The sequence below is a fragment of the Ixodes scapularis genome, unplaced genomic scaffold, assembly GCF_016920785.2.
Source record: "Ixodes scapularis isolate PalLabHiFi unplaced genomic scaffold, ASM1692078v2 PGA_scaffold6__148_contigs__length_123643588, whole genome shotgun sequence".
Classification (NCBI taxonomy): domain Eukaryota; kingdom Metazoa; phylum Arthropoda; class Arachnida; order Ixodida; family Ixodidae; genus Ixodes; species Ixodes scapularis.
The window spans coordinates 23631977-23704065 of record NW_024609881.1 but is presented as its reverse complement, the minus strand read 5'-3'; positions in this window follow the sequence as shown (position 1 = coordinate 23704065).

Sequence of the window (72089 nt, the reverse complement as noted above, 5' to 3'; positions counted from 1 at the left end):
GTCACGTGGCCTACGAAGTCACGCCGGACGCCGACTACTACTACGCCGGCTTTTCCGCTGAACGGGAGCCTTACGCTATCGGGTGAAATAACTCAGTCTCAGGTTTTCTTACAAGAACTTGCCTAGACCGATGATACTTCAGTCATTTTACCGCCCAAGCATTAGTATGCTGTTTTTTTTTTTTTTTCGAAGTGCACTCGCGTGGGTTTTTCTCCTGGCTCATGCGCTTCTCGTGTATGCCTTTTCTTTTTTGCTCGTAACGTACGGAACAAAACAAGTTTCCATTGATCTGTGATAATCCATAATGAAGGGTGTACACTTTCCCGACTGTTCTGACAAAGACGAAAACTGCCGAGTCACTGGGCTGTGGACGCGAATGCGACGTACACCCGTCGTCGATATAAATGTGAACGCCGGACCGCCGACTGCTCTGTACAATCATCGTCATAATACTGCGGCCCGTGGCGGCTTGCGCACCTTATCGCGCGCTACGCCGAGATTCAGCGTGTGAAGCAGCTCAGCTCTGCTACTGCTCCCTGAAGAAAGTGCGAGGATTGGGTAGGAGCCTTTCGGACGTTATCAGGAGGCACTGTGGTGACTTGATAAAATAACTATTTGTTTTTTTCTTGAATGCGGTCGGCATTTCTTTCGGCTCATTCGGCCACGCTCATTTTTGAAAAGTCGAAGTGGCTTCTCACATGATACGCTCGAAATATTTTCTTTTGTGAAAATATTTATCGCTATTAGCGTTCACTGAATAATAAAGAAAGAATCTTAGTTTTGATGAACTATACCGAGCAACGTCGGCGCTTTTCCACGGGCAAAATGCAAACTATTTGCCGTCAATGACGTGTGCACAGCGCCCACAAAAAGTCGCAAAATAGAAATCCACTTTCACGCTCTCTGCAGAGCGGAGCAGTAAAAGCGAAGACAGCGTTCGATCCAAGCGCTTAATTTCGCTGAGGCGCCAAGCGCCGATAAGGCTCGATAGCCGCCACTCCCGCCGCGTCATGACGCGGATAGTACGGAGCGGTCGACGGACCGGCCTCCACCTTCATATTAACGACGGGTGTATGATATTTCGCACAGGGTTATTGGTCATACGAGAGAGTTCCACAGCCCAGCAAACAAAGATGGTATCTCCCAGAAGGCTCTAATTTGAATGGCCCTATATACATTGGGGCCAATGTGCATTGTGTAGACCTTCGATCTTCTGTTAGTTGCCATCTTTATTTGGCTGTGGAGTGCATTTTGATCATGCGCAGTAGCTCTTCTCCGCGAAATATCGTACTCCGCACCTGCGTTTACAGTCCAGTCGCTCGGAATTTTTCGCACCAGAGATAAGCGTTTGGAAGGTGTATAACTCGAAACAAGTAGCAGGTTCGAGGAACAATGAAGATGTAGACGATAGGATCTTTCCTTCTACGGACCTTTTGTTCGTCGTTGCAGACCTAATATCCCGAGGTATGATGGCGCAGCAGCTGTTAGCTGAGTAAGAAAGAGAGAGAGAGAGATGTTTATTCCCCCCCTTTTTTTTTTAGAAAATTGACTTAGTTGCTTGCCCGCTCAGTGCGCACACTGTCGATAGGGAAGGGGTCGGGAGAAAACGATGGAAAATATAGATCGGTTGGGAGGTTTATAGATTAGGTTGGGAGAGATGTCTCAGCCGTCGTCCGCCCGTCGAGTCGCGTTCGATTCGTGTTCACCCCTAAGTTGACAGTGCGGTGGAAGCTTTGTGCTTGTTGGACTAGTCAACTGTCGGCCTTGCACCACGTGACCACCCTGATCTCCACATACCACGTGCCGAGAGCGAGTTCAGGCGATAAGAGGCAGGCCACTGATTGGTCTGGCAAAACGCAGATTCCACCGCACTGTCAGCTAAGGGGCGAACGGAGTATAGTACGATTTAACGTTCAGAACGCACGGCCCCTCGAAGTTAGTAGATATGGAGCAACCTTAGAGCGAATAATAAATATTTTGCAACTGGGGTGGGCGGCAGTTGTGCTACAAAGTTAATGGAGAGCTTTACAGGTTCGCTTTTTCGCCCTGATAACGGTACGATGCATGCCCAAGGCCGCCGGAGGGGAGAGGAGGTATCGCTATCGGGTATAAAAACAATCTGCTAAAACTCTCTAATATCGGCACAAGGCTTCCATTGAACGGATGGCTTTTTAGCGGAAAGCGCTTAGTGCCGCTTCCCGCTAAACTTCACGGTTTTTGGTGAGACAGCTAGTGTACAATACAACTCCTTCGGTCTCGGGTATTATATTTTGTTCCTTGCCCCTTCTTCGTATTTGCCCCGTGAGTGCGCGCTGTAGGCATCGGGTCCCACAAAAATTAACTTTGATGCTTTGAAACGTGTTCGCCCCATAGCTCGGTCTGTATATAGCATCGGGCTACGGATCATTAGTTCCCAAGTTCAGTCCCACCCGACCGCTTCTGCTGTTTTCTTTTTTTATATAACATTGTAACAAATGTAGCGGTAAAACATAAGGGCTTAACCTGACAGTTTTTTATAGACTCTGGCATACAGACATATTTTGTGTTAATAAACTGGGTTAAGGACTGAGACAGCATGCAAAAATTACTAGGGCTTGGCGGGGGAGCAGGAAGAGCATGCGCCGGTTTCTGTGATGAATTTGTGAAGCCTCTAAACTTCTTCTTGCATCTGTATGTTGAATAAAGCAAATGCTTCTTTCAACTCTCCGAGACACGTGACTTTTGTGAGTCCTTAAGGTGGAGTCGCACTTCTTATCATTATGCTGTTTCACGCACTACCATTGCAAAGATAGTGGTAAGACAGACTGCATGATTTGGGGCACCTTTCGTTAGCTTGTTGGAAACAGCGCCTTCGAGCAAAAAAAAAACAAAACCCAGCCGAAAGTAACGCGTGAGCGTTAAGTGGAAGGCATACGCCGCGTTTCTTACGGTAGCACAGTTGTTTCACACCAGCATAATGCGTCTGTTGGTTTTCTCCGAAGCATGTCAGCGTAATCCTTGTCCTGGCCTCCTACACTTTCACTTATGATATGAGCGCGATCGTGCCCCCTGCCCGCTGCCACAAGGCGAGATTTGAAGCTCGCAATCCCGCATGCAATTTTAGCTAAGTGAAATAAGCAAAAATAGTGAGTATTTTTAATGTCGGAAGCACAATCGGAGGCATGCAGTATCCAAACCGAGTGTCCAAGCGTCTACGCTTTCTCCAGTTCTTTATTTTTTCGGACTCCTGCATGACGTATATACCTTCCTTACCGAATGTTTGCAAGAAAAGCTCGGGTCCAGCACATTTTATGTTAAAGTATTTAGGACTCAAGTGGACATAAGCATAAAATGATCTGAAGGCGCGCAGGCGCTGTTCTCGGGAACCACCCTCTCTGGGACCGCCGTGTCACCGTGTTGTCCTGCTTTTCTGGTCTTCCTCGTTGTACCAAGTCGGCCCAACATCTTGCCTGCTTTGTTTTCATAAATAAAGGATCGAATGGTCGCACCGCAGCGCCTATGGATTCAAGGGTTCAATCCCCACCCCTGTCCGTTTCGATGTGGATGGGCAATGCACCGGGGCGCATTGCGACATTGCACCGGGGCGCACCGGGGACATTGCACCGGGGCGCCTAAGGTTTTCAACGTGCACCACTGCGTGGTGCACGTTGAAAACCCCAGGCTAGCGGTCATATTCCACTTGGCAAATTTCTCATTTACAGCGTCCACAACATCGCCACACAACAACAAACTGAAATCATGCTCGCTAAACGATCGATAAACATTTGTTTGTTTCTTTCTCATAGAATCGTGGTGCTTTTAGAATCTCTCGAAAAAGCACGTTGTTTATGGCGTTTGATAGACACAAGAGTCCGTTCGAGCTTGTTTAACTTTGAGAAAGCAGAGTGCTGAACCAAAAGGAAAATAATATGTAAAATATAAACTTCAAAATACTATCTAGAAGTGCACACAAGACAGCCCACCATATCAAGGTGGATGGAAAACAGGAGACCCTGTAGAATTGTTTAATCATAGAACATCGCCCGCTGTCGCCAATTGCGTTTCTTTTAACTACATACTTCAAAAGAGCCGTGTTTAGCAAATACGTGGCCTCACAGCTTTCCAAAAGATTAAACCAGGCAACTACATTCGTCGTGAGCGTTTCCGCATGAGCTAGATCTGCACAGTAAAACTTTTAACGCCCATAATTGTGTAAACAGGCTGTGAGAATGGTGTGAGTTAGAAAACACACCCATCTTACGCCATTTTTACACGATTTTCAATTATTGATGGGTGTAACAACGGTGTACGGGCGATTCACACCCATCCTACACCGTTCACACACTCTACACGTACATATCGTTCGTAAATTGTGTTAAAAGAGTGTTCGTCTTTCTCTTTAGACCCATATCTACAGGGTGTGAGAGGGGTGTGTCGGTGAAATGTCGGATTATCCCAAGGCATCAGTTAATCGAACTTTGTTACGACAAACAATGGCGATAAGGGCATCTCGACTGATCTTCACAATCAGGTATAGTTTGAAAGTCCTAATGAACTGCACTGGGTGGTCCGACCGATTCAATTTCGGTACGTTGATGCGACCAAACGTGGAAATGTCAATTCCTGTGTAGGACGATACAGCCAAATAGAAAAGCGCCGCCACGCGCGAAAGCCGGATGTAGAGGTTGGAAAGTGCACGTGATCGAGCCGCGATCGCGTATACTTCAAAAGGGGCGTATAAGTAGTCCTAGGGATGCTCGTGAAAATTTGAAATTAACGAAAATAAAAAAAAAAACACTCGAAGTCTAAATGTGCTAGGAAGACTTAAGTAGCAGGAGTAAAACACAAAATCTGCATCTTGAGGGTGGTGTAGCGGGTTGAACGCTTGAGCCGTTATCGAGGGGTTGTCAGTTCAACTCCAGCTGACGGACGCTTTTTTTTTTTTTTTCATTAGTCCGTTTTTGTATGATAAGAACATGAAGCCCACACGCTAATGCGTCGTATGCTGTCACTGACGCCCACAACCGCGCATTTAATCGGCCGCTTTCGCTACTCGCGTACTTGTCCAAACACCCTTATTGCAGGGTGTGAAACATTACACCCTTTTTTTGGGGTGTTTTCTTACACGAATGAGGGTGCTCCATATAGGACAGGCCATTTACACAAATAAGGGTATACAAATTTTATGTGTGTGCCGTTTGAGAGGTGGTGATACTGGCTCACGCTGTACCTGAGAAATTCAGCCTGTGCAACTCAAACACGTGCCGGTACGATGCTCATCCTGATCGGTGGGGACGAACCCAGGACTTCCGGGTTTTTGTAGCCTGATCTTTCTGCTCTCCACATGCCCCGAGCTACCAGGCGCTAGCACACTCGGTTAGGGACTCTCAGAAAACCAGGACTGAAACAGGAAATGTTGCGGGTCCCTCGCCTTCGCTGAAGGTATAAAATATATGGGCGAACTAGCATATAATTATTTATTTATTTGCACCATATAGTATCTCTCTTTCTCTCCCTTGCACAATATTACCAACTGCAGAGCTTACAGATGTTTCTGTGACTATCAGACAACTTAGTCAAATTTCGACACGGGCTTAAAATAATTTGGGTTACCACAATTTCAAGGCTGCTTGCAGAGTTTTTGCTGAACCTGGAAACACGACTTGCAAAAACTTGCATATTATACAGTTTGTTACAACATATGGTCAGCAGGGGAAGCTCCAACTCCGGCTCGAGCTCTCTAAGTTTGGTCACGCTTTAACTTACGAAGAATGACAAGCGCGAGGTGGAGACGGAGCTTCTCCTGCTGACCTCCTCGGTGTGGTCCAACCATTAGCAGGTACCGTCTCTATCTGTACCACCTAACGACGGCTATTCATCGCGCTCGGCGTGAGTTGATATTACAAGGGCGCCAGGGTGGTACGTGCCCCAGTAGACTTCTGGTAATGCGCTTATTTGTCCATCTCTAATGCAAAGCGTGTTTTGTGTTCCGAGTTATACCTTTATATGAACGTGCGTACAAGGGTCGTTTGATGAGTTTGGTAAAAAAGCTGGTGAAACGCTTTATTAGAAGAAAAAATTTATGTCGTTTCTCAACATAGTCCTCATTGAGGACTATCCACTAGGTCCAGCGAGTTTCTAAATTTTCTTTCTCTCAGAAAAAGAGGTTTTCTTAAAGGCTAGAAAATATGAACTGACGGGAGTAATGACATTCTCATTTGATGAGAACTTTTTCCGACAGAGTCAGATTTCTCAAGTTCGGGAACACTGATAAAACACACGACGCCATATCAGAAGAATGGGGTGGATGAAGAATCAACTCGAAGCCCAATTCTTCCAATTTTGCCATTGTCACGGTCAATTCGTGAGAGAGCGCGTTGTCTTGGTGAATGAACAGTCTGGTACCAACACCTCCTAGATCACAAGGCCGTATTGCTGATGATTTTTCGTCACAGAAGAAGGCCGATCGCGGGCGGTGATTGGTTACGAGCGCTGCGTCCGTCTCTCTGACTAGACACGAGACGCTGACGCAGCTCTCGCGTCCAATCACGGCCCGCGATCGGCCTTCTTATGTGGCGAAAAATTATCAGCACTACGGCCTTGTTATCTAGGAGGTGGTGCTGGTACCCATCGCGCACACAGCTTTTTGTAGAGGGTTTTGTGCACACGTTATTTTGAGATGCCTATGGTCTCAGCAGTCTTGTGCACATTCACTCGACTGTCCTCCAATTAATATATTATGAATTTATTCAACAATACCCTTCGTGGTGACCTCAACTCGGCGTCCGGAGCGCGCTTCATCTTCAGGGAACGTTCTGCCACGTTTAATCCAATGAACCCAGAGCTAAACAGCCTTCAGCGTTGAATAAGGGTCCCCATGAACTTAATGCAACTCGGTTTTGATGCGTGGACGTTAACATTTTTAAAACAAACGAGCTTGATCAAGGCACAGGGCTGGGTTTTTTTTTCCAGTGTTGTGGCAAGCGCTACACTGTTTGCTTCAGCCGTCAGTCAAACATGAACAGCGCTTCGCTCCCGTCTGGAAGCTAGCCTGGGTTAGTTTGAAGAATGACACTTGCCAGCCATGGCGTCATCCATTGAATTGCTCATCGTATAAATTTACCAAACTTATGAAACGACCCTTGTACTTGCGAGCTGTACAGGAAGCAAAATTACGTGGAACAAAACGGAAAGAAGTTCGAATCCGGAAGCGCGCAGGGGTTCGCCAATAGTGGACTCTATAGTCTGTGACAGCTCAAGAGTGCAGTGGAAGCTCCGCTTCCAGCACGAGCTTTGTGGCCTTGATAGCACAAGTGTGCACGCGCAGCCAAAGCGCGGCAAAAGGCAAGGAGCGCGCGCTGAAGGCGGAGCTTCCACTGCACTCTTGAGCTGTCACCCACCATAGTGAGCTTGTTTACAAACAGACAAATAAATAGCTGACGTGCATATTCCACCGTATCACGGCCAAAGCTATAATTGTGTCTTTTTAGCAACCACGCTCAATAAAAGCCCGGGGTAATCGCTTTGGGTTACGCCTCGGCAGCTGCGCGAGCACTCATGCTGCGAGGATGCCAATCTACGCAGTCGGGGCTGCCGTCTCACGCTAGCGCAGCCTCCGTGATTAGTCCATGTTATCGTGAGACTGCGAAGTACTACTGAAAAGGTTGTGCAAGCGCGAGCGGCTAGCCTTGACAAACTCGACTGGAGTACTCACTGCCCGAGCGCTCGCGCAGCCACCGAGGAGTGATTCAAAGGAAACGGCTCGCGCCTTTAGCATGCATGGCTAACAATAGTCCATGCTGAGGTGAGACAAAATTTAGCCTGAGCCAAGGCGCCCTAAGCCAGAAGACCCTCTCTAACAGGCTCCAGTGATAAGAGAAAGCCTAGCCTGAGACAGAGCACTTTTAGCATCGTTTTGCCTTATGTCCGATGCACTACCACCGGTGCGAGGTAGGAAAACGCAGCGGATTCGGCTCGCGCTTCAATACTTCGTCTAACCTTAGCATGGGCTATTGTTGGTCGCGTGCTAAAAGCGCGAGCTATTTGCTTTCGACGACACCTTGGCGGCTGCACGAGGGCTCGTGTGGCGCCAACGCCAATGAAGGCTACCGTGTCGCGCTGGAGCAGCCTCCGGGGCCAGTCCATGCTAAGGTGAGACGAAGTATTGGCGACGTGCGCGACCGAAAGCGTCGCTGTCGTCGGCTTTTCACGATTGGCCCAAAATCTGACTATGACGTCGGAAAGGGTATACCATTCGACGGAAATAAGAAGAATGAAGGAACTTTAATTTCGACGGTGTTGGCAGTGTTCCTTTGAGAGCGCAATGATTTCAGGCTTCCACCATGCTATTTACAAACACCATCGAACTTGTTGTTCGCAAGGTAATGACGTCACAAGGGGGAACCATAGGAGGGCGCCACCAAAACATCTCGCCGCTAATAGCTTTTACTTTGCTCGGTTTAAATTTGGCTTTTTAGCGATGGAGCAATAGTCTTGAGAGTTAGCTTATCACTTTAGAATGCACATTGGCTGCGGGAGAAGCAGTTACTCATTGCACGTCTGCGCTAGGCGCGCCCAGCTGTGACCTTGAGAGGTTTCGAGGTTTGGAGCTGTCTTGAGCGTGTTATCAGTGCTATGCCCTTGCTGCGTTACGATGTTTCCTCTCCGGATTCGAAGATAAGATTGGCGGTGCGGGCGGAAACAGAGGGCACAATAGAAATTGGAAAAGTGATTTCGCTCGGGGCTTTGGCACCACATGTCGTCGCGGAATGGAATTAAACCGAATGTCTCGGATTCTTGGCCATGTCAGCAAGAGTCTCTCGGGTATTAGCCATGTACTGAGCATAGAAAGGTCAGTATGTCGGGGGGAATCGACGAAGCACACTTTTTGTGCTTGAGCACCCTTATGGGTAAAAAAATACAAAGATTTCGGTAAGAGCTGTGAAAGTTGTGACAGCACTCGGAGCACATTCCTAGAACAGGGAAAAAGAATTACCAATAACGGTTACTGTTCTAATGTTTTCCATATGTATTTGGTGAATATTGCAGCTATAATACAAAGGTTTGTGTGTTACATTGTGTATCCAAACTTCTGTTAGATTTTTTTTTTTGTGCATCTGTTGATCTGAGTATCCAGACCATAAAAGAAGAAACTGCGAAAAGAAAAACAAAGCTTTGAAAAAACAGCAAGTAGGCAAACAAAGCTTTTAAGAAACTTGTCATTTTTTTATTCTAATTTAATCCTTAACACCAAGCAGGCAAAGCAAGCCTTCACAAAACTTGTCATTGTAATTTATTTTCCTTCTTGTCTAATAGTTATACCAGTTTTGTGTATTAGTATTATTTCTTATGATGTTATTTGTTTAGTTATTGTCATAAAACCACTGTGATAAGCCGAAGCAGGCTTTTGAGCCAATATGTATCACATTAGTTTCTAATAAAGTAATTGTTTTAAATACTTGTGGCTTGTTTTGCAGTACCTGCATGGTAGGACTCATGAAGTTGCATTGGCACAAATGGCAGTGATATGAGCTGAGAGAAAACATCTGCCTTTATTGTTAAATTTGAAGATTCCTGCACTTTATTGCCACCCACCTGTCCACTCAAAGCAGGCATGAAGCAACAGAACATGCTCGTTCACACTAGCTCTTGCCAATAGTCTAGACATGTGATAAAAAAGAACTAATAGAAAGTTAAGCTGCCGATTAAAATAAAACTTTTACTTTTTTTTTTGTTGTGTGCAAATTCCAATGTAACAAAACAATGCTGTCCTGAAAGCTTCTGTTGTGTTTCATGATACATTTTAAAGCAGCATTCAGTTCAGCATCTTTAAGACCATCATCGTTCATTTTTCTATGTTTCATTACAGGAAATTGTAAGATATCAGTTCTGCATTTTGACATTTACACTTGCAGACAATTCATGTTACCGCTTCTTTCAGGTGGAATTGAAGTTTCCATTTCAACTTTTATATTTTCACACAGTTGATGTTACTACCCTTGTTTTAGAGAAATTTTAAATTGAACCTCGCAGGCGGCAAGAAGTCTCCTAACGATCACAATGCCTCCCTTTGTTCAACAAACTGATACTTGACTAGGGCTGCTATACTCCAGACAAAGTGAGAGTCAGCACTAACTATCTTTCGGAGAGTCGCTCATACACTCCCATGACTCTTTTGCGATAGGAGTCGGGGGACTCTTCATAAAAGGAGGGTCCTCACAACTCTTGTTAGAGAGTCACGGGGATTACCAGGAAGGAGTCGTGTGACTCTTTTTCTCCGTTAAATAAGAGTCGTTAAAGAGTCGCAGTTGACTACGTCACCTGGAGTCGCCCATACACTACCATGACTCCAGTGTGATGAGAGTCGCAGGACGTTTTTTTTAAAATAAGAGTCAAGTGACTACAAACTGGAGTCGTGGAGGCGTCAAATCTGTAGCGCGCAAAGACTTCCAACAGGGAGTCGTGGCGACTCTCTTTAAAAAAAGAGTCGAGGGACTCTACAAACTGGAGTAGATCCTGCGGCGCGCCAATACCCCCCAAAGAGAGTCATAGCGACTCTTTTTTTTAAGAGTGTAGGGGAAAAGTTTCTAGTTGTCACCGACGCCTTTTCTAAGTGGCTAGAAGTGGAAGTAATGTCGAGCACGATTGCGGAGAAAGTCGTGGAAGCGTTGCGAAAGTTGTTCGCACTGCATGGACTACCGCTAACTATTGTCTCGGACAATGGACCACCCTTCCATTCTGAAGTTTTCGAAGAATTTTTAAGGGGAAATGGAATCCAACTCAAGTGTTGCGCTCCGTTTCATCCTGCAACGACTGGTGCAGCTGAACGAGCAGTACAAGTGCTCAAGCAAGGACTGCGGAAACAGACCGAAGGGTCATTACAAACGAAGCTTTCCCGAGTTCTGATGGCTCATCGTTGCACACCACACATATCCACTGGTTTCGCACCATCAGAACTGTTGTTCAAGCAAAGACTTAGAACAAGATTGGATCTCCTTCACCCAGAGAAGTTATCGGAGTTCCAAGCTCAGAAAGAACCAAAAAGGAAGTTTGAAGAAGGAGACGCGGTTTTGGTGCGAGACTACCGAAATGCAAAGAGAAGTTGGATTCCAGGCACAATTATGAAGTGTCTTGGGAGAGCGCACTACAAGGTCAAGGTGCCGAACGGAGTTTGGGGGAAACGACACCTCAACCAACTTCTTCGGCGACCAAGCCAAGTTGAAGGCACCGGGGAATCCGAGTCAGATACTCTGTTCATTCCCGAACAGGAGGAAAGTAAGTCAGCGAAATATGGGAAATCAGATTTAAAAACAACTGTCTCTCCTCTGGGTGCCCGAACAACGTCTGAAAGCGCGGAACGCCGATACCCCTCGAGAGCACGCAAGCCGGTGTCTCGGTACGGACTGTGATTAGTCTGAGGGAGTGTTGTGTCCAAGAGTAGACACACGGAACGACGAGGAAGAAAGGAGCTCGAGCTGACCGACGCGAGCCAGCGAGCCAGCCAAACGCGGCCGTCTGCCGATACCGGAATCATCCTGATTGTAAATAGTTGTTCTATGTGTACTAAAGGTTTATTCGTAACGACTACGAGTACTCCATGGCCTTAGAAACAGCTTGATAAGACCATGAAGTAATCATAGTCGTTACAAATAAACCTTTAGTACACATAGAACAACTATTTACAATCAGGGGGATTCCGGTATCGGCAGACGGCAGCGTTCCGCTGGCTCGCTGGCTCGCGTCGGTCAGCTTGAGCTCGCTTCTTCCTCGTCGTTTCGTGTGTCTACTCTTGGTCACAACACTCCCTCAGACTAATCACAATCCGTACCGAGACACCGGCTTGCGTGCTCTCGAGGGGTATCGGCGTTCCGCGCTTTCAGATGTTGTTCGGGCACCCGGAGAAGAAACAGTTGCTTTTAAATCTGGTTTCCCAGGTTCCGCTGATTTACTTTCCTCCTGTTCGGGAATGAACAGAGAATCTGACTCGGATTCCCCGGTGCCTGCGACTTGGCTTGGCCGGCGAAGAACTTGGTTGAGGTGTCGTTTCCCCCAAACTCCGTTCGGCACCTTGACCTTGTAGTGGGCTCTCCCAAGACGCTTCAGAATTGTGCCTGGAAACCAACTTCTCTTTGCATTTTGGTAGTCTCGCACCAAAACCCCGTCTCTATCTTCAAACTTCCTTTTTGGTTCTTTCTCAGCTTGAAACTCCGATAACTTCTCTGGGTGAAGGAGATCCAATCTTGCTCTAAGTCTTCGCTTGAACAAGAGTTCTGATGGTGCGAAACCAGTGGATGTGTGTGGTGTGCAACGATAAGCCATCAGAACCCGGGAAAGCTTCGTTTGTAATGACCCTTCGGTCTGTTTCCGCAGTCCTTGCTTGAGCACTTGTACTGCTCGTTCGGCTGCACTATTCGTTGCAGGGTGAAACGGAGCGCAACACTTGTGTTGGATTCCATTTCCCTTTAAAAAATCTTCGAAAACTTCAGAATGGAAGGGTGGTCCATTGTCCGAGACAATAGTTAGCGGTAGTCCATGCAGTGCGAACAACGTTCGCAACGCTTCCACGACTTTCTCCGCAATCGTGCTCGACATTACTTCCACTTCTAGCCACTTAGAAAAGGCGTCGGTGACAACTAGAAACTTTTCCCCTAGGAACGGGCCAGCAAAATCAATATGCAGTCTTTTCTAGGGTTTTTCGGGCGTCGGCCAGTGGAAATATTCTCAAATTGGTTGGTTCCGAAATTTCTGACACAGAGAACACTCTTCGACTGTTCTGACAATGTCATTGTCTATGTTGAGCCACCAAGCCTGCAGTCTTGCCAGACTCTTCATGCGCACAATGCCGTCATGTATCGCATGAAGCTCGTTCAGTACTCTTCCTCGGCATGCCTCTGGAATAACAATTCGTCGGCCCTACAATAAGCATCCTTCCTCCACCGTAAGTTCCAACCTCCTCTTGAAGTATGCTTCCATATCTGGACTTACGTTCTGAGGCCATTCGGTCTGAATGAATTTTAGTGCCTTGCTGTATAGTTGGTCTTTCTCTCCTGCCTCCTGCAGAGCCTTCGTGTCTACTGGACACAGGTCTAGCTGTCTCAAGTAGAAACTTGTGGCATAGTCATTCACTTTTTCTCCTTGTCCATCAATTGGCAGGCGAGATAGGGCATCTGCGTTGAGATTGTCTGATGATTTCTTACAGACCATTGTATATTGATATGCTGACAGAAGCATTGCCCACCGTTGCAATCTTGCAGCTGCTATTGTTGGAATGCCTTTCTTGGGTCCAAGGATGGTTGCCAACGGCTTGTTGTCGGTTACCAAGATGAAGTTACGTCCCTATATGTAGTCATAGAATCTCTTCACTCCAAAGACGATCGCTAGAGCTTCCTTCTCTAGTTGAGCATAATTTTCCTCTGCTCGAGCAAGTGTCCTTGACGCATAATCAATAGGAGGCTCTGTCTTGTCCGGGTCCACGTGCGCTAACACGGTTCCAACTCCAACTGGGGAAGCGTCGCAAGACAAAATCAGTGGTAGCATTGGATCATAGTGAGCCAACAGTGAGGCTCTGGTCAAAATTCCCTTGAGTTCCTGGAATCTCCTGTCGCGCTCTGGTGACCAGTTCCACGGCACATCTTCATGCAGCAGAAGCGCAAGCGGCTTTAGAATCGTATACAATTGGGCACGAAACGTCCGTCATAGTTTACAAGTCACAGGAACGATCGTAGCTTGCTCACATTCTTGGGAACCGGTGCTTCCTGTACAGCCTGGACCTTTTTCCTCATTGTGCTTATTCCAGAACCGCTAACTGTATGTCCCAGGTAGTCCACCTTGTCTTTCATGATCAGGCACTTCTTTTTCGCTAGCCGAAGTCCACGATCCTTCAGGCGCGTTAGTGCTTCGTGCAGTCTCTCTAAGTGCGTTGTATCGTCCACTGCGGTTATCAAAACGTCGTCCAAGAACGCGGAGACACCTGGGATCCCTCCCAATAGTATCTCCATTTGTTTCTAGAAGAAAGCAGGGGCAGAGGCGATCCCATAAGGCTCGTATCTGTACAATCCCTTATGCGTGTATAGGGTGACATACTGGCGAGAGTTCTCATTCAACGAGAGTTGCTCGTAGGCGTTTCTTAAATCCAACTTAGTGAACTTCTGCCCACCGTTCAAATTCGTGAACAAGTCATTGGCTGTCGGCAGAGTGTACTGGTTTACTTCAAGTTGTGGATTTACCGTGAGCTTGTAGTCGCCACAGATCCGGACCTCTTTTTCTCCTTTTGTAATGTTGACTGTAGGCTTTGCCCGTTCACTGTAGTTTATTGGCTCGATGACGTCTCTTTTTACCATGTCAATTAACTGTGCTTCGATCAGATGCTGGAGTGCATAAGGAACTTTCCGGCTTTTCATGAACTTTGGTTGGTCGTCTGGCTTCAGCTGCAGATTGACTTCAACTCCTTTGAAGCACCCTAGTTCCTCTTTGAAAAGTTCGTGACACTCGGCCAGGATACCTTCTAAGCAACGTGCATCATTCACAGTATTCACCTGGAGTGCTGGCATCCATGTCTCGTCCAGGACTTGTATCCAATTTCTTCCCAACAGTGGTGGCAACTCTGCATTCACCACGACTAGCGGCATCGTCCAGGTCTTCTGGTTGCTTGTGACATGGACATCAGCAGTACCACAAACGTTGAAGCTTTGTCCTGAGCAAGTACGAAGCTTGGTTATGAAAGGCTCCAGCGTACGAATCTCCAGTTTTCCTTGCAGCCACTTTGGAATCACTGTCACCGTGGCTCCGGTGTCCACCTCCATCTCCAGAGTCACATCATTAATAAAGACGCTTTTCTTGAGGGCTGGTACAGTCAGTATTTCCGCGTTTGTCCGCAGGACCATATATTCTTCCGCTCCCTCTTCCTCTTTCAGCTGTTGCACCGCTCCCTTTTCTTTCTTGGCTGGTCCTTTGCGTTTGCCTTTTTCATGATGATTTAATGTTTTCCCTCTTCTTTGTTGCACGCTGCTGCTTTTGCAGGCTTTCCGCAGGTGACCCTTTTGTGCACATGCGTCACAGTCGTAGCCTTTGTAGCGGCATTCTTGAGGAGTGTGGTTGGTTTTGAGACAACGCCAGCAGGCAGCGCTTGTGCTTGCTAGTTGTTTCATTCGTCTTCAGCGGTGGCGCGTGCATCCTTGAGAATTTTCATTTGATCCTCAGCCGCTTCCAATCCCGCTACCAATTCCACAGCTCGTGTCAGCGTCAGATTTTCAATTGTTAGGCACTGCTTCTGGGCCATCGCGTGATTGAGACCACAAACAAATCGGTCGCGCAGTTGCTCCTCGAGTTTCTCTCCACATTGACAGGTCTCTGCCAGCCGTCTTAGTTCTGCCAAATACGTGGTTGCGGTTTCACCTGATCTTTGATCCCGCTTTCCAAATTTGAAGCGCTCAGCTATCACTAACCGCTTAGGCGAGTAGAATCGACTTAGGAGTTGTACGAGCTCTTCGTAAGTCCTCTTGCTCGGTTGCTCAGGAGACGACAGATCCCGAAGTCTGGAGTAAGTTTTCTGTCCGATGGCAGTGATCGAAACAGAAACTTTCATCCGATCGGTCTTGAATTTCTTGTTATGCAACTAGAAATACTCTTGAAGGCGTTCCTCGAACTCGTCCCAGCTTGTTCCTTCCTCATAATGTCCAATCGAACGAGATAGGTCGTCCATGATGCACAGTACCTGGTTCGGTCGATTCTTGCCCTCGTAGATCAGGTCTAGGTTGACTCCTTGTCGCCACTTTGTTGTGTTTATACACCAACTCATGTTTACAAACAAACCGGAGCGCCCCTAGCGGACGCCACCGGCGCCGCGCATGCGCGAGGAGGGTGTGGGCAAAAAGCTCGCCGTCGCCCTTAAACAAACCATTGAAACGCGATGTTGTCGGCGTCGGTGCGAGTCCCCCTGCCCTTTTTCGCGTTCGAATTGTTGATTATACGTCTTCCTGGCGATGTCTGACTACTTGAGCGGCGTCGGCGAACTTACCGAGGCTCGTTACACCGCAAAACTTCGCGTGAATAATGTGACATGTGGCGATTCATTCCGCGTGAGCGCCGCAGTATGTACGCTAAAGCCTGATTCGCATGATGAGATTTCGCTCGCAATTCTCAGTCGCGACGCCGCTTGGGCTGCAAAAGCGTGAACCGTAGCTGAGATGGTCGACGTCGATACTGAAAATCGCAAGCAGAATTGGACCAAGTGAATTAGGCGTAACAAGTCGGTGATGGTCACGGGTAACAATGATTAACATCTCCTTATCTACTGTTTACATCGAGCCTGCTTACCAACCTTCAAATTTAAGTCTTTTGAGGCCTGCACTTACTTCTTATTGCAAATAGCGGGCCAACATTTGGTCTACGAGCCGGCGTCGTCTAAGAGACCAGACGACAAGCAGAATCGTTTGAAAGAGCAGACGACATTTCGAACGCTCAGGCGGCCGTTTGAACTTGAAGACGCACTGAACGTAGTCCGCAGGTGGTCCGCACAACTTTACGGTTTCTGGCGTTCATGTTGGAACAAAACAAATAAATCTGATGACCACAAGTATCCGTGAATTCAACTCAAAGTGCTTCCCGAGCAAGCAGTAGTTGTCCGACGGCGTCTGCTTTTCCCCTTTTCACGGCACATATCCAGATTCTCGGACGAACCGAGCGCGTGAAAACTGACCTTCAAACCTTTCTCGACATTTTTGGTACGGCCCCAGTCGCGGCGTTTTGGCGAGAAGACAGGTTTTTGTCTGGTTCCTTTCAAAACAACGCAGGAATACACGTCCGGCATGGGGACTTCTGCCCACAGCCCCAGACCGGAAGTGCGACCGACGCGCCACCACCGCGCCGTGACGTCACAGAGATGAGTTCGTGTATAAGGCCATGGAGTAATCGTAGTCGTTACGAAGAAACCTTTAGTACACATAGAATAACTATTTACAATCAGGGTGATTCCGGTATCGGCAGACGGCAGCGTTCGGCTGGCTCGCAGGCTCGCGTCGGTCCCAGCTCGAGCTCTCTTCTTCCTCGTCGTTTTGTGTGTCTACTCTTGGACACAACACTAATAAGCACAACCTGGAACGTGCTGACTGTCCAACGTACCAAAAACAGCGTTTTGAAATGTGGTTGCCCTATTGGAAAAACTAGCATGAAAATCAAACTGGCCAAGCTGGTAACTAAGCTGGTCAAACTGGTTAATGTGGTAGTCAAACTATTTTAGCTGGCAATCAAGCTGGTTTAAGCTGGGCAAGCTAGAATTTAACTGGTCAGTCTGGTTTAAGTAAGCCGCCTCGGTGGCTCCGAGACGAGAGCGCTGGCCTGCGGATTCCCATGTGGCGGTTTCGAATCCCGGCCGAGGTGCCCGCAATCTGATGGAGGCTTATTGCGGAGAAGGCGCCGTGTAACCGAGCTTTCGGATGCACGTCTAAAGATCCCCAGGTGGTTGAAGTTAATCCTCAGTCCTCCGCAGGGCGTGCCAGATGCCCGTCGTTGGTTTGGCACGTAAGACTCCCAAATTTGACTTTGACTTTGTTGGTTTAAGTAAAAGTCATCATGGTCTAACTAGAATCTGGTTTTAGATTCAATCTTGTGTAGCTGAGAGCCAGTCTGGTCCTAACTGGTCAAACTGGTCGTACTGGTATTCCATGGAGCCAATGTGGTCAAGCTGCGAGGCAAGCTTGTCATGCTGGGAGACAAGCTGGTGAAGCTGGTCGAGCTCATAATCGTGGTGGTCAAGCTGGTCTTGCTGGGAGTGCACATGCCAACGTCGGCTAGAGATGGTCGAACTGGAATTGCTGGGAGTGCGCGCTCGCGCAAAGGTCTGTTAAGGGTGGAACGAGGCCACGTCCTGTTTTTCGTCCTCTCGTTTTTGGTAGACGACCGGGCGCGTCAGGCGTGCTGCAAGCTGCCTTTGTGTGCGAGAAAAGAAAAAGACAGAGAGAGTAGTAGGAACGGAGAATTTAAGACCTGTCTGGCTAGCTTGGGCAGATTTTCGAAGGGAGACTACTTGAACAACGGTGCAAGCGAAGCGGGTTCTGAGGAGACAGCGTGCGGCAGTCCGTTTAGTTCGGGATGAGGTCGGACCTCCGGACTGAGGCGTCGCTTCGTGTCTTCGAACGTGTGTGGGCGTGTGAATGACGGTGGTGCCGAGGAGTATCGCCAATGCCATCCAAGCCACACGGATTTCCTCGCCTCTGCCGACTACGCAAGGGGCCGCTTCGCCCCCATCAATGGTTGGACTCAGGTTCGCTTCTCGCATCTGTGTAGTTTTTTCTTTTGCTATTGCCTGTTTTTGGAGCGTTTCTAGTATTTTTTGTGTTGAGGAATGAGCAATCTTGCTTTATTAACATTGTTTGCTTTGCACCGAGAACCACTGTCTGTGCATCGGTTAGTACTGTGTCAGCACCGAGGATATGTAGCATCTGAGCTCATGTGGGCAGGCCGCAAGTACGAAAGTAATAAATGGTATGCCGAGTTGGCTTTTCTGAAGAGTTTGGCTTGTTTATCCTGTGTATCAATTTAAACAGGTTAAACCGGTTGGTAAGTCCACCAGCATGACCAGTTTAACCAACATTACCAGCATGCCAAACTGGGCATGCTGGGGCAATAACCAAGCTTGAAGCTTGGACCAGATCAAATAGCATGACCAGTATAACCAGATTAACCAGCATGACCAGTATGACTAGATGAACCAGCATGACCAGCATGCCAAGCTGGGCATGCTGGGGCGATCCCCAGCTTGAAAGTGGGACCAGCTTAAGCTGGTTTTTAATAGGGTAGTGCCGCTTTCCGTAGGAACCACACGCGGAAAACCGTCAATATGCTCTAGGGCGGACAGAATTGCAGACCCATGAATAAAACATGTTCCGTACGCTCGTACAGTCTGCTAGCACCGGCGAAACTCTCCAGGAGACCTTCTGCCCCCCCCCCCCCCCACCCAGTCCCTTCTCCGTATTTGTTCTTCCGTGGGGAGGGGCCATTGTGCTGCCGCACAACGAATGACTCCGGTGTTTGTTTACCATCGCCACACGACCGGCCGGTTATGTTTACACCGCGCAGGGTACGCCGCCGGTGTAACGTACCGCCGCCGCAAGTCTGTGAGATATCGCTCTTGCGCGCGCGGATGTAACCTTCGGCCTCACTTTCTGCAATAAGGGGGTGGTGAGGAGGGGGCGGGGGGCTGCTACTTATTGTGTTGGCTAGTCTGCATCTAGAAGCGCTTGTTTTCCTCCGGCGACATCTTCAATTATGCTCCGGCTTGGAGTCCAGCTATGCCATGCTCTACAATGGCATAATATACCACCGGCTTAACCTTCCGTTCACGCCACGCCGTCCGTCGGTCGGGCCAAAAGCTTTCGTAACATGGCTCGGTCGTAGCGGTGCCTAGAATAGCGAATCCATTTATTTTGTCAGCCAAGTACTTATATTTAAGTACTAATCAGAATCTGTAGCACGATGAGCATCTAACTTGCCAAATATAACACCCTAATAAGGATCGGACGAGCCGCAAAGTACAGTAATACCTCGTTAACTCGAAGTAAAAAAAATCGTGAAAAAATTAGAGATAAGCGAAGTCTCGAGATAAGCAAAGTACCGAACTTTTTACCTCTGATTGCGTGATGGGCTAAATAATACTTAGAACAACCGCGGCAACAGCACAGGTTCTATTAAAGAAAGGAAAAATAGAGCCTTTTGGGCTGCGCCATGTTCACGGTAAATCGAATCACGAGCCAACGACGGAGAATTCACAACTGATGACCAAATTGAAAACTTGAGCCTTTCTCGTATGGCGCCCCTAGACAATCGAAACACTTGGAAAAATGGAGGGACAAGCAATAAAGAGCAGAAGTTAACACTCTCAAAACGAACCAGACACCTCCGACACCTCTGCGAAACGCGAGACTGAGGAGACGACAACCAGACCGGGAAGGGAAACGGAAGGTCCCGGAAGCAAAGAGAAAACGAACGACAGTGGCACAAAACGATCGAGGGAGGGGGGACACCGAACGCCAGGCATTCCGGCTTGCCATTGGCTTGTCCAAAGGGGGTAGAGGAAAAAAAATATTAAGACAACAAACGTTTTTGAGGAGCATGTCTCGCCGCGTCTCCGTGCACCGCACCCGCGATTCTTTTTCTTGTTGTTTCCCTTTGGCTTGGTTATATTTCTTTTTTTTTTTTTGCGTGAACACTTTTTTGGCACGCACATTTTTTTAGCCAGTTTTTGTTGTTTGTTGGGGTGTTTTGCGATTTTCGCTGACGAGATTTCGAGGTATCCGAAGTCCGTCTTGAAAACCTTTCGAGATAAGCACGGACAAAAGGCATTGTGCCTATAGGAGCTCATTTCATGTCAAGGAAATTTTTCGAGTTAACCACTATTTCGAGATAGCCGTGTTCGATTCAACGAGGTATTACTGTACAGTATTCATTGGCAATGTCAGCCACGTCAGCGATGAAAACAAGTTCACGTGTTATATCTAGAGTGCTTCATGGTGCCTTGGCATTAACGACCAAGTACTGATTCTGTGGCATGCGTCGCTCGTGTACCACTAGTCGTTAAAGGGGTACTCCGGCCGTTTTTTGAGCGACCTAAACGAATTGCATTTTCTGACTACCCGGACTTCAGTCGTCATGGTACACTATTTATTTTCTCGAAATTCAAAATAGCAATTGAGAAAACCGTAAATGAAGATGATGCCGAAACCAGCATTCAAATTTTTGCGCGCTCTTCAGTGGTGTGACAGCACACATGGTACAGACTTTGGGATCCTGCACGTAGTCTTAACCAGAGTATGTCGACGGTTTTTTGCGCGCTTCTTAGTGAATCAGTTACCAAACATTCTTTTCCCACCATCAAACGTCTTGTAATAACTTGGGAACATGGCTTACTGCCCACTTTGTACCATTTCTGTCGTCACACTTCAATGTTGCCAGTGGGGGCTCCCAGTTTGAGAAACACGATGAAAAGGCAATTCGAAAATTCAATAACTTCGCGAATTTTTTCTCTTTTCACACAGAATACTTGGGGAACTCGTAGAGCCATGTCTATCGGTGTGTTGAGCCAATTTTGAGGCAAATCAGTGACCATGAAAAAATCGCCGGAGTACCCCTTTAAGACAAAGTACCCCAGCGGTAATTGATGCGACCACGACCAGGTTACACATTTTTTTATTGTTTTATAACAAGATAATGCAACATTTGGAGATGTGTAATTACCTGTCATCTAGGCCCATCGAGTACAATTCAAAAATAAATCAAGAATAATAATTTTTCTTAATTGCCGCACAAAAATCACTAAATTTTGACTTTTTCGATTTTGACAAATTTCCGGGCGCAATGCAGAAAACACTTTCAACAGTAGAAAGCCAATTTATTTGTTAGAAGTTCACAAAGCATGAAACACTCGACACGGAAAGTTACAGCTTTAAACTATAAATTTAAAGGTACTTAAATATTTGCCGTAAAATTCCTCATGTTGTAAAATCTTCTCCAGAAGCGAAGCTTGGCATTTTATTTTATTTATTTATTTATTTATTTAAAGAATACTGCGGCTCACATATGTGAGCCATAGTAGGGGTGGTTACATAATGGCATGATGTGATGTACTTATGAGCACTTTCTCGTGGCGGAAGCGATTGCTTCAACAAAAATATCGAGTGATGGGAGGGTGACTATTTCATTCGTCAAAGAATTCCATTCACTGATTGCCCGAGGAAAAAAAGAATATTTGAAGACATCGTGCTTAAGAGGATATTGTTTAATGGCCCTAGTATGGTTCAGTCTAGCTGATCCGCTTGATGAAAATTGTATGTATCTGTCACTACTGACATTAAAGATTCCATTAATAAAAGAATATAATTTTCGCAGTCTGTCTATTTTAGCTCTAACCTCCAATGGCGGGATGTTAGCTTGCTCTAGTAAGCTCGAGGCAGACACACTATATCTGAACTTATTAAATATAAACCTTCCAGCCAGTCTTTGTACGCTTTCAAGTTTACTAATTCCTTCTGCCGTTTGCGGATACCATATTGTGTGCGCGTACTCTAGAATAGGTTGTACAATTGATTGGTAAGCAGTCTTCTTTGTTTCGTTATCCGCAAATTTTAAGGTGCGTCTTAGTGTGTATAATTTTGCCCTGGCCTTATTCGTTATGTCATCGATATGCCGGTTCCAAAGAAGATTACTGGTTATTGTCACTTCAAGATACTTATAGTGGTCAACAAATTTAATGGGAATCGCATCTATTGAATAGCAATATTTCAAGGGATTCTTTTTCCAAGTAATTGTCATTGCAACGGTTTTATCGTTGTTTATTTTCATTTGCCATTTGTCTGACCATTCCTTAATTTTTATGAAAGCCTCAATAAGTGCTACCTGATCTTGAGGTAATTTTATTTCAGAGTAAATGACACAATCATCCGCGAATAATTTAACCGGAACTTGAACATCCCTAAAGGGGCACTGACACCCCAAAGGTCGTATTCTTTTTTATTGTCTAAAACGATGCAAGTTGTAGTCATAAAAACGCAAAAAAAACCGCATCGCGAAAAAAAATTTTCCCGCGCGCGCGCGTGCCTTTTTATTTTTGGCGTTTATATTTCCCGCGCTACCCTCCTTGCTTCTTTTGATCGGTGACGTCAAAAATCAGGAAATTTAGAAGCTTTGTAGGCGACATTTCTATAACATTTAATAACGGCAATCGTAAAACATGTTTTCTAACGCAATGACGAACGCACTACGGCCTTTCTTTTTGAAATACCAAAAATCAGATTTCGGTGTGATGTCGCTTCGTGAATTTGTGTTCTCCCTCGGAAACCTTGGCGGCGCTCGAGCAGAGGCTTATCGCCGAGTCGGGGAAGACCGGTTTTTCCCCGCGTCGGCTCCCTTCTATCCCGCCTCCTCACCTCCTCCTCTCTTCGGGTCGCGGTAGCAACGGCGCTTTGCTTCACAGCGTGGTGCGGAGGACCGAAAGAAAGTCGAGTCGCAGGAGACCGCAAAGTTTGACTCACTGCGCTGGCGCGGATCGCGCGGGAACTTCAAATTCGGCATTTGAAAATTGTTTTTTTAATTCACAAATACTGAATTCCCAAGTATCGAATTTTGAGGGTAATGTCCCGGCATCATTTTCAGTCGTTTCGGATAATAAAATAAATTACGATTTTGATGTGTCAGTGCCCCTTTAACGATGTCATTGATATAAATTAAAAATAAAAGTGGCCCCAGCACGGAACCCTGTGGTACCCCTGATGTTACTGGCAGAAGTGAAGAAGTCCCATCCTCAAGACATACATATTGCGATCTATTGGAGAGATAAGAGGTCATCCACGTAATTAACTGATCGTTTTTAAAAATGGCCGATAGCTTCAGAAGAAGTTTAGGATGCGATACGCGATGGAAAGCCTTTGAGAGGTCAAGAAAAATTAAGTCAGTCTGCCCCCTGTCATTTATTCTATTTGCAAGTTCATGAACTAGCTCAATTAGCTGTGTACCCGTCGATAAGGATTTCCTAAGACCATGTTGGAACGGAGTAAGAATATTGTGATTATCAAGATATTGAATCATATGTGAAAACATTATATGTTCTAGAAGTTTACTACACGTGCTAGTTAATGATACCGGTCTATAGTTTGATGGATTGTTTCTGTCTCCAGATTTGTGAATTGGAATAATTTTCCCAACTTTCCATTGCATTGGTAGTGCACCGTAACACAGTGACACCTTAAAGATTATGAATAGATACTTCGAAATCCACTCTGCGTAACGTCTCAAAAACTCATTATGAATGGCATCAGCACCAGGACATTTCTTTGGGTCAACGTTATTTAATAAATGAAAAATTCCCTCCTCGGTGACTACTACGTCGATAATGCCTGGAGACGTGTCGGGGGCTATTTCAGGGACATGTCCGTCATCCACAGTATATATCGATTCGAAAAATGTGCTGAATTCGAGTGAACTTACTGTTGTTATCACTGTATCCCTCTTTGAAATCGAGACATATCTCCAAAATTTTTGCGGGGCATTTGAAAGAAATGATCTCAGCGTTACGTTATAAAAATATTGTTTTGTTTGTTTATTCTTATTTTCAGTGACCCACCAACAGCTTAACGCCTCCTTAGTGGTGCACTTATTCCTTCAGAAATACAACGCTAAACAGGATAAAAGCAAAACGTTAGGAAAGAACAATAGCCTCAACACACTGTCGAAATTTACGCTTTTCATCAAATATATCAAGGCTAGCATTCGCACAAATCTGTTCTAAATGGTTATAAGTCAATTGTAGGCGTGTTATGGGTGCAGCATGATAAAAGTCTATAGGATAAAACAAAGTATGAAGTCTACAAGACTGACGAGGAACGTGCAAATAGATGTGGCCGAGTAGCTCTGGGGAGTCAATTATACCATTTACAATCTTATACAAGTATGTCAGTTCACGAATTGTTCTCCTGTTGTGCAACGAGTCTAACTTCACGAGTTCACAAATCCTCTCATAACTATAGAAATAATTCGGTTGAAAATAACGATCAAACAAAACACGAACAAACCTACGTTGAACACTCTCAATTAAACCTGAATTTGTCACTCCAATACAGTTCCAGACAACTGAGGCATATTCAACACGACTACGCACCAGTGAAGAGAACAAACGTAAAATACAAAGTGGTTTAGAAAAATCGCGTGTCACTCGTGTAATGGCTAAACAGGATATCATTTTTTTTAGTTTGGCACTTAAGGTGGAAGTTGTTTCATTAGGAGCATGTACAGCACTATGTCACTTATTTTTTTTACTCGGGCAATCTTACGCTTCAGGTGAAGAATATCTCTACTAATCCATGGATTTTTCACATTTGTTTTCTTATTTCTGAAAGGCGCGTATCGCTTGATACAGGTGTTGACAATGCTCACAAAGTACAACCATATTTGATCTACATCCGCGCCACAAGTATCCATATAATTAGTAAACCTTTCAAGTGACAATTCCAAATGGTCCAGTATGGAAACATCATCAGCTTTTTGGTAATCCGGTACTCTAACAAATTTGGTATTGTGAATATTCATAATTTTCACCGGTATAATCACTTCAATCATTTTGTGATCTGAAATACCCTCATGTATTTTACACGTATAATAAAGATCGCTCAACTTATCATTTAAAAACACAAGGTCAATGATTGAATGGGAGCAACCCTGGCTTCGAGTGTACTCATGAACAACTTGTGTTAAGTTGTGAGAAAAGGCAACCTCCAAAAGAGCATCTCCATGTAAACGGTCAACAGTTCCAACCGTCATCTCGGACCAGTCTATGTTGGGTAGGTTGAAGTCCCCTGCTAGTATAAAATTTCCCCTGAAGTTTGTGGGATTTCCCTTGCTGCTACCCGTCTCGGAGAATGACACAGCACACCGGTTCAACAACACGTAAACATTTAATGACCGCTATCGCCTGCGCCGCGATCCCAACCGCCCCCGCGCATCCGCTGCGAAGGCCTTTTATCAGCGGCGGAGCGCCGCTCGCGTGGCCAGTTGCCCTTGGCCCCCTCGTGGTCAAGATGACCACTTATGATTGTCGGAGGGGCAGCCTGGGCCAACCGCTTGGAATCGGCAGGTTGCCCACACATCTCCCCCCTTCCAAAAACGAAAACAGAGGACGTCTTTGATGGTCGTCGGGGGGGGGCCTTCCTTCTGGGTCAGCAAGAGTCTTCTCAGATGAGCGAGCACGGGTCCGACGTCAGTACTTCCGGACAGTACCGATGCAGGCATGGGGGGTGGTCTGGTGATGGGAGCTGCGTCGCCGCTGTCTGGCACGAGGAACTAGAAATTAAAAACAACATGAGGCCATGGCGCGGTAGGAAAAAGTAGCCGCGCACACGAAAGATGCCTGTCCCATTGTGCATGCGGGAGCGCGGACCATTTCTCTTCTCCCCCCCCCCCCCCCCCCCCCAAAGCACGGAAGAGGGCATGAAGATAATACACTTAGAGCTCGTGCTACTCCCGGTCGTCTTGACCGCCGTCTCAAGTTATACAGCGGTAGAGACGGTGTGGAATCTTCCGAGAGGTGGTCCGGATAGTCGTCATCTGGAACCTGCGACACATCTACCTCCTCGGGTTCATAGAAAGCTTTTAGGTCGGCGACATGAATAGACCCGCACACTTCACCAGATTCACAATGCACCAGCTCATAAGACAGGTTGGAGAGCTTGCTACTAACACGGTAGGGGCCATCCCACCTCTTTGCTAAAGAGGCCGTGAAGCCTCTAGCAGCATCACTCAGCGGATGAGTTCGCCTCAGCACCAGATCTCCTACCTTGAATTGCAGATTTCGCCTCCCCTTGTTGTACTGGTTTGCCTGCTGCAGTCTCGAGACGTCGAGGCTCTCTCGAGCTTCACGCAGGTTCTCCGTAAAACGCTTCCGGAGATCTTCTGCGAACTGCGTGGTTGTGCGCTGCATGCTTGCAGGATCTGTGGAAAGGAGGCCGTTTCCCAGGGGAAATACGAGCTCTTTTCCAAAGTTAAGTTGGGCCGGAGTAAAACCCGTGGACCGGTTGATTGTTGTGCGGGTAGCGAATGCCATTTCTGCTAATTTCGCGTCCCAGTCTTTGTGTCGCTCTGTATGCGATACAAGCATCTGCTTCAGGTTACGGTTCACTCTTTCCGTGATATTCGCCTGTGGATGGTATGGCGATGTCCGTTTGTGCCGTATGCCTAGCGCCTTACACGCATCCACGAACACCTTGCTAACAAAATAAGAAGAGTTGTCTGTAATAAGCGTTGCGGCAAAGCCAAAGCGCGCGAACGTCTCGAGAAGACAGTCCCAGATTTTCTTAGAGTCTAGTTTGCGCAACGGAAACATTTCGACCCATTTTGTGAAATGGTCGGTCACTACTAGCAAATACTGATTGCCGCGTGGACTACGGGGAAAGGAACCGACAACGTCGCAGGCAACACACTCCCAGGGGTACTTGCTTTCGACCGACTGCATCAAACCTGGTGGTTGGCCACCTCGGGGTTTTGCCTTCTGACAAACCGGGCAGCTACGAGCGTACCTCATCACATCCTGCCTCATACCTGGCCACGTTGCAATTTGGGACAACTTTTCGTAAGTTTTGCTCCCACTGATGTGGCCTGCCAAGGCGGGATCATGCATATATCTTATAAATGACTTACGCAGTTCACGTGGTATTACAGACCGGAATGGCGGGCCGCTGGACCCATCGTCCGCCTGGCGGATGTATCGCAGCAGGATGCCGTCGCTGCTGAGCAGGTATGAGTCCAAGTCTCCGGGATTCCCAGCGTCGGCTGAGTTTTCTTCTGCCAGCTGGTGCATCACCTTCTGACAAAGTCCATCGGACAGCTGGGCCGCTCGGAGCTCCTCTCTGCTCACCAGGGTTCCCCACCGCGACTCTGGTGTGATGGGCGCCGCATTGGCCAGTGCCACCAAGTCGGGATCCACCTGCATTTCCTGCCCGAGAAGTGGAGCACGGGACAACGCATCTGCAACGTGGTTAGCCACTCCACGCTTGTACTCGATTGTGTATTTGTAGCGCTGGAGCGAAAGGGCCCATCGAGCGAGTCGTCCTGCAGGGTTTTGAAGCCCTTTGAGCCACGAGAGAGCCATGTGGTCAGTTTGAATGCTAAACGAAGCGCCGTCAAGGTACATGTCAAACTTCTTAAGCGCAAAAATAATTGCCAGGCACTCTTTTTCGGTTGTTGAGTAGTTTCGCTCCGCTCCGGTTAACGTATGACTGGCGAAAGCTACGGGACGAAGAACGCTGTCATTTTCCTGCAGAAGGACTGCTCCTAATCCGTAATCGCTTGCGTCGGTCTGCAAGACGAACGGACGATTCAAGTCGGGCAGGTTTAAACACGCGTTTTCAGTCACAGCCCTTGAAAGACACGCGAATGCGGTTTGCTGCTCTTGCCCCCAGCACCATTTCGTTTTTTTGCGGAGCAATCGGTTCAGAGGTTCAGTTATCTCAGCGCATTGCGGAATAAAATCTCTATAAAACGCAATCATCCCGAGATATCTCTGTAGGCTTTTGACGTCATTAGGGGGTGGGTACTCCGTTATTGCGCGCAGCTTATCTTCATTCGGCCGCAGCGTTCCGTTATCCACAACAAATCCGAGAAGGTTGATTACAGGCGATGCCAACTGGACTTTATCTGGATGAATCGTAAGGCCGGCTTGACGCATTCGTTCGAGTATGATCTGAAGGTGCACGAGATGCTCCTCGAATGTTCGTGAAAAGACCACTACGTCATCCATGTACGCCATCGCAAACTCGTACTTCGCGTCACCGAGGACAACGTCCCTTAGGCGTTGAAAGCTGGCGGGAGAGTTGGACAAACCAAAGGGAAGGCGAGTGAATTCGAACAACCCCCTATGGCAAATGAATGCGGTCTTCTTTACATCAGCCGGATGAACTTCGATTTGAAGAAATCCGCGGCTGCAATCGAGGGTTGTGAAAACAGTCGCGTTTCCCAAGGGCATACATTACTGAGGAAATACTAGGAAACGGGTAACTGTCTCTGACTGACACTTCATTTAGGCGCCTGTAATCAACACAAAGCCTTGCTGTGCCGTCCTTCTTTGGAGCAAGGACTACCGGGGAAGCCCACGGGCTTTTTGACTGACGTACTGCGCCTGTGTCGATCATTTCCAATAGCGCCGCATCAAGAAGTTCGCGCTTGTGAGCACTTATGGGTCTCGGATTGCACCTCCGGGGAGGTGCATCCTTGGTTTCGATGCGGTGCTGTAGGAGATCGGTTTTCCCAGGTCTTTCCGTGAACATCGGCGAGAAGGGTTCCAGCAGTTGCTGGAGCTGCTTCTGTTTGTCTTCACCGGAACACTTTTGCACGGCTTTGAGCACGCTGTCTGGAAGTAAAGGCATCTGCCCGGCAAAGTTTAACGGGAACGCGTGGCCGCGAATACAATCCTGCCGTCTGGTAAACGGCGTTAATTTCATTTCGCCACCCAACCAATATCCAGCTTGGGCAAAGTCGAGCAAAACCCGCTCCGCTGCAATAAAATCTCTACCCAGGATCATGGGCACCGGCAGTTCTGGGAGGTATACGAACCGTTGTCTTCGTTTTCTACCATGAAAGGAAATTCGTAACCTGACTGCGCCGGCAGCAGGCAGTACGGACCCCGATGCTACTTGCAATTTCACGTTTGCTGACCGAAGATGTATCTTTCTCTTGTTGCATTCCGCAAACACAGCATCCCCAATAAGCGATATGTTTGCTCCAGTATCTAAAAGAGCGGCTACTGGTATACCTAGTACATTCACAGTCATACGAGGTTCAAGAGACTTGGGTGTAGATTCGATTCTACTCACAGCTGGGATGAGCACTGTCGGTTCCTCGTTTAGTGAGGTTGTTCCTACCCGCGTCATCTGGTGCGAGTCCATTAGCGGCCGGCCATCCAGAGCGACCATCCTTGGTGTTGAGAACTTCAAAGCGGCTCTGACGCTGGGGATCGGGCCGGCCTTTGGCTGAAAAGGAATCGCATTAGGGTCCAACTCAAATGCAGTTGCTTCGGGTAGCGTAGGACCGGGAACAGTGGAAGCTGTACGCCCGGGAATCAGTGCAAAGGCAGACGCGCCGGGAGTCTCATGACCGAGAATGTTGTTAGCTGGCCGCCCGGGTGTCACTGCAACAGCAGGCACGCCGGGAGTCTCAAGACCGCGAACGGTGTGAGCTGGGCGCCCGGGCGTCGGTGTGAAAGCCGACACGCCGGGAGTCTCATGACGGAGAGTGTTGTGAGCTGGCCACCCGGGTGTCACTGCAGCAGCAGGCACGCCGGGAGTCTCAAGACCGCGAACGGTGTGAGCTGGGCGCCCGGGTGTCGGTGTGAAAGCCGACACGCCGGGAGTCTCATGACGGGAAGTATTGTGAGCTGGCCGCCCGGGTGTCACTGCAAAACTAGACACACCGGGAGTCTCAAGACCGCGAATGGTGTGAGCTGGGCGCCCGGGTGTCGGTGTGAAAGCCGACACGCCGGGAGTCTCACGGCGAAGAGTGTTATGAGCTAGCCGCCCGGGTGTCTGTGCAAAAGGAGACACGCCGGGAGTCTCAAGACCGCGAACGGTGTGAGCTGGGCGCCCGGGTGTCGGTGTGAAAGCCGACACGCCGGGAGTCTCATGACGGAGAGTGTTGTGAGCTGGCCGCCCGGGTGTCACTGCAACAGCAGGCACGCCGGGAGTCTCAAGACCGCGAACGGTGTGAGCTGGGCGCCCGGGTGTCGGTGTGAAAGCCGACACGCCGGGAGTCTCATGGCGAAGAGTGTTATGAGCTAGCCGCCCGGGTGTCTGTGCAAAAGTAGACACACCGGGAGTCTCAATACCGCGAACGGTGTGAGCTGGGCGCCCGGGTGTCGGTGTGAAAGCCGACACGCCTGGAGTCTCATGACGGAGAGTGTTGTGAGCTGGCCGCCCGGGTGTCACTGCAACAGCAGACACGCCGGGAGTCTCAAGACCGCGAACGGTGTGAGCTGGGCGCCCGGGTGTCGACGCGAACGCGGACACGCCGGGAGTCTCATGACGGAAAGTGTTGTGAGCTGGCCGCCCGGTTGTCGATGCACGAGCAGACACGCCGGGAGTCTCAACACCGCGAACGGTGTGAGCTGGGCGCCCGGGTGTCCATGGAAAATCGGACACGCCGGGAGTCTCACAACGAGGAGTGTTATGAGGAAGAAAAAGTGATGGAGGGCCACCGAGGGTCGATAGAAAAGCGTCAGTCCCCGGAGCCCGTGTGAGCCTCCGGGAGGCCCGGAGGCGGCTGCGGCGACTCGATCTCGTGGATTGTGTTTTTGACGCGGTTGGCGGAGAGTAGAAATTTCTTACCACCGCCGGCCGTAGCCGTTTCCCTGTGTCTGAGGCGGCCGCTGCCGTTCGCTGCAGTCCCGGTGTATGTGTCCTGGCTGGTCGCATCGAAAACAACGGGGCGTGACCCGCCCGTCGGCTTCGTGCGGGTTCCCGCTCTCTGTTGCCTCTCCCAAGCTCCGCGTTACCGGTCCAGAGGACAGGAACTCATCTTGACCAATGGAGGGGCTGTAGCGTTGTGATTGCGTGCCTTCGTAACCGCTGCACCTCCGTGATTCGTATGCACGAGGATCTAGGGTTCGTGATTCGTATGCACAGGGATCTGGGGTTCGGGGGACGGGCGCCTGATTGGAGTCGTCTTGTTCTCTCTCGACTCTATGTGCACGTGCGTTTCCAGACCACGCAAATGATGGTTCCAGAGTCATGTTCTGCGGTGGAGGGGGTCGGTATCTTAGTTCCGCGAGGATGTCGGCCTGGATGGTGATCGCCTCCCGTGCCATCTCGTCTAAATTCGTAAAGGTACGTCCCCTGAGGTGGGGATGGAAACGCGGGTGGCTTTGGCGGATGGCGCGTTGCACTTTCTCCGCGTCCGGTGCCGCGGCGTCGGCGATATCGTACAGGCCCTGGAGAGCCCTTACAAACTCAATAAGTGACTCTTCCGAGTGCTGTGTGCGCGCGCGCAGCTCGTCCTTAATCCGCACGCTGTAATCCGGAGGCAGGAACTCCGTCCTAAATCGTGCCACAAAATCTGACATACTTGTGAATTTAGTTTGTCTTTGCCTCCACAGTGCTGCACTGTCTGTCAGTGCAACCGGCAAAAGGCGGGTGAGGATGGATTCGTCGTCAATTCCCGACGCAGCTTGGTAGTCCCGCAGTTCCGAGACGAACATCGCAACTGACTTTCTATCTGCGTACCCCGAAAAAACCGGAACGCTAAGCGAGAGCCTTAGGAAGTCCCTGGGGGGCGTACTTCCAGCAGGAGTGGGTCTTGAGCGCATCATCTGCTCTCGTTGTATGTTAAGAAGCATGGTCATGGCCACTCTTAGTTCTGCTAGACCACCCTCTAATGATGCGTCTACCGGGACTGAGACTGCAGGCTTAGCGTCTGGTTTTATGTCACTGGCGGCGTTATCCGCGAGTGCACCGAGCGTCAAAAGGTCGTCCTCACTCACATTTCTGTCGGCGTCCTCTGTAGACGGCCTCGTGTTGTAGTGGAGACTTGCGCAGGTCGATGAACGTGGGCTTCCGAAGAAACGCCCCCTCAACTTTCGGCAAACTCAGGAACGCAAAATTGACTATGTAAAACGTAAGAACGAACCCAGTTTGCTGCCATCCTCCCAGACGAGCAGCATATCACGTCTGGGCGCCAGTGTGGGATTTCCCTTGCTGCTACCCGTCTCGGGGAATGACACAGCACACCGGTTCAACAACACGTAAACATTTAATGACCGCTATCGCCTGCGCCGCGATCCCAACCGCCCCCGCGCATCCGCTGCGACGGTATTTTATCAGCGGCGGAGCGCCGCTCGCGTGGCCAGTTGCCCTTGGCCCCCTCGTGGTCAAGATGACCACTTATGATTGTCGGAGGGGCAGCCTGGGCCAACCGCTTGGAATCGCCAGGTTGCCCACAAGTTTATAATTATCTAGCTTATCACTAAGAAGTGGAATGAGGTTTAATGGGCAATTTGGTGGCCTGTAGAATGCGCAAATTACATATGATACACCGTGTACAACGACCTTACACAACAAAGATTCCAAGTCAGACATGTCACACAGTTGTTTACAAGATATCTCCTGTCGGAAAAATATTGCCACTCCCCCTCCTCTTGAGGATCTGTCCTTTCTCAACACGTTGTAATCAGGGGGGCATATTTCCGAATTTAATATATTAGCATTTAATCATGTTTCAGTGACTATCATTACATCAGGAGAATGCACCAGTAGTATCTTCTCTATATCCTCGACTTTGTTCGCTACACTCCTAGCATTTAAATTAATCAATTTGAACTCGCGACATTTCTTTCTCCGACGTCACTTTCTGTCATCCCCTGGTGTCCCTGTAATCTTCACCCTGCGCATCTGATCCATATCCCAAATATATGTTTCGTTATTAATGACCAGCTTATCGTACCGTAAGGACACCTTGTCCTCAGGTCTCCTCGAATCCTTCACCGTCACCCACAGCTGCTTTCTGATCATTTGTATCCTTCTGGAAAAATCATCTGATATAGAAATGGAAGTTCCCTTTAGCTTCCGCGCGTTTTTCAGAATATCAAGCTTCTGATTGAAATCATACAGCCTTAGGATGACAGGGCGGGATTTGTTAGGTGCTTTCCTACCAAGTCTGTGAATCCGTTCCACACTGGTCGCTGTAACTCCCAGCTTATCTTCAAATATTTCCTTTAATACAGATTCTTTAAGTGATACCTCAGTTTCACCCTCTCGCTCATTTACACCGTATACGATTATATTGTTTCTCCTGCTGCGGTTTTCCAAATCGTCAACCTTATCTGTCAGCCATCCTATTTGCTGTTTCAACTCCTTAACTTCAGTGGTACATTTTTCAATTTTCTCTGCACTTTTCGAAAATGCCTCCATTTTTCCTTCGATTGCAACCAACCGTTTACCAGTATCAGATATGTGCCTACCTAGAGCTTCTTTGATCGATGCGAGATCACGTGTGGATTGTTCTTGATTAGCTAGGATTTCTCTCAGCTGTTCCGAAACCGATGGTCCCGGATTCGACTCTACATCTCCACTCAGCAACAACACCATGAGGCAAAAAGAATCAAAACACTCTGCGACCGAATGACACAACACCTGCGGGCAAGGCAGCGCCACCAAAAACACACAATCGCTCTTAAATGATGATACATTTCTACGTACCTGCACGATAAAGACGAAAAGGTTCATTCGTGGCTGCATCGCTCGGGTGCTGCCATGCCCACTGAAGCTCAAATCGAAGGGGGGCGTTGTTCCAGAATCTCGCTGATACCGATGACCATTCGGCGTATGTCGGTGACATAGGGTTTAGTTCAAAAAACACAGTGTTGTTCCCGTTGGTGGTACCGCGTCGCCTGATACGCCGTTGCTGTAGTGACCGCGACGAGTCATCTCTGCATCCAAGCAGGAGTCCATTACGGGCCATTCAATGGTCCCTCTTCCATCGCGGTGGATGGTGCTGGCGTGAAAAGCAAAAGCCTGCACGAGAAAGACGAAAAGGCTCATACGTGGCTGCATCGCTCGGGTGCTGCCGTGCCAACTCATATATATATTTCGCTTGAAATATATGCTCATATAAGTGAAATTTAACTAATTCTGAAAGAAAAGTACACGTGTATTAAACGTAAAAAAGTTGACGGTGTAGAAAGCTGGATTCCTTATTCTTCCAGCCTTCAAATTTGCGTCATCGCAAAATTGGGGAAATTGTTTTTTTTTAAACTTCTCTAGAATGCAATTTTTCACACGAATTAAAGGGACAGCCTTACGAAAGTAAGGCCTGTCCCGTAGCGTGAACAGGTTTTGTTAGTTCATATAAAAATGTAATTGAAAGAAAAATAGGGATATCACCACATGACCGTCTTTATCTGAACACACGCATAAATTAAATTTTAGCCCCATATCAATATGACAATGTCACCAATTGCGGAGAAGTGTGCGACTCATATATAAATATTTGTGTGTGTCAGCGCGAGCCATTCAAGACGCCTTAAACTACGTTTTCAAGAAGACGAAGGCTCGGCGATTAGCGCCGGATGATATGGTAAACCGAAACAAGTCGATGCAAATGCTGTTTACGGAATGGGTAGGCAACCTGGCGCTGTCACTACCCTCGAAGCGTACCACAAGCTCTGCAAGAGCTTCCACTGACGACTGTTGAGTGGCGGCACCAGCGTGAAAGGCTTTCGCTCCGTCGTTCGCGTTTCTTTGATTTGACACTCTAAAAAAAGGTGTTCTGGGCTACACCCATAGGGGGTGTAAGTGCTTGTCACATATACTACACCCTTTTGGGGGAATACTTGTACACACCAAATATGGGAGTATATGTACACCCGTTGGTGAGGTGCACATGTACACCTTTCCTACAGAAATCTCACTCGAAGGAAACATAGGTGGACCCCATTCAATGGTGTACGGCTACACCTCTTTCTAAATGAAAGGGAACACAGATGCACACCATTCGAAGGTGTACCATTGCACCGCTTTATAAACCCGCCTCACTCAAAGGAAACATAGATGCACACCGCACAATGGTGTACAATTGCTCCCCTTTCTGCACCTACTGCTCTCACAGGTAACAGAGGAGCATCCCATTCAATAGTGTACTGTTGCACCTCTTTCCACGCCCACTGAATTCGAAGAGAACACAGATGCACCCGAATCAAAGGTGCATGGTCACAACACTTTATGCACCAGCTTCATAACTAGCATCATAGACATATTTACAACAAGAAAAACCTTAAAACATGTATGCCTCCTGGTAATTCCAAAAAGGCAGGTAAACGGACACACGAGATTGTTTTAAAATCTTATAGAAGTTTATTAGACAGCCATCCCATAAACAAGTACAAACATGCAAGCAATGCGCTGAATTTCGCCAGAGAAGTAAATGCTGAAACTAGAAAAAATATTTCAAAGCAAACTTGCTATAGCGACAAGGGGTTGGAAATACAGGGTGAAACAAGGAAACGTCAGACTCTTTAAATCGACTGGAAAATTCGGTTTCTTAACCCATCGCGCTACGACTTTGTGCAGCGTTGCCCACAGATGGTGCATTTTTTGGGGAAAATTTGCGAAGAGCGAACTTACCTGAGGAAAAATTAAAGAAAGAAAAAGGCTTAGCTCCTATGGAAACGCAGCGACGCCACCGGTCTGCAAACAACACGGCGCCGTTTCGCACGGGAGACAAGAGATGGCGCAAGCGGTCGCGACGCCAACTGCCGCTAACGAACGAGCAGACGACGCCGAGAGCCGGCCCTTTCGCAGACAAGGAACTGCTGTTCCTTGCTGTTACCGCGCCTGTCTTTTTTGTTTCTGCGCCTGTAGCCGCCTACGGAACGCGCGCCGCTTTTGAGTCGAAAAGATCGTCTGCTAAAAAGGCCTGCTCTCGGCGCCGTATGCTCGTTCGTTGGCGGCGTTTGTTGCGCCATCTCTTGTCTCCCGTGCGAAACGGCGCCGTGTTGTTTGCAGACCGGTGGCGTCGCTGCGTTTCCAAAGGAGCTAAGCCTTTTTCCTTCTTTACTTTTTCCTCGAGTAAGTTCGCTCTCTTTGAAAATTTTACAAAAAAAATGCATCATCTGTGTGCAACGCTGCACAAAGTCGTAGCGCGATAATTTAAGAAACCGAATTTTCCGGTCGATTTAAAGAGCCTGGCGTCTCCTTGTTTCACCCTGTAGTTGCTGAAATATTAGAGGCAGCCGTTACAGGGCAACGGTATACAGATTGGACCTATGAGAGCCTAACTAGGTTTTTGCTCTGGAACTAGAAAAAAGGTCTGAGTAAACGAAAGTTGAAGCAAGTACATAGACCAAAAAGCTGGTGGGACAAAGAAGTGAAGTAAGCGATATAAAAACGTCGGGAAGCCTCTAGAGAACACAGGCATTCCAAGCTTAGTTGGGAGTCAGAAACTGAAGTAAAAGAAAATGGGACACTTTTATAACGAGTCGCCGAGAGGCATCCATTTTGATCAATGCGAAAATTCAGAGAAAGGGTGAGGAATGGATGAAAAATGTAAGCAAGATAGATAAAAACGCAGCCAAGAAGTGTTGGGAGCACTTGAACTCCCTCAGTGAAACGACGCGTGCTAGACAGAGGTTCATGCTCTCACATCAGAAGATCAATTAGAGGGAGATGATGCGATCCGACATATAGCAGCAGTGATGGAGGAAAAATTTCGGGAACGGGTACATACGGAAGACAGGAGAACCGAAGGAAGTAGCGTCCAGCTTGTGACATTACAAATTTTAGACAAAAAGAATGGGAAAAGGCGGAACGAAGAGTCCCTAGTGGCACGTCGACAGGCACAGATGATATCCCAATCAAGCTGGTGAAGAATTTGGGTCCTAAATCTAAGGCAAAACTAAGGGAGGTAGTGAGCTCTATGATAACAGACTGGAGGAATGGGTAGATTGCGAGGGCATACTGGGCGAGTTACAGAAGGGGTTTCGGAAACAAAGAACGTTGGAGGACAATATATTTTCTCTAATAGAGTGTATAGAAATAGCGCAAAAAGAAAACAGACAGCTCTGGCTGGCATTACTGGATATCAAGGGTGCCTAAGACAATGTGAACCAAATGAACCTGTGGGACATAGTGGGGAGCTTAAACCTAGATGAAGGACTAACAGCAATATTAAAGAACATTTACAAAGATGATAAGGTGATTATAACATGGGAAGAAAAGGCAACGGGGTAAATAGAGATAAGACGAGTACTTAGGCAGGGGGGCCCGTTATCGCCTTTGCTGTTTATGTTGTATCTGAGAGGATTGGAGGGTAGACTAGAGAAGAGTGGACTTGGATTCGACCTTTCGTACAGTACGTTAGGCCAAAAAATTCAGCCATCCTTACCGGGGTTGGTGCTTATGATATCGTACTAATGGCTAACAACAGGACAGAGTTGCAGGAATTAATGAGCATCTGCGGTAGGGAAGGAGAGGAATTATGCTTAGAATTCAGTAGAGAAAAATCAGCAGTAATGATTTTTAAAATGATGAAATTGAGAGGCTGAAGATACAAAATATTACAGTTGAGAGCTAGCAAATACAAGTATGGAGGAGTATGGATATGTGATGGTGCAGAATATCTCAGTGAGCATGAAAAGTATATAATAGGTAAAAGCAACAGAAATGCAGCTGTAATGAAAAATAGAGCACTTTGGAATTACAACAGGTATGAGGTGGTGAGAGAGATTTGGAAAGGGGTCATGGTGCCTGGCTTGACTTTTGGAAACACAGTGCTATGCATGAAATCCGAAGTGCTTGCACGACTAGAAATAAAACAGCATGGAGTAGGTAGGCTGTCTTTGGGGGCATATTGCAGAACGCCAGACCAGGGAGTACAAGGAGACGTAGGATGTGCGTCATTTTTGAGAGCAGGGAAGCTGAGAGCAAGATAGAATTTGAGGATCGGTTGAGGCAAATGCATGGATGGAGAGCAATGGGCTCGAAAGGTTTTCAGCTATTTATACACGAAGAGTATAGACACAAAGTGGAGACAGCGCACTAGGAAATTAAGAAGAAAGTTTGTAGGCTATAGTGCAGTTACGCAATAGCAGGTTCCAGTTAAGAAGAAAGTTAAGGCCACAGAAAGAGATCGATGGCTAGAGGGAATGCAGGCAAAGACGGCTCTGGAAAGCTATAGATTAAGCAAAACAGTAATTGCCAAAGAAAGCATTTATGACAATTCTAGGGGAAGCTCATTGTTGTTTGAGGCGAGGACGGGTGTTCTGCGAACCACATCATACAGAGCGAAGTACCAAGAAATGGATACAGTGTGCACTGCTTGTGGAGAGGGGGACCAGACGGCTGAGCACTTGATACTTTACTGTAAAGGGCTTCACCCTATGCCTACCGATGACAACATAGATTTAATAAAGTCATAGGGTTTTAGAGGCAGCGAAGGAAGAGTTGATTTCGAAGTGTAGAGATTACCAAGCAAAGATTAAGTGAATTAATGGCGACAGAAAGCGACAGAAAACTAGGTATTTTCTTATTAACTGATGGCAAGAGGGTTATATAGCCTCACTTTTTTTGCAGTGCGGAGTGAATATAGTTTTCACATTTAAATATTTTAAGCTTAAATGGTAAAGCAAAATCGCTAGGTGGAGAAAGCTACCGCCCGATCCAAAGGGCTCAGCCGGATTCATCCATCCGCCCATACATCAAGGACGGGAGGCACGGGAGACCAGCAGCAAGCTGGAGTATCTCCTTCGCAAAACTTGACACAGCTGGGCGGTTTCGGGCGACCGCCTTACCGCTAGCGAAATGCGGGACACGCTGACCGGGGAGGGGGGGGGGGGGGGGGGGCGGGAGGGGGGTGTATGAAAAGAGCAGTATTCTATTTCGACTGTGGCAACTGCAAAGAAGAGCTTAGTGTGCAGTCGGACTGGTGAAAATTTACGGTGATGTCTTTCAACCCGAGACTGGCGCAGGAGGAAAAAACAGTTGTTTCTGCCTTCTGCCCCAGTCTCAGGTTAAAAAAAGTAACAAAAGAAAAAAGTAACAATTCGGGGAAATTTAACAACACACGCCACGAAATGTGGCTCTGCTAACGCATTTAATATCCTGTCGTGACCAAAAGCATATTATACAGCTGAAAATTGCATTGCGGCAATTAAGCTCATAATTTTCACTCCCAGTAATATATTTTAAGTTTTCATGCCACATATGTTGACCAAAGGGGCCTAAGTTGTAAACACAAAATCGACAGCAGCAGAACTCAATGCATCAGGAGGATAGAAGAAGCAGTAAATCTTTAAAGGCTTCTGGTTTTCTCTCAATTTTTATTTTTTCCAACATTTTCCTACGCAAATTTTGAACCTCATGTTGTTATTTTTGACCGTTTTGAGTCCCAGTTTTCTTGCCTTGTTTAGTCGGCAATAAAAAAGAAATAGAAGTTTTTTACAGCAATCTTTTTTGCATTGACACTGCACGATTGGAAAATAATAAACAAAATGTATTTTGAACTTTTGAGAGTTTAACCCCGCCCCCCCCCCCCCCCCCCCCCGGGCTAAGAAGTTCTCCAGGGGGGGGGGGGGGGGGGGGGCTGCGCTTTAACTTTTTGATAGAACTGGAGAATGAAGCTAACGAAAGACACGCTGGTATTCAATTTCCCATGTATTTTGTCAATAAAGGGAAAGTGGGCGTTATTTTGTTTACATGCCACTACTAGAAGCTCGTTACATGGCACGTAAACAGCGTCTCGGTAAGGATCATGGCCCGGGCTTGGATTTTACCAGGGTGGCACGAGCCCCGATGCCTGCCCCCCCCCCCCCCCCCCCCCCCATGTAGTCTACGCCTATGATTTTAAATACAGCTTTTTTTATTTCTTAATCTTGAAATTTAAATAGATCCTTGCGTTCTTTCGTCGTTTGTTTTAATTTCATATACTACGTTGAGCTTCTGCTATATTCCTTTGTTTCTTCACTAAACATCAGTTGCGAGTCAGCACTTTTTCGTGCGTGTATTCCTGTACTTAATATTATTTTTTTCCCTACCATTGTTTTTGTAATAAAATATCAGCTGCGTTTCCAGATGTTTCTTTGTTGGATTTATTTGTTTTTCGTGTCTAGGAGTTTTTTCTATGATATTATAGAACCCGAGATGGATGTAATATAGTTTTTTTTTTGTTTCTGAGTATGAAAATTAACGTTAGTGACACCGAGTGGCAACTCCCCATGCTATTGTCTAAAGTTTTTTTGAGCTATGCGTATATTTAGAATTAAACAATATTTATTTATTTGATAATACTGCAGACTCTTCCGAGTCTAAGAAACTATACAATAAAAAAGGCAAATTTAAAAATATTACAAGGAACAATTTAGCAAAGCACAGAAACAATATATCACATGGAAGAAATCAAGGTCATTACTTACAAAATGCTTTTGAATGGGTGCAATCCTTAAACTTCCAATATTTCCTATTCTGTACTATCAAGTGTAATTTTGGCAACTTGTATGCAGTGATTGATTTGGAAGAAACAAAAGTTTAAATGAATCAATATATGCGCGAAACTCCTAGACCATTTTTCCGTGTGAGAACGAGAGTTTTCTGGCGACAATTATGTTATGCAAAGAGAGAGATTTAGTTTAGATAAAAAGGCACTGACACCCCGAATGTCGTATTTCTTTTTGTTGACAAAAACGATGCAGTTGTTGTCATAACCCTGCAAAAAAGTACCAGAATACGAAAAAACAAAATTCCCTGGTGCGCGCGCGTCTTTTTATATTTGGCCGTTCTTCTCTCCCGCTATTAAACTCCTCGCTTCTTTATTTCTGTGTTAATAGATTAGGAAATTTAGGAGCTTTGTAAGCGATACGTCTATAATATTTATTAGCGGCACTTCAAAAACATGTCTTTTAGCGAAAAAAAGAACACACAAAAGCACTTCTTTTTGAAATACCGAAAATCGAGGTCCGTAGTGAAGTCGCTTCGTGGCTTTTATCCTCCCTCGGAAAATAGGGCGGCGCTTGACGGATGCACCCTTAGGATGATCGCTGAATCGGACCAAGTTCTCTTTTCCGGGTGCCCGACGACCTGTCAGACTTCTAAAATGCGATTGTCAAGCGCGGTAAAAACAACTGGGTTCGGTGTTTGCGTACCGAAGTTTCGGTCATGACTCCGCCGAGGCTGCCTTTCACGCAGAACCGGCGCGACATGGCCACTACCATCGCTCACAAAAGTCCACTGCGGATCTCTTTTGCCTCACATAATTTCAAAGAATTTGAGATCGCCGAAAGAGACCTAAAATAACTTCAAACTCGAAAGTGAAGCGTCGGAAGCTTACAGCGCTAGGCGAAACGCTCGGAGCGGTTGATCGCGGGACGCCGGCGAATATGAAACGGATGTGTGAGAGACACTCGAGTTGCAGGACGACTCAATCTTTGACGTCAGTGCACTGCGCGGATCGGGCGGGAACTTCAAAATCGGCTCTCTGAAATTATTTTTTTAGAGCGCAGCCATTAGGCGGCCATTTCCGGGTTGAACGGCGTCGCCGTCGGCGTATGCGTCGGAGTAACCGCGTGTTGGAATATGGGGCGTTTTCCATAATGCGTTTTTCACGTGTGACGTCACTAGAGGAAATATTTAGCGGGTAAGTATTTCCTCTAGATTTGCGGGAAAGTTGTGCCCAAAATTTGGCGGGAAACGTTTAGCCTCTTGACGTCACACGTGACGTTTGACGTGAGACGTCATGGAAAATGTTGGACGTTACACGTCACACGTGAGGTGTGACGTCACAAATGACGTCACGAGGGTAAAACTGTTCCGCTAAATTTAGCAGGGCACGATTTACGCAAGATTTAGCGGAAGTTTCCCGCAAAATTTAACCGAAACTTTCCCCGCCAAATTTACCAAGGAAATTATACCCTCGAGACGTCACACGTCGCATGTGATGGATGACTTCACGGGAATATGTTGATCATTTAGCGGGAAAATGTTGGTACATTTCCCGCTAAATCTAGAGGAACTACTTACCCGTTAAATTTAACGGGGAAATTTTCGCTTAATTTAAATGAAAATTTAGCGAAAATTTCACGCTAAATCGGAGTGGAGCAGGAGAGGAGGAGAGGAGGGGTAGCACTGGAGGAGGGGAATATCCTCCCCTTTATACACTCCCCTCCTTTTTCTGAAGAGCTGCGCTCCAATTCCGCATCCCAGAGAATTGTAAACGTATTTCATTTTTTACTTCAGAAATAGCGAGTTTTCGAGCTTCGTATTTTGTGGGTAATGTCCAGGCATCGGTTTGACTCGTTTCGGATAATAAGAAAAATTTGATTTTTTTCTGTCAGTGAGTCTTGAAACCGCGATATATTAGGCACCAAATGTTTGCCTCTCTCTGAGCGCCCTGCTCGAAGCAGTTCAAGACCTGATAATCTCAATACTTAAGCCACGCTATCGGTTCTTTTTTATACCGCCTGCAAATGAACCTGTGTTCCACCAAAGGTTCTCGTGCTTAGATATGTTTTTGACAATATGGGAATATGTGGGTCCATTAGGCAGGGTGCGAATTCCAGGCAAGTTGTGACCAAGGCCTGTAAGCCGCGAACTTTCCTCGCACTGCGGCTCTCGGAAGCTTACGTCAGACGCCTCAAGGGCCCAAAAAGCGCTTGAGCAAACGTTATCTATGTGGTCATTCAATCAAAGATTTCAGTGACATGTAACTGCGTATAGTTATTTTATTACTTCCACAACAAGAGAGCATAAACATTTCAGAGCTGGTTTCTTAATACAGACCTGTAGAAAATATACCATTTTATGTTCAGTGCATTTTCCAGTTCCCACACCATAGTAATATGTTTTTCGCTTATCAGTCAATCTATTCTGGTCCCCTACTCATTTCACGAGGCTGTACACAAATTGTTTAAAAGTAATTTTAGGATAAACAGCGCTTGTAACAGTGTCATTATTAAATGTATGAGTTATTTCATCTCAACTCAGGCACGAACTTTGAATCGAATTTTTAATTTTGTAAAAAATATATATATATATCTTGTCGCGCAATTCCTATAATAAAAGAAAACGAAAACGGCGATTTCGTCGGATTTTTTTGCTCTCAAGTTATGGACCGCTGAAGCGGCCAAGGTGGAAACTGACGTTTTTCCAGCTTATTGGTGGTGCCATTATTCACTCCGTCCCCTTTACCTACTTTCTATGCTACATCAGTATAAGTTTTTGGAAACACTCTCGAGATATGCTTTTTTTTTATGCTAATTAAGCGCCTAGTTCATAAGATTCTTAATGTTTTCTTTTAATTGTCAAACCGCCTCTCTGCGATGATATTCGACCAAGTTCAGCAAGCTGTGCTTTGAGACATACTCAACATGTTTTTATTATCTTTACATCACCGTAAAGCTCCAATTAAGCGCGTTATTTTGAGTACAATTTGAATTTTATGCACTAAATATATATTGCGCAAGATCAGCCTAAAACACGAATGTATCGAAAAAATAGCAACTTTGGAGTCGATTTTTAATTTTATTCACAGTAAGGTAATGCAGTAGTCTATCAGGAACTACCGACAGAAATTGTAATATATTGTTTGTATGGCCGCTATTAAGACTCGAATCTCGTGCTATGAGCGTTTTGAACGGGACTTCGCACAGGCGCCCTGCTGAGCAGAAGTTTCGCCTATGTAAGGTTTTCTATTTATTGATAGCAGTTACCTCAATATCCAGTCATAAACATTAATAAAATTCGGAGTAGTGTACTTAAAAAAGTTATTTAGAAGTCCGCATCCACAAGTGCGGGCACAGCGCTTACTTCCACCCAATACGGGGGAATGCGGATCGTTAGAGAATCCCGCTGGGGCCTATTGCTTTCGTCTTTAATTTTGAAATACCGAACGTGATATGTAATAGTCATATTTTCTTATGTCAAACAGATATGCAGTGCATATACATATGTACGATTTGGTATCTGACGCTTAGGATGTACGGTTTGGGTTGTGCATACACGGACTCTTTCGTAAAATAACGAGCGTTCCGTCGCGTGTAAGGTTTCGAATGTGTTAGTCATGTGTTTTGGGGTTCATTTCTATTTTCAGTGATTCATGCCGGGTTACTTAGACTTTTTCCTCTTCACTTAAGTTTGTTCCGGGAGTCTAGATGTTACGTATCTCCTCCGTCAATACATAGGGCGAAGCTCACACACCTTGCAGATCACCCCAGTGCCAAGTAAAAAAATATTGTTAGGAATAATATTGTTGCTTCACTGGCTTTTACGCTCAGATATGGAGGTAAGTACTAACATTAAATATAAAACCTTACATAGGTCAAAGTTTTACTTAGCTGAGCGTTTATGCGAAGTCCCTTTCAAAACTCTCATAGCACGAGATTCAAGTCCTAATAGCGGCCATACAAAGAATATATTACAATTTCTGTTGGCAGTTCCTGACTATATTACCAAACTCTGAATATAACATGAAAGAAATAAAAGGTGGATTTGTTTAGAAAATTTGTTTTTAGGCAAATGTTCCGCGTCATATGTTTAGTGTAAAATATTTAAATTATACTCAACAGAAAGAGCTTAATTGGAGCTTTGTAAACATCATAAAATATATTGATTAGGTCACACAGCCCAGCTTGCTGAACTTCGTCAAATATTGTTGCAGAGAGCCGTCTGACAATTAAAAAATAAAAAAAATAAAGATATTATGACCTAAAGAAAAAATAAAGATATTATGACCTAAGAAAAAAAAGTGAGATATTATGACCTAGACGCTTTATTAGCATATATCGCGATTTGCATCCTCTTCTATTAAAGGAATATACAGGTAGCTACTAAAAATTTCAGAGGCGTTAATTATGAGTTAGTGTATTTTTGTGAGTCACTTGTATTACTGAACGACAAGTGAAAAAAAAACACCAAAATGTCAGCTTTGATAGGCGACATACAAGCAAAATATTGCATTTTCTGTTTGCTTTACTTTATAAAACACTGGAATAGGTAGCCAGAGAAAACCAATTAGTTAAATAAAAGGTAGGTTATTTAGAAAATCTACCTCCAATTCGCAAAATTTTTGAAATAGTCCTTCTTTACACGAAAATACTCCCCTTTCTCTTTTATACACAACATTAAATTTGTTATCACTAGAAGGAGCATACATTAACCTGTCTGAAAACACTAAATATGTTAAGATACCTCATATAGGTCACGCAGAAGAGCTGGTAAACTTTGACGAATATTGCCCGAAAACGTCATACTGGCAAATTTTCTAAATTATATTTCATATAAATACTCGCGTTAAAATTATTTATCAGAGAGTAAGTGTTCACAGGTATCTATTAAAAAATAAAAAGCGCCAGTTTTGAATTATTGTGTTTTTGCGAGTAAGTTGATTTACTGGCAAAACAGTCAAGCAAACTCCGGCTTCGAGCCTTAATAGCTGCAATACAAACAAAATAATACATTTTCTTTTATATTACCTCATAAAGCACCGCAGCTATACAAATAATCTGCGAAATAAAAGGTGGGGTTTTTCTAGAAAATCAAGCTCCAATTTGCAAAAAATTTGAAATAGTCCTTGCTTTACGAAAATACACTGCTTTTTCTCTTTTACACTCAACATTAAATTTTTTATCAATAAAAAGGCTATATATACTCTTAGCTTTTCGAAAACACTAAATATGTTACGATATCTCAAAGAGGTCACGCGGAAGAGCTGGTCAAACTCTAACAAATATTGTCAAAGGGACACACTTTCACAATAATGAAAACAAAAGTGAAGAAAAATAATCGAAATAAAATTATTGACTATGACTAACCCCTATTCTGAGAGTGGCCGAAAAAAGTTACATTGCACTACCAAAGAAAAGTAAAAAAAAAAAAGAAAGGGGCGAAACATGACACCTCCGACAGGCGAGGAAAAGGTCAGTTCGCGCCTCGGCTGCTTAAAATGTCCATAACTCGACAACCAAAAATCGCCCGAAGTTGCGGTTTGCCCTTCCTCTCACAAAAGGGTTTTTCCCAAAACATATTTTTTTCGTCAAAATTAAAAATCCGACCCCAAATCCGTGCCTCAGTTGAGATGAAACAACCAATATAATATTTTAGACAAAAGCGCGAGTCTAGGGGGAAAAAGGACAGCACAACACAGAGACTTCGAGTTGTGTTCTCCTTCTTTCCATCGAGTCTCGGTTTGTTTTCTAAACTGTTAAACCTTCACCAGCTTCTTTGCGACCTAACCTTTTTCACAAGGGCGCCGCCATCTCGAAATAACGTACTTCCAGTATGGGTGAAAACATTGCTTTGCCGTCACCACGCCAATAGAATGCATTTGGGAGATAAGCGTAACCGTCACCCATCCTAGTTTTGTCTCCCCTTTATTTTTTTACTATTTGCAGGTTGAAACGTTTTAATATATCTTCGTCGCCCATACCGGATATCCCTACATGGCGGTCGGGGGCGAGAGTAAGTGGAAAAAGACTCTATATTGATATTAAAACCGGCCCTAGAGACACTCCTGACGGGACTCGAAGAGTGACGAAGGGGTGAATATCAATTTACACGCAAGGAAATCGGTTCTTTTATAAAATAAAATGAAGTCAGTCAAGTTTTCAAAGATTTTAAGCGTTTAAAGTTTCCGTAGAGCGTTTTCAGATAAGATCAAACAACCATGTTCAGAGACCATTTTTAATTTTAATGAAGAAAAAAAACATTTTGCTGGCTCAATGACCAGAAAAATAAATCCCATCATTGTTATAAAAAAAATTGTTTTTCGCAAAAAAAATTTGTACGCAACCTCTTAGTCGCGTGCACGTTTCGCGTATCGCACGATGTTGGCATTTCGGGCTGCTTCCCCCCAAAAAAAACTGTTCTGGCGACGAGTCTCGAAATATTGACTGACAAATTAGGCACAGGAAGGATTGACACAAAGCATTAATCACCGAGTATAAGGGTCGTTACTTTCAGAAACAAAATCGCGAATACGGAAAATTGCGTAATAACGCTCTAGATTATATTTTTTTTTTCGTATCTGTAAAAACTCACTTTTTCCAGCTTTGCTGGTGTGTTTTCGTGTACACAGTCATCTGTGCATGGAATGGTGTTGTCCTGGTAAGCGGGAGAAATTTACAAGAGTAGCTCACACGGGATCATTTAACTAAATATGCATTATTTTGAAAATTACTTAAAAAACAAAAGGCCATTCTTAATATTTTTGGAAACTCTCCGGAATTAACATTATAACATGTACTAGCAGAATCTACAAAAACATAATGCAATATTTGTATGGCTTCGAAGTTATGAAGAGAGAAACATGATCAAATATATGCTAACGCGGTTGCCATAAATGGGGCGCGCACATGACCATTGTTAACCATTTGACTATCATCAAAAAGCATAAAAATGCTACGAGGTGGACGAAAAAAATAAAAACTGACAGCACAGAGGTGGACGGTAGGTTTGAAGGGAAAAATCCTAATACATTTTTGTGCTTTCGGCCCAAAATAGTCAATGGGTTGGATTGATCGAGAGACGCTACACTGAAACATGCTTCGCGGTGCCTGTTTCAGCTGCCGGCGTGTAGCGTCTTCGTCTACGCCAAGTAAAGGAAACAACCGACGCGACTATGCAAACAGATCAGCCTACAACCCTGGGTTCAACAGGATACAGAAGGTAGGGCGCGGTAGAACCTGAACCTGCAAAAACCCGCCGCCTTTAAAAACCGAAACAACGCAAAATAGATATATATATATATCAGGCACGTAGCCAGGATTTTGTTTCAGGGGGGGGGGGGGGGAGGGGGGGGGGGGGGGCTCACCCATGACAAAATGCTGTATGAGCGAAAGGGGGGGAGAGGAGGGTCCCAGCAAAATGGGCGATTTCGGGGGGGGGGGGGGGCCGGGCCCCATGGGCCGCCCCCCTGGCTACCGTGGCTGATTTTTATATATATATATAAAAGGTATACATATATAATGTTTGTAAGTAAATATCATAAAAAAATTGCGATTGAATGAGATTGTCTGTAACTTAATTTATATGACAACGGTTTGAAGAATCGTGAAATCCAATTCGTGTATCCTCATGTGACCTACCTCATGCTGCAGCAAGCCACTTTAAGAACCAATCCCAACTACACGAGTTGCAGAGCAACAAGTACACGTCAGCGAAGTGGATTTTTTTTTACGCAACAGGACATGGCAAGAGTACCTGCGATGGAATCGGGGGTCATGTTGAACACCAGGCAACGTTGTACAACCTACGACCGCCCACCTCTTCGGTGATCAAGTCGCCGTCATAGATGGTGGCCCCTCTGAACACTAAACTGCAAAACGCGAAACTAACCCAGTTGCCGAAAGCTGACGTCAAAGCGTTCAGGAACATGAAAGCAAAGGAGTGGGACTCTGTTTCTGTTGTGCGTGGATTTCAGTCCTGTCATTTGTCAGTAGACGCAGAAAAGATCTATCTTTGAAAGAAAAGTCTCCTATGGCAGCGAAAAGCAGATAGCGATCGCGAGCTGGCAGTGCCACTGAGAAGAAACGAACAGTGTTCGCTGCAGGCAAAACGGGAAAAAAATGTTCCTCCTCGGTGCCTGGAGAACGCCGTGACCGACTCAGGTCAGCGTCCAGCAGAAAGAATGCACGCGAGAAGCGCCGAATGTGAGCACTGGATCTTGATTCATTAATTCGGAAATTAAAAACAGCGCGGAAAGACGAGGACCAGACAAAGAAGTGACACGGACGTAGCGCTGACTTACAACTGAGTTTATTGAACGCAAACTCGCAATATTTATTTGCGGTGTCACGAACAAAAGAACATAAAAAATTCAGCCCATGTGATGTATCACCAATAAAAATAAAACAATGATAAAAAAACATTGAAAAAAAAAAAAAAACATTGAAAAAAACATTGAAAAAAACATTGAAAAAAAGAATATCGAAATGCGCCATGACACAGCCGTACAGAGTATGTGCTAAAAATCGAGCAAGTCACGGAACTAGAAAATTCATCTCTTTGCCTGATAGGGCCACAGAAGGACTGCTTACACATGCTGCACCCAGCCTCGCTATCTCAACAGCCTCTAGAATTTCCCGAGTAAGCTGGTCCCTATGACGCTTAACAACCTCACACCGTTGGAAGTCGGGAAGGCAACCACAGTCGCGGCATTCATTGCCGCGACTGTGGTTGCCTTCCCGACTTCCAACGGTGTGAGGTTGTTAAGCGTCGTGTCTGGTCACCTGGGCATTCATTGCCGCGACTGTGGTTGCCTTCCCGACTTCCAACGGTGTGAGGTTGTTAAGCGTCATAGGGACCAGCTTACTCGGGAAATTCTAGAGGCTGTTGAGATAGCGAGGCTGGGTGCAGCATGTGTAAGCAGTCCTTCTGTGGCCCTATCAGGCAAAGAGATGAATTTTCTAGTTCCGTGACTTGCTCGATTTTTAGCACATACTCTGTAGGGCTGTGTCATGGCGCATTTCATTATTCTTTTTTTCAATGTTTTTTTCAATGTTTTTTTCAATGTTTTTTTTTTTTTTTTTATTGGTGATACATCACATGGGCTGAATTTTTTATGTTCTTTTGTTCGTGACACCGCAAATAAATATTGCGAGTTTGCGTTCAATAAACTCAGTTGTAAGTCAGCGCTACGTCCGTGTCACTTCTTTGTCTGGTCCTCGTCTTTCCGCGCTGTTTTTAATTTCCGAAGTATGTACCAACTCGCCCAAGCCTCAACTTTAGCTTGATTCATTAAACTTGTTTTAATTGTACCCTTTTAAACACGTGTTCTTTCTTATCACCATGTAAGCTTGGTCATCAGCAGCCGAGCCTCCCTACGAAAAGTAGGCTCCGAAATTCACTGATCCGAGAAATCTGTATTTAAATATAGTTTGTAATCTTTTGTATAAATTCCAATATTTCACGAACTCCTCTCACAGTGCTTTTTCTTCACAGACTTCCAACATTTTTCAACTCCTTTCTTGCCCTTGTTTGAAATCGGTAACGTCCATTCTTTTTTTGTCCGTTTACGACAATTCTGTACATTGTGCTCTCAGTAAATTCATAACTACAAAAACAATATTGCAAAACATTTTTGAGGGACATGATAAGACATATTATGAGCCTTGATCTGTGAAGAGAAGAAGAAAGTTAAGATGGTCTTCATTTTAAACTGAATTTCCCATTATACGAAATCGGTATCATGTCTACCACTCCGTTTGTTCTTTGTTTGTTTTCAAAAGGTCAGCGTTTTCAAATTTAATCACTATTTATGCGAATATTGAAAAAAAACGTGTGCAAATCATGTTGAAAAGATAAATTTCCAGCCTTTTAAGATCCGGATCAATGAAGCTCTAATTTGCTTTGTAATATATAATACATATTTACCTCGTTTTATTTTATGTACAGTCTACGCACAAAAAAAAAATAATGAACCTAAGGCGACAACAGTTTTCCCTTATGAATATCCAAATGAACGGTTTCAAGCAAGCCTCAAAAAGCATGCGCGAATACCAACAGTGACTTTGTGATTTTTTGTCCAACAAAAGAGATTTTATTTTGGAAAAAAAAAAAAGTTTGATTATGTCTTTGCGGCTTTACAAGGAAAATATATCTTTTAAAAAAAAAAAAAAAAAAAAAAACTCTCGACCGGACATTGTCGTTCCATTTTATCTCAAATCGCCCAATACAAGCAATCTCAGTCTATCAGAATGTGTTTTTTTTCTTTTGCAGTATATTTATTTTTTTCTTCGTTGTGCGGCCTTCCGCGGCAGCCGATCTATTGGCACTTATAGGCGGCACAGGATTTCTCGCGCCCTACCTCCTATATTATGTTACCGCCAAGGTTGTAGGCTGATCTGTTTGCAAAGTCACTCCGGTTGCTTCCTTTACGTCGCGTAGACGGAGATGCTACACGCCGACTCTTGAAACAGGCACCGCGAAGCATGTCACAGGGTGGCGCCTCACGATCGTTCCGCCCCATGGGCATTGTTGCGTCGAGTGTACGAAAATGTATTAGGATTTTTGCCTTCAAAACAACTTTCCACCTCTGTCCTGTCAGTTTGACTTTTCTTGACCACCACGCAACAGTTTTACGCTCGTCGATAATAATGAAATTGCGAAGAACGGGTATGTGCACACCCCGTTTAAGGCAGCCGCGTTACTGTTCATTTGGCCATATTTATCACTTTGTAACTTAAAAGCCGCACAAATATTGTTTTGTGTTTTCGCAGATTTTCTTAGTACGTATTATAAATGTTAATTTCGAAGATTTTAAAGAATAATAAAAATTTCTTTTTTTTAATAATTTTCCAAAGAATGCATATTTAGTTGAATACTCATGTGTGAGCAATTCTTGTAAATTTCACCCGCTAGTCAGTAAAACAATATTTCACGCAAATATGAACTATAGATAAGGGCAACACACTGGCATAATTTCCAGTCCTTAGTTGTGGTAGATAGAGACCAGGGATGGGCAGTATTCCAAATACAAGTATTTGAAATACGTATATCAAATACTTTGTGTATTTTGCATTTGTATCTAATTACAAATTGGGTAATGTATTTCACCTGTGTATTTAAATACTAAAACGTGGGTATTTCAAATACAATTGCAATTAAATACAACTTTGTGGGCGAAAATACATACCTCAAATTTATTGTCACGATTGATTTCGCTCATCCTAAGACGTGTCCAAAGCTGCTCTTTCTTCATCTCAACGCCGACGGCAACAATAAACCAAGAAACTCTTCATCTCTTCATACACCAGTCCTGCGGCAGTTCGCGTCTCGCTCACCGCGGGCGCCCGGCGTGCCCGGGCGCCCGAGGCACTTGCCTCTATTACGTTAAATAAATGTTATTGCCAAAGTTACAATTCTTGTTTTTATGCATGTGGTCGTAAGATATAGTCTCCATCCTTTATTCGGCCATGGGGCTTTTCTTCTTTTTCTCCTCCCACTTTATTTTAAAGGCACTGTTCAGAGAAGGAAACAATCAACGTTCTGCACCGGATGCAGTGTCTCTCAATCAAGCACAAGCGTTTAGTGACTTTGTGATTACGGTGCTAGTTCAGGGCAAGAATAGTGACGAAATCGACGTTCGAAGGCAGACTGGCTAAATAATTGCCTGTGACAACTTGTGATGCTTTCCAGCCTGATTTCCATCCATACTTTTGCCTGGAACATTCTAAATGCGCATGTCGTCCAGGTTTTCGAAACTGGTGCGAATGGCAACAATAAAAAATTCTCTAGCTCGTGCTGCCCGTCTTGGTCGTCTCGGTTCCTTGTTGGTCTGTACCAAAATGTAATCGACGAAAAAAGCTGCTCGAAGCTTTGTACTTTTTTCATCTATTACGTCCAAGCTGATTACATTTTTTTATAATTATATTTCTATTACGTTACTAGAGCCTCGCACACTAACTCCCGAGTGTGCGATGCAAAATTAAAATGAGATACCCAGAAACCCGTTGCCGGTGCCCTGAAGTCGCTGACGCATATCTCAAGGGATGTATTTGGAAAAGTATTTGGAGGAGACCAAATACATTTGGTTGTATTTGTATCTTGTAATTAAATGCTGTTTTGGAAATGTAATTAGATGTGTAATGAAATATATTTAGACGAAGTATTTTGTATTTGTATTTCGATACATATTTGCATGTATTTTGCCCATCCCTGATAGAGACCAAAAAGAAGAACTTTAATCCTGAGCATTATTGCGCAATGTGCCGTATTCGCGATTTCGTTTTCGCAAAGTAACGACCCTAATACATGGTGATTAATGCTTTTTGTTAATCCTTCCTATGCCTAATTTTTCAGTAAATATTTCTAGACCCGAATCCAGAACAGTTTTTTTTTGGCGAAGCCGTCCGAAATGTCAACATCGCGCGATGCGCTAAACGCGCATGTGACTTAGAGGGTGATTACAATTTGTTTTTGCAAAAACAAACTTTTTTCCCAAAACATGGATTGCTTTAATTTTTCTGGGAATGGAGCCAGCAAAATATTTTTTTAAATTAAAATTGAAATCGGTTACCGGACATGGTTGTTCAATCGTATCTCAAAACGCCATGTTGAGTTTTGTTTTCATAACCTTACAGAAATGTTTTGTCAAATTCCAAGAATATCGCATCGATATGTTCCCTGTTACCGACAGCAAGTGCAAGGTCATGACCCTTGTAAGCCGGTGCATAACAATTGATACATCGCGCCATAGGCTGTGCTGTAGGATGGACAATAATTTTGTTTCTATAAACTGGGTGACACTTCGATACACCAATGTCTCTATACATTTAGATCTTGTCAATGTACTTGAGATTTGGCACTGGTTAGACACGCTGGACTAACTATTTGTACTGAATATTTGAATGGCACGAGCATTTCTCCAGTCGACGGGGAGTGTAGATTCTGACAGTGATGCTTTAAAGAAAGCACATATGGAATGGGGATGCACTGAATTAAGCGGCATGTAGCATGACATTTATATAACATAAAATACAACGCGGCCATCTTTAGCGTATCCATGGCATCGTGTCGCACCTGCGCGCTGAGATCTGATATCGACTGAAACTGTCTTCATAAAGCAGCAAAAAAAATCATTAAAGAGACACAATATCAATTATATTTTTGCTTTCGAAATAAGCATAGAAATATTATATACCAAAAAAATTGGGGCACACTAAAGAATTGTTTCTTTCAATATTCTTGAAAAAATGACTTGGGACAGCCATAGCACAAACACTGAAGTCTCTCACGCTATAACATAATTTGGCATCAGTGAACGGAATCCGGGTTTTAATTTTCATATCAACGGGCCACATCAGAGGGTAATAAGTACACACAACGTGCGTGTGATATTTTCTGCACAAAACAGCCTCTTGTTTCCTGCGTGTTCAAGGAATAGGAGTTCGCTCAATAAGGTCTACGTGGAAGGCAATTACACCTCAGTATGAGAACCGCGCGCTGGCTGGCATTCTCAACGCATGAAAATTAATTCATGGTCATTTATTCTCAAACTCAGTACGAAGTAGGTGGCGCTAGTGCGAATATGGTGCTCCGATCTGACACTTATATATTATAAAATGCAACCCGGCAGTCTTTACAGTATTGTTGGCTTCTTCCCGCACCTGCGTGCTGAGGTCTGATATCGACTGAAACCGTCTTCATAAAGCAGCGGGAAAAAATCATTAAAGAAGAGCCACTTTATAAATTCTAATCTTACCTTAGAAATGAGCATAAAATTATTATTTACCAAAAGTTTGGGTTCCACTCAAGGATTGCGTCTTTCAATATTCTTTGAATAACGACTTCACACAGTGACAACATAATCACCGGAGTATATCACGCTATAACATAATTTGAGATCGACAAACGGATTACGTGCTTTTCGAGTTTTCATTTCAACGGTTCTCATCAGAAGGTACCCAGCCCACCCTACGTGCGCGCACTATTTTGAACACCGGACAGCATCTTCTTTCCGTCGTGTCCGAAGACTCTTAGTTGACTCAACTTGGTCTGGGTAAAAGACAATTACAGCGCAGTATAAAAGCCGCGCACTGGAAGGTATTCGAAACACCTGAATAGTAGTTCGTGGTTATTTTGTATGAAGCTAAGTCAGAAGTAGACCACGCTCGTGCTGAAATGATGCTGCAATCTTTGAGAAACATGCTCTGTTTGTTTTTCGTAAGCAACGCCATCTATATGTCAGTGGCGATCTGCTATGGTGAATCACCTCAAGAATTTAATTCATTCCTTCACAACTGGACTCGCTCGGGCCAGGATGCAATTTTCGTCTGCTGCGGCGGATCTTGGGACGCCCAAGATATTCAATGGCAGAAGAGCCTCGATGTGAAAGGGACACGGTGGTGCGGGCACTGGGGCGAACTAAGGACCCTCATTGAAGTCAACGCTGTGCGCGGAGTTCGGACCCTCCTTATGACATATCGCCACCGGGGAACACCAGAAGCCTGCATCGACCCGGTGCCCAAACACTACAGGTATTGGTATGCAGCAAAATGGCTGGTGATCGGACATTTCGAGACATGCCTACGTTCCCCTTACGTGTTTCCTAGTCCGCAGATGAGGATTTGTTGTTGCGTTGCTTCGGCGCAATTCCAGAAATCTGAAATGGTAATTATCGATATGGTTTCCAATCGGTCCCGCGAATATCAACTGCACGAAACCGATCACTCTTTAAAACATCTCCCAGGTGAAAGTTTCCCGCGTAGTCTCCTTTCGTTTTCCGGGAAGCCGGTAAGAATAGCCTGCCTTGAGTGGCCCCGCGAATCTAAGGGCATCACCAGTTGCGATCTGACCAGAGTAAAAATACTGATACAGGCACTGACTGTCCTCAATGCAACACTAGTAAACACAGTATTATCAACAGGGGATAGTGACCGCAATTACTGGGCCAAGAAAATTGATATTTTTATGTGGTTTGACAAAGGCACTAGGGGACTTCTTAGAGATTATGACCAACCAATACTCAACGGTATGGGAGCAATCACGTTCTATGTGAAGGAATCGGGCACGATTCCAGTGTCTCCAAAGTATGCCCTTGAAGGGTCGGAGCTGTCGCTGATTTTTTTGGTGCTATGTCTCGCATTTTGCTTCATCACTCTCGTTGTTACAGATTTATTAGATGCTACTACATCTGGGATAATCATGGCCAACGACACCATGCTTTTTCTTGTTGCGACGTTCTATTCGACGTCTTGTGCTTTGCAAGCCTCTGCCCGCTTCTGTACGAGTCGCCGCATTGTCGTCCTAGCATGGGTCCTGGGCAGCTTCTCCATTTCGGTGTGCTTTAAAGGCCAATTGACTTCGTGGCTGGTCGCTCGCATTCCAGAACCAATCGTGGACGATCTGAGTAAACTTGATACGGCTTTGGATGCTCGCGCAATTCGACCATGCGTTGTTAAGGGTGCGCCGTGGAGCTCACACGTCCTTGATTCATACGGAAGTGCAGTCGTGAAAAAAATACAGAGATCTCTTGATCCGCAGGCGGAAGTGGGCACGTTTCATGACTGCTTCAAATGCGCTTTAAAGAAAGGCCGGCTGTGCATCACGGTCAGACAGTTGCCCTGCTTCATGCGCTCTGTCTACCCCAGCCTGACTGAGTCAAAGGATCCAGTGTCGGTATTCTATGCCGGGGTAATTGTGCAAAAGCACTACCCTCTGAGGATGGCCTTTCGGTCTCTCGTTCAAAGAGTCGACGAGACAGATTGGTTTCACATGGCTAAGCCGGTCTGCTGGGTATATCAGCCAAAGGAAGAAATAGAGCCGTCGCCGGAGTCACTGAATATTGTCGGTGTGGCTCAGTTTGTATTGCCGTGTTTTGGTCTGTCGGTTTTCGTGTTCTTTTTGGAAATGATCTTTGGGCGCTATTTTCTTCGGCGTGCTGCGAGATTGACGAGAATACGGGCAGTGTCAGCATAATCTAACAAATGCGAGAACCGGTACTTTGATTCGTTTTTGCAATTGCATTACAGCTATGCGGTTTTTTTTTTGTTTTTTGTCCAGCACCTTTTAGTTATTTCTGATTAAAAGTTTTTGCTCAACAGAACCTCAACTGCGGCTCAATGATTTTTGCGGTGTAGCATTTATGCAAATAATGTGTTTGTTAAGGAAAACGCAGTTGCGTGGCGTATTCAAAGTTCACATACAGATCGATATATTTTATAAAGGCGCTAAACAATGCCAATCTATTGATTCACTTCATCGTTGCAAGATATTGGGTTTCGTGAACAGTATGCGATTTGGCCACAAGTATGGGTCCTCAAGTGGCCGTGTGAAGCAGGCTTCGACATACGAATTTTCATGTTGTTGTTTTGTTCGAATTCTAATAAAGAAATTGGGAATTCATTGCATTCTATTTTTATATGCACGCTTGATTTTACAAGGTCTTATATGTTGCTCATTATTCTGAATTTATTTCATGTTGTAACCGGGAAAGAAAAGAAAGGACGCTTTGTTAGAAGAAAGAGCAGAAAAGAAGGACTTACGGCGTAGGCTTCAACGAAACCCGTGAAATTTTGGTGGGAGCGGTGCATGGGCGTACCAACCGGGGGGGCAAGGGGGTACTTGCCCCCCCAGTTCTCAGAGTGGGGGGGGGGGGGCAAGGCATGCGTTTTGCCACCCCTGAAACGGCCGCCACTGGGCAGAGCAGACACAGGCCGGCGGCGCCCAAGGAATACCAAGGCCCCCCGACCCGCGCGGACATATTTTTAACGCGCAGGCGATACAAACCCTAGCAACGGTGCTCACGCACGCCGGATTGGCTGGTTCGTAAAGCCTTGCTCCACGAACAAGGCTTCACGGTACCCTTACGGAATCCATCCGCGAGACATCGGCCGGACGGGCCGTCCAGACCAGGACGTAGGCCCTTACACAAAATAAAGTTTTGCTTGCTTGCTTGGAGATAGGCGCTGCCGCCGTCAACATAGGCAGCGGATGCAATGCGAGTTTCCGAAGAGGTAGCGTAACTTAGTGGTGAGATGTCTGCCTCATACGTGTCAGACCCGGGTTCTATTTATGGTGTGGGCCGGCTTACTTCTTTTTATTTTTTTTCTCGAACATTTTGTTTTGTCGAGGCATTTGGCGATATTTACATTTCTTTTTTACCATTAACACTAAAAAAACGAATGTTGTTGACGAAACATCGCTAAACTAAATCGTATCGACTCTATTTACGGAAGTGCATGGGGGGCAGCGGGGCTTGGGTTGCCGACCGGACGCCGCAAAGCGGCGTGTACGGGGGGTGGGGGGGCTAGGTGGGTTAATAGATTTGTAATTAGCAGCCGCACACCGTCACCGCGAAGCGGCGTGAACGTAGGCGCGGGGGTGGGTTAACGCGCTTCGAGTGATACACGAGCAGCCCATCCGGCGTGAGCGTCGTTGTTAGGGGTTCTATCGCCTGCACCGTAAAAGGAGCAGTGTGTGCACCTCCTGTAGTGGGCAAGAATTCCTACATTGGAGAGAAGCGGGGACAAGCCCTTTCTTCAAATGCGTCAAGTCTCCTTGAGCTTCGGAATACAAAGAAACGCCACTATTCGGAGCTAATCCCACAGTTACTCGACCTCTCTTGCGTCGTGTCTGTTCGCTCCCCGCGCCTCGTAGCAGTGTTGTTGCAGTGGGGGGGCTCGTTAAAATTTTGGGGTTTTTTGGACTATCTAAATCACTTTCTTCCTTCCCATCCCCCCCTTTTCTACTCCGCATGCTTCCCCCTCTGCAAATATCAGCTGACCTTCCGACCTCTGTTCTCTGTTGATAGGCAAAACAACCACTAAAATTAGAAAGTAATTTGTAATTTGAGTGGAAGTCACTCGGAAAAGTAGTTAAAGTAAACTACTGATTACTAGAATAGAAATGTAATTAAAAGTTGCTAAACTATCCAGAAAAGTAGTTAAACTACAGTAACTTGAGTAAAGTAGTTGAACTACGTACAAGTCTGGCCTGGCAAGCGCTCTGCGTAAGTGTTTTCACTGATCTGCCTAGCCCCGCACACCATCACATGGGCCAAGAAAGGTGTAGTTTTACTGCAGAGGAGAAATCAGCAGGGTCCAAGATGGTGACAATGGAGGATGGGGGACTGTTCCAGTGGCTGATGGCTTGAGAAAGGAATGACCAATTGAAAGCGTTCGTAGAGCCAGAAGTGTGTTTGATGGTGCAGACGTTGTTGAGGCGAGAAGATGTTCGGTCGAGGGGTAATAACAAAGTGGTTTTGAGGTCGGGAATGTGGTAGTAGATTTTGTGAATAAGGCACAGCTGAGAGACTTTCCTGCGAAGCTGCAAAGAGGACATGGTTAGTTCAGTTTTTAGCGCCGAGACACTGAAAGAAAAGTCATAAGTGGATGAAATGAAGCGAGCAGCTCTGTTCTGAACTGCCTCTACAGCGTATTGATGAGGTACAGTCGATGGGTATTCCAGATGGTTGAAGCATATTCTATTTTTGGTCTGACGTACGTGTTAAAGGTTAGCTTAGGGACAAAGGGTGGAGCGATTTTTTAAGTTACGTCTGCTTAGTCCAAGAGTTCCAGATGAATCGGCGGTAATGACTTCAATGTGGTTATTCCAGGGAAGGTCAGATGTAAGTCTTACACCAAGGTATTTATACACAGTAGCGGTCTCAATCAGATTGGAGTCCAAGAAGTAATTAAATGACAGAGTGGTTTTTTTCTTGGTGAAGTGGATTAGTTTGCGTTTATACTTGTTTGGTGATGTAATCCACTCTTTGCACCAATTGTTAATTTTATCAAGATCTTCCTGAAGCTGGTTATTATTTTGCACACAAGTTACTTTGTTATGGATGACGCAGTCGTCGGTGAAAAAGCGTTTTTTTGAAGAAATCCCAATGTTAATGTCATTAATAAATATTAAAAAGAGTAAGGGCCCAAGTACGAACCCCAGGGGAACACCAGGAGATACATTTGTTAAGGAAGATTCATGATCATCATGGACGTGACCTGTACACGGGAAAAAAGAAAGTCACGAATCCATGCAAACGGTTATTGGTCGAGGCAAAAAGATGATAGCTTAGAAAGAAGGCGTTGATGGAGGACACGGCCGAACGCTTTGAAAAAAAAAAAAAAAACTGCGTCAGTTTGGACGTGACATTCAAGGTTAGGGTGTAAGTCATGGATGAAGTCTCAGAGTTGCGTTTCGCAGGAAAGTACCTTTTGAAAACGGTGCTGCTGTTTAAAGAAAAGAAATGGGATGATAGGTGCCTCATGATATTGGAGTAGAGGATATGCTCAAGTAGTTTGCAAGAAATTGAAGTCAATGAATTAGATGCGGAAGAGCGGCTGCCCTGTTTAAAGACTGGGAATTACCCTTCCCACCTTTTTTTCAGATGGAAGGCAGCTTTGAGATGAGGACTGAATGAAGATGAGTTTCAAATACTCACTAGAAATAACACGGGTGTTTCTTTTAAATTTTAGGGTTGATGTTATCGGTTCCAGCGGACGAAGTAAGTTTTAGTTTATCAATCAATGTTTTAATACCAGCGGAGTTAACGTTAATAGGATGCATGCGCTCGTAAAGCTCTTCAGGGAGAGTGGGGACGAAGTCCAAGCACTCGTTAGTAAACACTGATGAAAAGTATTCGTTAAACACAGAACTATCATGCTCGACGTTGCACATCCGACATTCCTAACTCTCCCCATCTTCCTAAACGTCCGTGTGTGTCCTAACACCAGAAACCGGAATTTTAAAGGTTAAAAACGGCACGTTGCGAATATGGAACGCGCACTTTCATGCAAAGCTGACGTCAAGTGACTCAAATCGAAAAACATGCATATTTACAGTATTGTTATCTCTTCTGTTGAAGGCTAAACAACCGTTGCATCCGTTTTCGCGCACGAAACGGTGACTCCCAGAGAAAGTAAGAACGCAGTGATTGTCTTTATTTTAACAATGTAAACACACTTGCAGGTGTGCGCTGATGAAGCCTCAAAATCAAAACTCTCGTAGTGTGATTCGTGACTGCTCCGGCTACTACCCAACCTCGTTGTCACGCCACTTTCTGCAAGCAAACACTAAAATTGCCAGTAAACACACAAAAGCGACATCGATACAATTATCTTGTAGAATATCACCTTATTTAATCATAACTGTTTCAATAGGCACTACAAGTTGTATTTATTTTAAGAAGAAGAAGCAAAATTTTTTTCGTGAGAAAAAACAAAATATCAATGTTAAGTCTGGTAACGTTGTAATTTTGCCGAATCATTGCCACATTTTTAGAAAACTTCGACAAAAGTTGCGCCGAATTTTCGATTAAGGGGGGGAGGGGGGAGAAGGTCGGGTTTGCCCCCCCACTCAAAAACAAGTTGGTACGCCACTGGAGCGGTGGGACCTCAATATCACGACCGCCCTCTACATTTGCGACCGCGTCACCCGAAGCCCGCGTACGGGGAGCATTGTCCCCTGATGTGGCTGTTGTACATCCCGCCTTCCCAATAGATGGCGCCATTACTCAGCTGTTCAAGACGTGCTGTAAATGCTTTCGTTTATGTGCCTGCACAATCCCGGTGCGGTCGCAAATTGATTATGAATGGTTGGCCTTCACCGCATTGTTTAACATATTTTGCTAAGTTTGAGACTTTGTCCTCCTCTCACCTTTTCTTTGTCTTCCACGGAAACGCAGCTCGACCTGAAGCATGAACAAAACATGGAGAGCTTAGATTCTACAGAGGGTTCATCTCAAGCGGTGGGGAGCTTTTGCATTAATTTGAAGGTGGGCACCTACTGCGTCGGTCTGTGGCCAACCCACAATCCGCTGCGTTTTCGAGTTATGAGGAGGAAAGCAGGACGAAAGGCAGAGAGGTTTGCAGACGAGCAAGGCTTCCGTCACCTCCTCGCAGCTCCTTTTGCAAATGCGGCCCATAAACAACATGAAGCCTATCGCCCTGTTGGAAACTCTCTAATACAGGCACTCTAATGGAACATTTCGTAAGCAACCGTCACCTCTCGGCATAAGTCCAAATCAGTATTGCCTCAATCGGCGGCCGCTGTGGTACTCGAGTGCGAAGAGGTTGTAAGTACTCGCGACTCCAACTCTCAATATAACCATCATAAAATGGTGGTTATAGTGAGGGTGGATATCGAATCAAATCATTTATTTGCATCTGCAAGTACAGATGCCGTAGCCACGGACAAAAACGCCAATCTTTGTTGGCTTGACGAGGTCCGGGCCCCGAGATTTGGCAGATGGTGACAGATATGCAGGAAAAACAATCAGGGTAATAAATATGCGCAAAACACGTCAACTAAAAGGTTAACATAACTTAATACATATTATACAAAAAGTAGGTGCATTGATTTACGATTTAAACTCTAAATGGCAAGATTATCTACAGAAAATTTATTGAGTAATGTGGGTAGGTTATAATGAAGGGACTGCAAGCCGTAATTTGTACGATAACGGGACACCCTCCATTCCTCCGAGCAGCGGGTGCGGATGGTGATTATATTTCTGGTTACATTTGATGTATGCCTCAAAACACCAATCACTTCTGGCGATGAAAAACAGAATGGCCTATAGTCGGTTGCAAGCTAAGAAAAAACCGAAAATGCCTCTCAGAGGAAAATGTAATCCTACGCCGAGAAACGAAAGCCAATCGTTTTCATGACGTCACGATTCCGTGGACCAATCGTGATCCTTTTGAAAAAAAAAAAAAAGAAAAGCCCAACATGGCTGCTGGCCTTAGCAACGCGACGCTAGTTTCTCGTGACAATTATTCTGCTTTTTTGCACCGTGTTTTACGTGCCCGAGGTTACGCCACGAAATCTTAATGGTATCGGCTTGCGTTTGCAGCAATTTTTGCGCGACAACGTGAGAATCCAGCGACGCTGTCGCCAACGAAAATTTCGAACCGGGCGCGAGTCTTAGCACTGCTGACAGGTATGTTAGACGGTATGTTAGACAGTATCTTGGACAGAAATTGAATTGAAAAGACGGTACATTGGACATGACTTTCTTTCTTTACTAAACAGCTATTTCGTTGACAAAAACGTATTCTAAATTATTTAAATGTCCTGAATGAATTAAATAAATACTGTAGTAGTTTAAGACACGTTTCCTGGAGGAAGAAAAAGCAACGTTGCTAGCGAACTACTTTCTCGACGGCGGACGCACTTCAGATGGGCGCAATGCGCTTGTGGGTGGAGCTAAAAGATTGTTCTTAGGTTGCATCCGACTATAGTCAGAAGGTATTCATACAATCGATATATATATTGCTACGAGGAAGAAGACGACGGGCTGTCTCGGCGCCACGGGCACGAGCGAGGGGCTCGCGCCGGTGGCGGTAAGTTTGGAATTAAAAAGCCAAACCGCAAACGGACGTCTCCTTGCTTGGTCCCAGAACAACGCAACATACTTGGTGGAGGTCGGTCCTTCCTCGCACCTCTGCTGCCATCACGTTACTTCGCAGCAACCGCCAACTACCACCGGCCGGAATGGCCCAAGGTGAGCAGCTAGCCGCTCCACTTCGCACGGGATCCATCCTATATCGTCACGGGGACCCCCCCAGCTTTGCCGGCTTCGGGACAGACGACGTCTTCTTTTTCCCGCCTTTAGGTATTTCAGAATAACATACTGTATCGCCGAAACTATCATCCACACGGTCCTGATCTCCTGTTCGTCGTCCCCAGACACCTCCGAGCGAATATTCTGTTGGCATTGCATGACGACCCTACTGCCGGTCATATGGGCGTTTACAAAACGTACCTGCGTGCCCGCACCAACTTTTACTGGCAAGGCATGTATAGTGATGTCTTCAAATACGTCACGTCCTGCATCAAGTGACAGCGGCGGAAAAAGCCTACCCAACCACCAGCCGGTCTCCTTCAATCCCTGCCACCACCTCACTATATATTTGAGCGAGTCGGCATTGACTTGCTCGGTCCGTTTCCTAAATCATTCTCAGGCAACCGCTGGGTGATTGTCGCCATCGACCATTTCTCGCGGTACGCTAAAACTTGCCCTTTGCCCCGAGGTACAATTAGAGAAATTGCCACATTTCTTCTTTCTCAGGTCATTTTACGGCATGGCCCACCTCGCCAGCTGATCAGCGATCGTGGTCGTGCTTTCCTCTCTCAGATTCTTCAAGATCTTTTGCATGTTTGCGGCACTGTGCACACGCCTACGACAGCGTACCACCCTCAAACAAATGGCATGGTCGAACGATTCAATCACACACTTGCAGATATGCTGTCTATGGATGTCCAGGCCGACCAACGCCGCTGGGACGCAGTACTCCCATTTGTAATGGGAGTACTGCGTAATGGGATGTAATGGGAGTAATGGGAGTACGCTTATAACACTGCAGTTCACGACTCACACGGCTATTCTCCTTTTTTTCTTCTTTATAACCGTTTCCCAGTATCCCAGCTAGGCACACATTTTCCTTCCCGCGACAATGTCACCCAGCTCTCCCCCAGCGTTGCAGAGATGATCTGTCGAGCGGAGGAAGCACGCCAACTTACACGTGAACGTACCCGCGCCTCGCAGCAAAGACAATCCCTGCAGTACAACGCCACCCACCGGCCTGCAAGGTATTCTGCCGGCGACTTAGTTTGGATTTGGCTGCCAACTAGACAACTAGGCAAAGCAACCAAGCTGCTTCATCGATATGCCGGGCCTTACAAAACCATCGCCAAAATCTCCGACGTGACCTACAGAGTGCAACTCCCGCAACCCCTCCACGATCGCCGTCGAACCTCAACAGACATTGTTCACGTCAGCCGCATCAAACCGTACCATAGCACCATTCCCCATCCCCCTCAACGCCTGCACCCTTCGGTCGGGACGACCTACGCTTCTCCCCGGGCAATTGCTACGACGAAGAAGACGACGGGCTGTCTCGGCGCCACGGGCACGAGCGAGGGGTTCGCGACGGTGGCGGTCAGTTTGGAATTAAAGAGCCAAACCGCAAACGGACGTCTCCTTGCTTGGTCCCAGAACAACGCGACAATATTGAGAATTTTGTATTTTTAAATAATGATTCGGTATGGAATAAATAATTAACGTTTCCAATAAAGCGTAACACTCTCTTCTGAAGCAATAGCACTTTGTTTAGATTTGATTTTGTCCTCGTACCCCAAATCAAATGACAATACGTTATTTAGGATTTAAATAATGCACGATATATTTGTAATTTTATATTTTAGGGAAGAATGAAACGACATCGAGCAGTAATACTGACGATTTTGCATAATTTACTGATAATTTGTTTTATATGTTCATCCCAAGGCAAGTTTTCTGAAAATATAACACCCAATGTTTCATGATTTTTCACTAGTTCAACTGGCTTAGAATTACCCTGGAGAGTTTTGTTTAGATCTACATGTGTATTGATTGATCTCAATAATATTGATTTAGTTTTGGTTTCATTAATATTAAGCCCATTTGTATTTGACCACATTGATAATTTGGACAGCATGACATTTCCTTTGATTATTAAGTTATCCGCATCCGCCTCAGAGAGGAACAGACTGGTGTCGTGCGCATACAATATGAAATGAGTGTCTTCATCAGTATTCATAATATCATATATATAAATATTAAACAGTAAGGGCCCCAATATGCTGCCTTGTTGGACACCATATCTGATCGGCACAAAAGATGATAAACGTCCATCTGCCCACTGCATACGACCTTCTATATATGAACACAAAAGTGAAAGTGAGGGACCACGAATGCCGTACCGGTATAATTTTCAACAAGTATTTTGTGATTAGTACAATCAAAGGCTTTCATAAAACCTATATATATATGCCTAACGTCAAAAGTTTGTTTTCGATGTTATGTAAAATAATTTCCTTTTGTAAGAGGAGTGCAGATTCCGTCGACTTACCCTTTCTAAAACCGAACTGAGACTCAGAAAGTACAGAGTGTTTGACAAAAAAAACTATCTAAAAAAAAAGAAGAAGAAGTCTGTTCTGTTTTCACTGCTATTGTGAGCGTCTCGCTATATTTTGATTTTAATCAAGTTTCTCACTGCTACGGCCAGGGAAAAACCATACGATCTTCTGATTTGACGCATCGCTCACCGACCATGGCCGCGGAGGGCCTTCCTTCCGGCCAAGCTGCCACGCCAACCGAGATAGAACAGGATTCAACGGGTATGTCGAGCTCCTCGAGCACCATATCCTACTACGAAAGTATCTCTGATAATCAAGATATGAATTCAGAGTCATATCAAATGGTTCTGGGCCGAAAGAGATGCAAACCATGTACTAGCTCAGACTGCAGCAGTAAGACAGTCAAAACCATGACCCAGGCTCATCCCCGCCTTACAGTGATAATCAAGCCCAAAGATCCAATAAGCATGATTGTAACAATTAACCCGATGAAGATTACAGAGAAACTTCAAATGACTGCTCCAGATGGGGTCATCTTGGTTAGGCCCAATCGAAGACTCAACGTGCTAGCGATTGACACAAGAAACACTGAAGCCACAAAAGCGCTTCTTGGACTCACCTCATTAGGTGGAATACCTGTCATCGCTTACGAACCACTTCCACGGGAATGGGCGGCCGGAGTGATCTGCCAGGTACCAGTAGACATTACCGAAGCCGAGCTACAATCGGCAGTCCGTGCAACTGCACCCGTCATCTCCATTTCTCGACTGGGGAAATCTGAGTCTGTCAAAGTCGTCTTCAGCACTTACACACTACCAGAATATGTCACCGTGGGATACACAAGGTTCAAGTTGCAGCCGTGCATAGAGAAACCACGTCAGTGCTGGAAATGCGGTCGTTTTGGACATGTCCAAACCGCCTGCACAAACGACGTGCGTTGCACTCGCTGTGGAGGAGCACACGACCGTATGAAGTGTGAGGCGGCTGACCTGCCCTGCACAAATTGCGGTAAAGCACATGACTCGACATCGCATCTGTGCCCTGTGTACCAAAGGGAAAAGAAAATATACCAGTACAAGAGCGAAGCTAAAGTTGGGTACACAACAGCAAAAGCAGCCCTACTGTCATCGACGGAGAAAGTGTCCCAAGGTCGCTCTAAAACAGATGGTACAAAAACGAAACAAGACCTGGGGGCTCACCTACTTCTACAGGATGGGATTCAAGATCCACAACCCTCCTCGTCAACACAGCTGTCAGACGTTAGACAAATCCAAACACATGTGAAGCCAAGAGACGCCCAAGTATCTACCTTGGAGTTGAAGAATGAAAACGAATTTCCCAGACTCCCCAATTCAGCTCCGAAATCTGATGTAGAAGTCAAAGAAAACAGGCAACCCAGGCAGGACAAATCCAAGGCACCAGCCAAAGATCAACCGTCTATTACTGGGGACAAGCTTCAAACAATCGTCAACGTCATCCGTAGTATCCTTCGTACATGGGAGTCTCCCCTATCCCAAGCATACTAACTGTGATCGATGCAATACTTTCACTTATCAAGCTATGGCGTCGTTAGAGAAGCTTCGTGGTGAAGCCACCGTCCTTCAATGGAACGCAAGAGGTCTTCGAAACCGACTAGCAGACTTTCGTCAATTTGTGTTTAAATATCAATTTCTTGTTATTGCGATTTCAGAGTCGCGAGGGTCTCACAACACCAGGTTATCAGGATACGAACTGTGTCATTCTCACGGAGGAAATGAACTCAGCAGAGTTTTACTCGGCGTTCGGAAGGATCTGACATTTGTTCAACATAACATCCCGCCACACCCGACAAATGAGTATATCGCAGCAACTATTAGAAAAGCAGAAGTTTCCTTCACAGTTATTGCTGGCTACATACCCCCTCGAGCACCCTTCGACGTTCAAATGCTCGATACTATTCTACAGCAAACTCCATCCTCTCATATTCTGACGGGCGATTTCAACAGTCACCACGCATCATGGGGAAGTAAAAAGAATAACACTCGAGGACACGCATTATTTGACCTCACTCTAAAACATGATCTTGCAGTACTCAATGACGGAAGTCCGACGTATTTTAGAGGGGCATCTATGAGTAGTCATTTAGATGTTTCGTTCGCATCTTCAACCCTCTCTGGGGAAACAACGTGGTTTGCAGATATTGAAACACACGGTAGCGATCACGTTCCTACACAGACTACGATTCAAGGAATGCACTGCACGAAGCGACGTACCATAATGTGTTATACTGACTTGGATCTATTTAAAACTGAAATGGAATCCGCATGTATCGCGGTAACCGAGCCAAAAGGTCTTGCAGAGGCTATAACCTCTTCAACTTCTCAGGCGACAAAAAATGTCAACATGACAAAACCTCATACTGCAGTCGATGGTGAATATGAGCATCTTCGGGCCATTCGTCGACGAGCAGAACGCCGGGCAAGGAAGACCAAGCATGTTGAGGATGTTCGGGCTTCTAGGCGAGCGCAAAAGCGTGTTTAACGCCGCTTGGACAAAATTTCCAAAAGACGCTGGAGGTCACTTAGTTCCAACCTTGACCCGAGAAAACCACTCGATCGAACATGGCAAATAATGCGAAGCCTACGTGCAAGGCCACAGTAAATTCACCCGTTCTGCGCCATTTGTCTGAGTCGCCAAGTAACAGAAACAGTCGTAGGTGAAGAGTTCTGTATCAAGATCACTCTTAGCTCTTCAAGGCCCCATGACAAAGTCAGTGCGCAGGAGGGACATGTATCCGTAAGTGTATGCAAGGCTATTGATGCATGTTTTACCTTAAAGGAACTTGATATGGCGCTCGAGATGTCTAACGTTAGGTCATCCCCAGGCACGGATGGTGTACGGTATTCAGCTTTACACCACTTGGGGGAGGGGGCGAGGACCGCACTGCTACACATTTTTAACTCCTCTTGGGAAACGGGTTCTGTACCGAAAGAATGGAAAATTGCTCGGGTTCTACCAATCTTAAAACCAGGAAAATCTCCTTTAGACATTAACTCTTACCGTCCGATAGCATTAACAAGTTGCATAGGCAAAGTAATGGAGCGAATGCTGCTTAGCCGTATGGAATGGGATCTAGAAAATAGAGATCTATATCCTTCGTCCATGAATGGATTTCGACGCGGAAGAAGCAGCATTGACAACGTTATTGACTTAATAACTAGTATTGAACAAATGAAGGTAGTTAATAAAAAAACAACAGCTGTATTTGTGGACATAAAGTCGTCTTTTGATTGCGTAGAACACAACGCTATTCTTCAAGATATGAAGGCCACTGGATTTGGAGGACGTGTACACAAATGGATAGCCATTTACCTAAAAGAAAGAGAAGTCTAGATATGGACACAGGACGGCAACACCGGTCTTCATGATATTACTAGTGGAGTACCACAAGGAGGCATCCTCAGGCCGATGCTTTTTAGCATTTCTCTCATAGGTCTCCTGAAAATTCTCCCAAAAACCGTTCACCTGTTTATATACGCGGATGATATCTGCTTCTGGACTTGCAGTAGATCTCTGTATATCAACAAAGCAAGACTACAAAAAGCCATTAACATTACCGCACGGTACCTACACCTCCGAGGTCTGCACATATCGCCGGAAAAGTCAGCAGCGATGGCATTCACAAAAAAACACACGGACAAATACCCAATTGAAATAGACGGAAAGGAAATTCCATATGTCACGCAACATACTTTCCTGGGTGTCACTCTCGATAGGCAGCTGACCTGGAGCCCCCATGTAAAACGCCTCAAAAAGAAGCTCTCCTCTTTCATCAATATAATCAGGATGATTAGTGGAACCAAATGGGGATTCTCTGTCTCCGCACTCTTTGCCTTTTATAATGCCTTATTTCTCGGACTTCTGCGCTACAGCCTGCCTGCTATGCATAACATCTCACGTACTCTTCTAAAAGAACTCGAGAGTATTCAAGCACAAGCTCTTCGCACATGTTTAGGGCTTCCTAAAGGCACTTCTAATTTGGGATCTCTTGCGGAAGCACAAGCGATTTCACCAGCCGTTTTAAGAACGCAAGAAACGATAAGAGCCTATCTTCGTCACAAATCTCGTACATATAAGCATCACCTCACAAATATGGTAACAGAGAGACCATCATCTGGCTTTGCACAAGTTATCGCACTCTTGGAGGATTTTATCCCAACTTCTTTTGAAGCTGCGGTAATTCCAAGCTATCCACCATGGAGGTACCCTCACTTAGAAATAAGAACGAGTATTCCGGGAATCGCTTCGAAGAAAGAAATGCCCACCCCCGTGATTACGCAGACAGTGCTGGAATACATAAACCGAACTTATGCCTCATTTAGACATGTCTTCACCAACGGATCTACAATGTCAGCATCATCGACCCTGGGAGCCTATATTCCGTCTCTGGACGCATGCATACAAGCAAGGTTGAGCCACGTTACGTCGTCAACAGCATCGAAACTCGCAGCAATTCGAGCAGCTGTTGCTCGCGTGGGAGCCGAGAGTCCTAGTTTTTGGGCTATCTTTGGGGACTCTAAAACTGCTCTACACACCCTCTCTACGATGAAAAAATGTAGCCCGAACTTGCAACTCGCACAGGATATTCTGAAAGCAACTCGACAAGCTTCATGCAAAGGGCACCAGTTTATTATACAGTGGATTCCTGGTCACTCTGGTATAACCGGAAATGTTATCGCTGACAGAGCCGCTCGAAACGCTCATGAGGGCGCTATTACTGTGTCAATCCCGTTTTCAAAATCAGATGCAAATAACTTAATTAGAGATATAGGCCAAGAAATAGCATCTTCCCTTTGGAGAAATCCTCAATATCATTATTCCTATCTTTACCATATCGATCCCAAACTTAGATTTCGGGCACCTCGGGGAATACCAAGGGCAGCCGAGACGGTCCTACATCGCTTGAGACTGAATGTGGCATACACCAACAGCTATCTTTATAAAATCGGTAGAGGTGAGTCTTCTGATTGTGCTTCGTGCGGAGTCACCCATAACATCGAACATGTATTGTGTGAATGCAAGGACTACAGCCGTGAAAGAGAGCTTATGAAGACAGGCCTGAGGCTACAAAATGAACAAGACGTAAGCATTCGTACTCTGCTTGGTCCATGGATCTCTGCTGCCGAGGGGTATAAAGCTACGAAAGTTCTGCTGAAATTTCTAGCAGCTACTTGCTTACAGAAGAAACTGTAGGGGAGTAGATGAACAGCAATTGCCGATGACGATTTCCAGTGAAACATTTTCGTTAGTTTTTTTAGTTTTTTTTTTAGTTTTTAATACTTCGGTTTTGTGTGTTTTCTCCCTCTATCTTTTTCTGTTTACCTTTCCATCTTCTATCTTCTTCTGTTTACCTTTCTCTCTTCTATCTTTATGATTTTCGCTTCCGTTCATTTCACAATGTAGCAAACCAGCACCAGGCGCTGGTTAACATTATTGTCAAAAAAAAAAAAAAAAACTATCTCAACGACGCAAAATAATCTTTCCGATCCCTTTAGAAAAAATAGGGAGGACCGATATAGGTCTATAATTAGAGAAATGATTCTTTTCACCACCCTTATACAGCACTGATACTTTTGCAAGTTTCATTTTCCTACGAAAATCTCCGGACGACAAGCACAAATTGAAGATGTGTACAAGATATGGCGCAATAATGTCAAGAATATATTTAATGGGTTTAATTTGGAGGTCATCAATATCACATGCTTTACTATTTTTTAGGCCCATACATGTTTTAAACACTTCATCATAGCCAGTACGATCAAGAAAGATAGATACATTGATTCCTCGTGAAGTACCGTCCACAGCTGCCTTACAGTATGAGCTGGACGCCAGATTTACGAAATAGGAATTAAAACATTCAGACAGCGCGGCCTCGGACACCAATCTGCCATCTATGCTAAGTTCCCCTCTCGAACTGTGCGACCTATCGCGCTGTAAGATTTCATTTATTGATTTCCAAACGACATCTCTACGTTTCTTTGAAGTCTCACAGAACAGTTTATTATAATATTCACGCTTTGCCCTCCTTAGATCTGCTGTTAAGGTATTGCGATATTTCTTGGAGATAACTAATTGATTTAGGTCCTTTTTAGTGATATATAATCTCTGTGCAACCAAGTTTTGTGCCTTATCATTTTAATGTGAACAGGCGTAATCCAAGGATTATGAATTTGTTTTCTGAGGTAATTGTCTTTTATGGGAAACATTTCGTGTAAAAGAAGTTTTTAGTCTATCAATAATGTTTTCATACGCATCGTTGATGTTTATCTGTGACAGTATCGGCGTCTAGTCTATCGATGAAATTTAATTTCTAAAATAAAGCGGTTTGGTCTGATATGTACTGGTAAGAAAAATGCTATATTTTGACCTTAGTTGTAAGATCTGTACAATGAAAGGAAACAAAAGTCGGAATATGATCACTAACGCCACAGCAAATAGCGCCCACGGCCTTAATCTTTGTGTTTATATTTGTAATAAAGAGGTCGATGACACTTGATGAGCATTCAGTGTCTCTTGTGGATGACATAATTATGTTCTGAAAGCCGGAAGAAGCGAGGGTATTATTCAATTGCGAAGAAAGGCCGGTATTGTTTAGCATATTCACGTTAAAATCTCCCCCAAAATAACAGAAAAGTTATTTGCGTACGAAAATTTGAAATAGCTGTCCAAAAAAGAAAAAAAAACTTGCAGATGTTCGCTGATGGTGGGCGATAAACAAAAAAAAATTTGATT